Source organism: Schistosoma mansoni, chromosome 3, assembly GCF_000237925.1.
Source record: "Schistosoma mansoni strain Puerto Rico chromosome 3, complete genome".
Classification (NCBI taxonomy): domain Eukaryota; kingdom Metazoa; phylum Platyhelminthes; class Trematoda; order Strigeidida; family Schistosomatidae; genus Schistosoma; species Schistosoma mansoni.
This window is the reverse complement of record NC_031497.1, coordinates 16,670,334-16,742,422: the sequence shown is the minus strand read 5'-3', so window position 1 is coordinate 16,742,422 and position 72,089 is coordinate 16,670,334. Positions and strand designations below refer to the sequence as shown.

The 72,089-nt window shown below is 32.5% G+C and overlaps 5 protein-coding genes across 5 annotated transcripts in view; 1 reads left to right on the top strand and 4 right to left on the bottom strand.

The window, feature by feature from the left end:
• Positions 1-3,894, top strand: part of Smp_169820 (hypothetical protein) — a gene marked incomplete at its 5' end in the record, with an annotated part of 24,774 nt that extends 20,880 nt beyond the window's left edge. Inside the window, 2 exons of the mRNA XM_018799430.1 lie at positions 831-1,738; positions 3,264-3,894. Of these exons, the coding sequence (XP_018651220.1) occupies positions 831-1,738; positions 3,264-3,654 (1,299 nt within the window). The 3' untranslated portion in view covers positions 3,655-3,894. The remainder of the gene's footprint in view (positions 1-830; positions 1,739-3,263) is intronic.
• A 1,758-nt stretch (positions 3,895-5,652) lies between these two features.
• Positions 5,653-6,399, bottom strand: Smp_169830 (hypothetical protein; the record flags this gene model as incomplete). Its single annotated transcript, XM_018799429.1, has 1 exon — positions 5,653-6,399. One exon carries the CDS (start codon positions 6,397-6,399, stop codon positions 5,653-5,655), a length of 747 nt encoding a protein of 248 aa, XP_018651219.1.
• Positions 6,400-13,768: 7,369 nt separating this feature from the next.
• Positions 13,769-22,900, bottom strand: Smp_210720 (putative xp-G/rad2 DNA repair endonuclease family member; the record flags this gene model as incomplete). The annotated part of the gene is made up of 7 exons (XM_018799428.1): positions 13,769-13,812; positions 14,394-14,514; positions 15,437-15,478; positions 16,458-16,497; positions 17,820-17,839; positions 19,039-19,073; positions 22,756-22,900. The coding sequence occupies 7 exons, from the start codon at positions 22,898-22,900 to the stop codon at positions 13,769-13,771; spliced, it is 447 nt and encodes a 148-aa protein (XP_018651218.1).
• Positions 22,901-23,915: 1,015 nt separating this feature from the next.
• Positions 23,916-30,523, bottom strand: Smp_210710 (putative xp-G/rad2 DNA repair endonuclease family member; the record flags this gene model as incomplete). The annotated part of the gene is made up of 4 exons (XM_018799427.1): positions 23,916-24,378; positions 26,324-26,714; positions 28,058-28,119; positions 30,417-30,523. 4 exons carry the CDS (start codon positions 30,521-30,523, stop codon positions 23,916-23,918), a joined length of 1,023 nt encoding a protein of 340 aa, XP_018651217.1.
• A 2,370-nt stretch (positions 30,524-32,893) lies between these two features.
• On the bottom strand, positions 32,894-40,933 carry Smp_210700 (putative xp-G/rad2 DNA repair endonuclease family member; the record flags this gene model as incomplete). The annotated part of the gene is made up of 6 exons (XM_018799426.1): positions 32,894-33,256; positions 34,352-34,438; positions 35,389-35,478; positions 36,613-36,688; positions 38,270-38,386; positions 40,785-40,933. 6 exons carry the CDS (start codon positions 40,931-40,933, stop codon positions 32,894-32,896), a joined length of 882 nt encoding a protein of 293 aa, XP_018651216.1.
• Positions 40,934-72,089: the final 31,156 nt, after the last annotated feature.

Below are 72,089 nucleotides of genomic sequence, written 5' to 3'. Positions count from 1 at the left end.
TGAAAAGCTGGATAAAATCGCTGGCTGCTGTGCAAAATGTTTCGTTCACAGCCCTTTGGATATATTTTTACAGAGTCATTGAGCTATATCTGTTTTCTTATTTTTAAGCTCTTCATCTTGTATTTCTATTTTGGTCACTTGTTTCCAAGTATGACAACTGAAAATACTGTTGTTCTTGCTATCCTTAAAATTAATGGAAAGGTATAAGACGAGTTGTAAAAAACTCAGATAATGTTAGTATTTACGAGGATCATATTCGGGAAAATCGGGAGTAATTCCATTTGTTCATTAATGTATCTCTGATTTTGGTGCTTGGTTGAGCACTAGCACATCTAGATGATGATCTCTTAGAAACGAATGTAGAGCGTATTTATAATTTAAAATCAAGATTTTTCATACTGATATGTTTACAATAGTTATCGATAACATGACTTTGTACAATATTTGTGAAATAGTAGGTTACGTCGGGTTGGAATTCACGAGCCATTGTTAACTATTGGATTTGGAATAAGAATTTTCCCACTTCTCTTAGTTTGATATTTCGTATACATCAAATGATTTTTAATATTTAACATTTCGATTTAGATAGAAATTAACTGGTCATGTAAAGGCAATCAATAGGACTTTCGATTGAAATCGTAATGCAAGAAAACGTTTTAGTGTTTAAAACGACAAATACTCTCTTATCAGGTTAAAGTGGAATTATATACGTTACTTAGGTTGTATGTAGGTTATATTCAAGTGATGAATTCCAAAGCAGGTGAAAACATATTTTCTACAATTTATTACTTATATAAAATGCAAATATAGATTTCTCTTCTTTCTTCTAGGCTTCTGGGACAGTTTATGATCGTGCCAACATATTTGATACGTATTATCTTCAACAGCTTTTAAAATCAGTCAGTTCAGAAATGTCAAATCAACAATTATTATCAAATTTTAATTATGATCTTAATAATTATGATAATCATGACAATATTACTATCAATTCTCCACTGTTAAACACTACAAATTTAATTAAAAATTACTTAGATTTAATCTCATTATCGTCAATATCAAAAACAAAACTATTATCAACTGTTGATTCTTTAAATAATGATTTCAATATAAAATCAAATCATTCTATAACTGATAATAGTTCATCTATTATTGATCAATATGAATATATATCTTTTAAAAATTTATATTTAATGTATAATGCTCCATGGCCAATAAATCTTTGTTTTAATGTTAATATAATAGAAAAATACAATTGTATATTTCAACGTTTAATTGAATGTCAATTTGCTTTATGGGCATTAAATTCATGTGTTATACAATTAAGAAATGATCGTAATTATTGTTTAAATCATTTATTAAATTTAAGAAATACTTCTTCATCTTCCATTTCAACATCATCATCGTCACCATCACCATCATCATTCATTGCTTTATCTGATCAATTATCAAATACATTTCATTGTATACATTTATGGTTATATGAATTACATCAAGTTATTCATGCTTTAAATATGCATTTATCAAATCATATTAATGTATGTTGGAGTAAATTTATAAAATATTTAGGATTATCTAATACATTTTATAATTTTATGTCTGAAAGTAATTCATTTAAAATGCATAAGCATGTTATAGAAAATGTGATAAATAATGAAGAATTTACTAAAAGTGAACAAATTAACAATTTAAACGTATTATTCAATGTACATGAAAATTATTTGGATGAAATTTTATCTGGGTAAATTTTCTTTTCTTCTTTTTGTGTATATCGAATTATGGGTTATGTAGAAATGTTTTCTGAATTTGATACAGTCAAATAAAGTTCGTTAGAGTTCTGGTTCATAATAAAGAAAGTTTAGTTTAACGTTAATTACGTTCATAAATGAAAGTTCATAAAAGAGCACTATATATATATATATATATATATATATATATTAAAACACAATTACATGAACGAAGAATATTCTTTTCAATAATTTCTCATCAGGTTATACAATTCTAAATCCAAATTAATAATCCATAAAAAATGGGCAAGTTTAAGTCAGAGTACATCATTTAAGAAACTGTAACATGTGAATCAGGGAGTGTTGTTTGTGATATAAAATAAAATCGAATCGTTAATGTTGGAACTGACTAATATGAAGTATTAACTTGAATCAGTTTATTAGTGAAATAAAATCGTAAGATAAATGATCAGAATAAATATAGTTGACATGCGTTGAGAGAGGATAATGGGATTACACATCAGAAATCACGTAATATGTAGAGTAATGTGAATTAGGTCAGACATAGTAAATAGGGGTGGATGCTGAATAAATTTCTCTAAAAGGTTAGAAACTGTGATAATAATAATAATAGTAATAATGATAATAATAAAAATGACACTACATATTAGTCATCCCAACATTAACGATTCGATTTTATTTTATATCACAAACAACACTCCCTGATTCACATGTTACAGTTTCTAAAATGATGTACTCTGCCTTAAACTTGGTCAATTTCTTTTTATGGATTATTAATTTGGATTTATAATTGTAGAACCTGATGAGAAATTATTGAAAAGAATATTCTTCGTTCATATAATTATGTTTTAATATGATGGGAGTTTTTCAGCGATATATATATATATATATATATCATTTCAGTTTTTTTGCAGACTATATTACCACTTTTTCAATTTAAAAACACTTATATTTAAATATTGAAGGAATGAATGGCTTTGAGATAAAGTTATAGGGGACAAAGAAAAATAAGCTCGAAAATTACACTAGATGATATTAGTTTCTGTCTACTTTCTGCAATCGTTGTTGCTTGCATTATCAAGTTCTCTGTGTATGAAACTTCTTTAAACAGAAACTGGATTCTTAGTTTGTATTAGCTTTTTATTACCCTAAGTGGGTGATAGTCTGTTAACAGGATTAATGTATATAGATCTAAATTGTGAAAGCATTAATGTTATGGACAGGCTGTTTGCCATTACTGTATAAAGAATGTGTCAAATTATGTAAATTTCCGTTTGTGAATCTCCGGGTCGTACTCCAACTCTTCATATTTCAGTGTTCGCTAATGTTTATACTCGTTAGTCTGTTTTTTTGTTTGCTAATCTTAACATTGGTTAAAACAACAGCACGGACTTACTATTTTTTTACCACCTAGGCTTTTGACACTGACTGTGTTTAAATATGGCTACCTTTGTTTACAGATGTGTATTTATGAATTAGGATAGTAATAACATGGTTCATATTTTAATTTCCTTTTAGGCTTTTATTGGATGTATCAGACAATGAATTAAATACACTTTTCCAAGGTTTGCTGACATGTGCACATCAATTTCATCGTGCTCTATTAACAGGAAGATGGATTGTTCGGTCATCGCATCATCAGTTTAGTGATATCGATGGTACTCAACAACAGTTATTAAATAATGAACGGATTGAGCATACAGAATGGAGGCAGTTGTATGCGGTTCATGCAAGTTTTCGAAGTTATAGTCAATTTTTAAGACGTCGTGTTAATCGATTGCTTGTTCATGATACTACCAATGGAGGTAGCAGTGTTAGAAGCGCTAGGTCAAAATTGGCACAGTTAACTATAATATTTGGTTTAAACGATTTTTATACTTCGACAAATGCTGAACTAAATATTATTTGATCCGATTGTTTCTTACTTTTCTTTCCATATTTTAATTTTACGGAAAATAATTTATTTGACAGTGAACAGGAACTTTTCTGTAAAATTTTATTTCTATTCTAAACTTCATTATTTTTTTATATTTAGCCTTTGTATTACATCTAGGAAATCCAACACACTTGCATGCAAGCAAAACATATCAAATTACCTTGTTATATTACAGTATGAAGTCTATAAATTATTTTGTTCATTCTTTCAATCAATGCATTTGTTCTTGTTTATTGATTTTAAGTGTGTGATCCTTGGAATAGACTCATTGTCTATTTAAGTAACTTATATGAAGTTTATTTGTTCGACATTTAATGATATTGGTATCATGCACCGATTTCAAACCTTATAATGTCTAATGTTCCACATAGTTATTCATATTTATGTGCATGATGAGACACTTAAAATCTTCGTTAAATTAAAAATTAGTAAGTGTCAAAAGCAGAGTATTCTCAATACTGACTGCTACTTTCACCCAGGATCACTCAAGAAATATTGTGGTATCTAAAATTTTGAGTTGACATCTTAAGCATTTTGACACTTATCAGACCCTCATTGTAAGTTGATAGATTTTAAGTATCTGCAAAACTTTGAGCAATCTTTTACAGATAAAGATCTCCCTGATTGTTATAGTTGTCTTGCTGCAGTGACCAAAAACGTCAATAGTTTATTATTATTACTTAGGATTCATGTTCAGATACCTAAATCATTTAGAGATTGGAAATGAGAATGATGATAAGACACTTAAACTAATTATAGTTAAGACAGCAAAGCTTGAATAATTGGCGTTTTATATCGAAAATTCATGTATATATTGTAAAGTCATCGACCTTACGTTTTTCTGATGTCAAAACTTTGATAGTGAATATCAAAATAGCCCTCTGAAAATTCTGTCCCAAAGTTCACGTTCGTCGTATGAAATTTGAATAAATTCAACTTTCAGTTTATTTTGTCGAATTCTTCTTAAACATTCATTTTAAGTTTGTTTTACGTTGTATGAGAACCTGCAATGTAAAAATCATTTCAGCCGATAACTTCACGTTTATGAATAGTATTGTAGTGAACGAGGACTCAGGGGAAGAAGACCAATTTATTGATTAGTGCAAGAGTGTCTTCGTAAAATATAAAAATCATGTATTAAATACTTCGTTTGCACATCTATCAATTGTCTCTCACATCGTTTATTCATTCCTGTTGTTATTACAGTAACTCTCTGTTTATATTCCTGTTTCTTTCAGCTCGACCTTCTCAGTCTTCTACTTCCGGGCATGCCACTTCTGATTGGTGTTACGTACTACTTATGTCGATCAACATAAGTAGCATACACAGTATTACAAATTGCAAACACTTATTATTTCGAAAATTTTTAAAATTCCTGTAACTATTTCTCAAACTATTTTTGTTAGCTATGTTCAATAAGTAAAGCAATCATTATAGTTTAAGGCATGATAAAAATAAAAGATTTGATAATAATTATCATAATATATTTTGTATGTGAAAACCCATGTCGGTTTTAAAAATTAGGAAAATGGATTATTGCATGCATTAAAAGAGGGTTGTTTAAGATATTGTATTACCTTCCTGAAGTTGACGCTCCAATGAACACTAGCAAAAATTTTGGCCCATAAAGTTTATTCAGTAAAATTAAAGTAATTTTATCAACAACCATATTATGATTATTATTATAGTCTACTAATATTTCAAATGAATCAACTCACAAGTGTTCGTTACTTCTTTGCTTCCATCAATATTTTGTTTATTTATAAGGAAAAGTGGATTTCTTCTAGTAGTTTTTTCAGTCTTCATTCAAGTCTGATGCAACAAATGTTTGTTTGATTATTTGCAGCTCTTTTGGATTTTTTTTTCAGAACGTTTATACTTTTTATGATGTCTTGGGTAATAGTGATAACTATTCTGTCTATATGATAGACTATGTGGATTTTGTACTTGACGACTACCTTTAAACAAAGGTTATTCAGTTGTTAAATACAACGGTCTATTAAATTTCATTAAGCGTTGTTTTGATTGATAACGTTTATTTCGTTTTTTGTGTGAAATCGGTACTAACAAATTCTGTTCACTAGTACCAGGTAATTTACCATATGATTCACCAGTTTCTTTGAATTGAAATTCTAGTAGCGGTTTTCGCTTCTCATTATTTTTATCATTCTTATGGTCATTATCTACTAGTTGTGTTTTCATTTCGGACGAATCAACCTCTTTTTTACTGTTAGGATTCTTCTGACCTTCATTTAGGTCGTTACCGTCTTCATTGTAGCACACGAGAAAATTCCATTCTTCCCAAGGATAAAATTTTGTTTTTTGACACTTAGCAGCTCGTTTCATTGCAACACGAACTCTAGACATGTATTCGTTTATCCAACTTTGGCTTTCAATTTCTTGAAGCTGGATTATTTCACCAGTTGACTCTGTATTAGTTTCATTCAATGCTTTATCGTCTTCAGTTGTAATTGTTAGTAACTTTCTCAGATGATAGGGTAGACAGTTAAGAACAGGGTCTATTAAATCTTCTTTATATTGTCCTTCTGTAACCGTTGAAGTACCTTCTTTACATTGTTCGTGGGATTGTTTAAGATTGATATCTTCCGGCTTGTTTTCAGTCGATACTGGACGATAATGTTTATCTGTAAATTTTTTCCATTCTTTGATAATTTTCATTTTACAATATAAACAGTTGATACTTTCAGCAAGATTCATTAAAATATGAAAGATCAAAATTAATATAAACGGTAGTAAATATGATAGGAATGAGTAATTTTCTAAATAATATTTTAAATAAATTAATGGATAATTAATGATCAATTTCCAATTGGATATTGGTACACCACGTAAATCATAATCATAATCTTTAGCATATTCATTTATATTTTTATATGTTGGATCAATAATGTGGATAGGAAATAATGACTTGGTAAGCATAAATTGTTAATTTTATTCATTCGTGTAAAGAAAGTACAATTCCTTGTGGATCATTTTATTTAATGCATATTAAGCATTATTCATATTAGTTGATTTTATTGATAGAAATTTGTTTAAACTTAGTCACATTACATTTTCAAGGTCATGAGATAGATGTAATACATTTCATTATAGTAAATCAAAAGGTTATTTAATTCATATCTTATTACTTACAAAAAAATATACTCAGGTTTAACAATTAATAGTCAGTTTTTAATTCAAAGATTTTATGTTACATTCTAAATGACGTTGGTCAACAAGAAATATGTTGGTTAACTTTTAAAAAGTATTGGTTGAGTTAAAGTATGAGTTCAGGGATTATATTGACTTGTATGAGGATTTCATATCGCTACCAGTAGGCTAAAATTCAAGCAGTTTAATATCATCATTTCTGACATTTGAGAATGTTGGCAAAAAATAGGTTTTTCAAGGATGTAGATTAATAATAGAAGCAAAAAGCTAGAGGGTTAAATTTAGAATCACTAAACACCAATATTCTAACTTCATGTGTTGTAGTATCGATATGGACTAAAAAAGGATATACTTACATAAATATTGTACCCTTCTTGCATCATAGGCCGCCAATCAAGAAATCCTAGCAACTCTGTCTTGGGCTCTCTCTTTTAGTTGTTGTCAAGTGATGTACACATCCAGTTCCTAGAGCCTCTTTCTTTGCCTTCAGGACCTCAAGTTGGAATTTATTTAATAATCCAGTTTGTTGGCTTCTGCAACGTATGTCTGAAATAGCGTCCGGTTTTCCATCTTACACTAGTTTGCCTTAGACGAATATATCTACACTAGATACCATCTAAGTGTTCATTCTACAGGACTTCAACACAACTCAGATCAAGAGCACGTAACTAGCCCGACTAGAACTTGAGCAGTAATAATAAAAGTAGGAAAATATGTAAGGCATCTAGTACCTGTCAGATTATCTACTAGTCTGACTAAGTAAGCAATCATTATTTTCCTAACCCGCATATCAGTGTCCCTCCTAAAAGCTTCGCATGATGGTGACGATATTTTTACGCATTTCATAATACCGAAAATCCTACTATGCTTTTTATTCACACTGTCACATTCTTCCTCATAATCAAGGAGCCTAATACGAACCGGTGAATTATGTTTAACTGATTGTACAGCAATGCTATACCGCGTTGTAGTTTTGTCTGTACATGACCTATTGTTACGAAAGCCAGCTCATTTGCCTTGAGAATAGATGTCCACTGGATAACTTGTTCGGTTCAGTAACACCGCTGGAAGCTTTACTCGGTACTAACAGTAGTGTGATTCCTCTGTAGTTCTCGCACTTACTACGATGTTTATTCGATTTGTCAATGTGATATCCATGTTTCCATTTTCTTGGCATTCTCACAAAACTAATTTTGGTCATCTTCACTACTGTCGTTGATAATTGCATAGCACTGGGTGCCGTTCATGGTAATCCTTTTCTTCATTTCCTAGTATGCGTTGATCATCCTGGAGTTGTGAGTCTCCCGTTCCATGAGCACTTTTCGCGCTGTCTTGGAGACCACTCCTTGTGTGTAGGTCATTTTCTTCATGATCAGAATAAAACAATATTTTTCCTACATCTGGCCTTTTCTGTTCAGCTTGTTTTAGTTATTTCAAATATAGCCAGGTTGTAAATCCTCATCGAACCAGTAAGATGATAATTCCGGTCTCTCGTATAATTCGGACATTCCATGTCTTTATTTCTGCTCATGGTTGTCACAAGGGACATTGGCCTTGTAATTTCTGGCGATTCTCAACTTTCTTTATGAAGTGTCATAACTTTTTAAAATGAAAGTCCCTTTCCTCTTAAAGGGGAAAGTTCCTCTCTTTATTCTTGTTAGAGTCTTTGTAACGTCGTTCTACTTTACTATGTGATGTAGTTTATTTTTTCATTCGTTAGCATGTATTACTTTGTATTATAAGTTGGATAAATTTAGAAGCAGGTATAATTAAAATATTTTCTTGTTAACCGGATGAACGTAGGTTTTATCCCTTAGTGAACTCTTATTTTGTCCTGTTGTAGTGGACGCTACTCACAAGATTGTTTGTAAGTAGTGTGTAGCGGAACATGGCATCGAAGTTGCAACAATTTTCTGACGAAGTGAAGAATTTCAGTTCATACAAAGCACAGGTTTAGGATAACATGTGAACACCAGATGAGAAGACGGTTCGGACTGCAGAACACACCGAAAAATCCAAATGGAAGATTGAAAGCTATGTATACTTATTTTATAAATTTTTAATAACCTCACGATAGACTTACTTTTCCCCTGTCTTTTATCATAATTTTACATCTTAGTGTCAGAACACGAGATGTAATAGTAATACATATGGCGTTTATTAGAATTGATATCGAGATTTTTATTCCAACATTCGACTTAAAAACTAGTTATATGTCCATTCTGTAACACTTTTTGAACTGAACCTCGGTTTCGGCACGTTACAAATTTTAAAGCTGAAAGAGTTGAAATTCATTTAAACCATTACATTTATGGAACCACTTCCTGCATGAATTTATCGCAGTGCATTACACTATATTTTCTTCCTCATCTTTGAAGATGATAATAGCAAATGTACCATGAGGTTGGCACTTTTGGATAATATTAAATGAAGTATCGGAACAATCAGTTCCTTTTTCAACCTTCAGATGCCGTTTAGAGCTGGAGTCAAAAAACAAATGGACTTAACTAATTTCCGTGAATAATTCAGTTTTTATCTGTATACTTAATCTATTTACATACATATCCAGAGATTTCTTCTTATGATAATAAAAAGGACATTTTTGGAAAACGCAACTTCAATAATCAGTTTATTTAGAGTTTTAAAAAACAAGTAGAATATGTGTAAATTATAAACAAGAGAACAATGCATAGTGTAACAATTAAAACGGCTGTACTTCAAACATAATTCAAAGAATTCACCTAAAATCTCTCTATCTTATTTATTCTCCTGAGTCATTATAATCTGAAGAGATTTGATTAGTATGATGGAAATTAGTTGGAGTTGTTCCCTGGAGTTCATTATTATTAAGAGAACTTTCATTGAGGGTTAAGTTAGTGAATTTCTCCTTCAAATATTGAGCATTACTTGTATATTCATAAGGAGAAATATTTATTCCCTTATCATGCATAGGATTATTTAGATTTTCTAATTTTATATTGCTATCTATATCATTAGGATTAATGATGTTTTTCATAACTATTTGATTTTTGTTTTCATACCATGGTTTTACGACTGATTTGTTTGATAGATTTTGCTTATTCGTTCTTTTATAATACATTTTATTCATCATCAAATTCACATTATCATCTGTTATATGATTAACATCAGATTTTTTACCCGTTCTTGAATTATTGATATTTTGATTATGATCAACCACATCATTTAGATTATCTATTACATTTTTTGAGTCATCTTCTAGTAGTCCTTTAATTGATTCATCTTCAGTTGATCTATTGAATTCTATGTTGTATAGTTGTCTACAACTTATAGTATTCTTCCATGCAGCCTCTAATACAAAACGTATTATTTCGTATTCAATCAAATCTTCAGGTATAATTCTATTCTCATTTCCTTTGAACAGTTGATAATAACTTATTAATACAGTAAATACTGCTTTTGCATAGATATCATAATTCATTGGCAAATTTTCTTTTTTAATCTCTTTTAGTTGTAATCTTACACTATTGAATTCCTTCACAAGTAACTTTATCAATTTAACATAATGAATAAACTTTTTTAGTACAAATAATAAAACAACCACACCAAGAAATATACCGAAACAGATTAGACTAGTAAATAATAATTCTATCGTATGTTGTTCAATAAGGTTGTGTAAATAACCAGCTGGATTCTGAAGAAATGATGCACGTAAACCAATAGCTTTGCCAATTAGATCATAATCGTAATCTTTGCGAAAATTTGTTAAATTTTCATAACTAGGATCAATGATAATTAAATCTTCATCATTGTAAAGTGACATTTCTAACTTGATAGATAATAAAATTACTGTATAATATAGAAATATTTTATTATAATGGTAATACAAGGCATATAGATTAACTTTTCTCCTTGTTTAAATAAATGTGATTGTCTCCAGAATGATGAAGTCAATATATCGATCTATGATGATAAATTTAATTTAGTTAAATAGTATCATCTACAAGTTAACCTACATAATGTAGTGTCTTCATAATACTCACTGAAAAAGAAGCAACTTGTTAATACTTTCGGCTATTGATATTGTGATTCCGAAATTGAAATATAACCAAAAATAAGAGGCCGGTACTTTCATTAGATGAATTGAAGTTATAATCATCTATATGCATTTGAAATGTAAATAATGAATGGTATCGTGAGTTAAGATTTTTCTTCTCGTGTTAAATGTACCTGAACTATTTACAGATATTATGATCATGATCATTTTTATCGATTTTAAGGCAAAAACGAGAACCAATTTTCCATATGATACTGTTTACCAAATATAAAATGAAAGAGAACTACAGTTTAATAGATTGACTATTAAATAATAGACTCACCATATTTTTATTGAATAGGATAATGTCGATCTTATGTGTATGATATGATCAATTTCAAATTGATTGCAGTTTTGATTTTTAAGTACTTGGAGTTTAAAAAAACTATTTTCATCGTTGTTCAAGTATCTGATTGGAATCTTTCTACAATTCAGTCATCTTTATGAGGATATCAATAAAATGTTTGCTGATGAACACAAGACAACTGAATGTTTGTTTTTACTGTTAATTATAAAAATGTTAGTCGAAACGTATCAATAGTTAACCTAGATGAATTGCAATCGAATAAAAATGTGACGAAACGATTCAACACTTATTACTTTCTGAACCTCACTCACTTTAAAGATCAATCCTAATTTTTTCACACATACTGAAAGTTATTTGGAACACTTATGAATGTGCTAATAGGGTACCTATTCTAAATCTTTAGAATTCTACCCAAATTACAACTGTTAGATGGTCAGTATAACCTTTAGGTTTGAAGCAATAATATAGCAAGCGGATTTTTCATGGCCAGTGCTCTCATCATATTTAATTATAGATATCTTTTTTTAGAGAATAGTTCGTTTTATTTTCCAGGGATTGATATTGTACCTGAAAGCTACCTTCAATCGGAGTATCTAACTGACATAGTATTGTGTGATGAAGGTAATGATAAACTACTAGTAAGGGGTCACGTAACTTATTTAGTGTGCCAGAATCTTTAGTATAGCACATCGTTTACATAACATTTCAGTTTGTATCAACCGTATGTGACATAATTTCAATAACTTCAGCGTAACATTTTAATGGCACCAGTTTAATTTGATGTCATTTTGTATTAATTCAGAGTAATACTTCATAAGTAGCAATTCAGTATGAATTTCGTAAACCCATAACAGTACATGTGGATCTGCAAATATACGGGTAAATTTGTTAGAGAAGTCTTTTGTTTTGAATGAACAAGTTAATTTGCACTTGCTAAGTGTGTTTATTTTTTCATTGCATTGAGTCGTATTCATTTTAAGCTCAAGTTATATCATATTTTCTGTCCCTTAAGTTATAAAAATTTTTAAGTTCAGAGCTTAGTCATAGTCTCATGAACACCTTGAATGTCACTGCAATACTGTAATATGCATATACAGCCACCACATACCCTAAAATGAAATTGTCGCTAGTTTCTGAGTGGGTGTAGTGATTCTGCTCTATATATTACTGAAAATATCTTCAATTGTTAACAACTGGACATTTTCGGTTTTTTTTTGTGTGTACGAGGAATGATTGGTAATATCCTATGCATTCAGTTGGTTGTTGAACTCTCTTCACACCTACAGTTCAGAAATAATGACTAAATTTAAATTTTGTAAATATTGAAATTTTAAGTAATTCAATATCAATCCTGCTTTCAGGAAGATTGACAGTTAGAATTGATATACATATTAATTCATTTTTGTATTGGTTGTTTGAATCTTCCCATTGGTGTTTAGGACTGCAAGTGGTCGGTCTCTTATCGGAATATGTGAGGGTTGCCTTAAGTTACAAACATTATAATTGGAGTTGGATGGTAGCTAGCAGTGGAATCCAGGGCGTGTGTTTCGTCCTATTTTAAACAATCAAATGACGAGTCCTAACTAGGACGGAACGCGCACCCTGGATTCCACAGCTGGCTACCACCATCTCCGTTTATGATATGCATATTGTACTACTACTTACTACAAAAGCATTTACAGTCGAGACTGTGTACATTTAGTACGGCAAAATGTTAAAATATCAAAACTACATTTCGGATTCGCGTTAACAGCATAAAGAGACAATACCTATGGATCCACGGAGTATATGTTACAATTCAGTGAAGTAATACAGTAGACAAAAACACATGAGATTTAGTGATACCTAAACGATACAAAAAATGTCGGGTATGGTTTTTATTTTTCTTTAGAACTCAAAGAATAAATCAATTAGTGTTCTAATAATTTCTTATTGTTATTCATTCTTCAACTGATATATGGTAATACAAACGAAACCTACAATCAAAAACAAATGTATGTGCAGAGAACCGAAACATGAAGACGATTTACTACATGGACTGAATGTAGCTCGGAAGTCATTAAAAACAAGAGAGAATTGAAGATCTGTTTTGTCCTAGCATGGGGTCTCTCAATGGTGTGTACCTGTAACACCGCTATGGATCAGACTCAAGTATTTCAAGCTTTAGGTAGTTGTTACATACTTTTCATTAGTCTCATATAGAACAAAGTACCAAATTGAAGAAATCACTCATTACTACAATATTGTGTTATAAAAAATCAACAAATATGTGACAAGAAAAAAAGGTATAAAGATGGGAATTAAAGCAAACATGAAAAATATCAGGTAGTTGAAGATGATGTTTTACACTAATAATGTGAACATTTAAAGACATTAGACCCAAATATATATGAATCGTCAAAGAATTACATTAGAAGCAATTCAAATGTTATGTGTACAAAACAGTTCACAACCAAGAAATCGAGTAATCATTTAGGCAATAGAACAGTAGAGACAAAAAATAATTGACCGAAAAAATATTCATTACAACTGTACTATCGCAGGCATCCTTGTATTGTGGCCACTACTTGACGCGAAGCTACAATAAAAATGGAAAAAAAGTTAGTAGTGTATAAGGGTACTAATTCTACGTCATAGTAAAAATAACACTAGTTATTAAGTGAGAAATCGATTCGAGATTATGGGAACATATAGGATGCGATTGCATTTGATGAATTACAACAGAAGTTCGACAACCAAATATAAGATCACCAATTCAAACTTAATTATTATTACAACACTATAATTGGTTGTCAGAATTCAGAGATAATGAGTTAATATGACTGGTCAACAATATGCTTTGTGTGGTCACGCTTAGAATAGTTTAAAATTATGCAGACAGTAATGTTGATGAATGATTACCCTTATAAGAAAACTGTTACCAAATTATATTAGTATACTTTAATAACTACTCTGCAAATTATCTGGCCAGTTAATCTACAGAGAATAAATTAAGGTCTTTGATCACAGCTTTTTGATAAGACGCTTCAGAGAATGGGTTCGTGTATGAAAAAGAGATTATCGTATTTTTCCGAGAAATACAGATAATGGACAAATAGTGAGTTAAAGATGCAGAAACTATTCATAAATAAGGGATTTTAAAGTTGAATAAGAACTTACAACCAGAGTTCCGATGTTCACAAAGCCATATTCCTTGCCAAGTACCTAAGGCTAACTGACCATTTGTAATAGGTATGGTAATACTCGGTCCACCAAGTAATGCTTGTTTTGCATGTGCAGGCTTAAACAAAATTTGAATTTGGAAAACAGACATACATTTTGTTAAGCTGAAAGTTACATGTAGTAAGAGAATATTAATAAATAAAATGAAAATATGTTGAAAAAATACATTTGATATGGAGCAAGTAGGTAATACGTATATAAGGATCGTAAGAAATACTAATATGTGAATTTTATCCAAGAAAACTGACAAGAATGAGTTATGACGGTACAGTGGATTGACCAAACAATAAAGTAATTGAAGTGGTTCTACAGACAATTTATTTACTGAGTTGGTACCCAAACTTTAGATAACAAAGAACAGAACCAGTAGTTGCCCAACTGTATGAATAAGATAATGTAATTACAGCTGACATTAAGATGATATAAATCCACCCAAGACAATATAACCAATTAGATACTTATTCATTAGGTAGCTAATGGTTAATCAAGCTGATACAGCGGGCCAGTTGGACATTAGTCACATGCTAAGTTCACACGATATGGAGTATTTTTCTAAGAAATGGGACATTCCATTGATGTGGCTTCAATTTCTATGGAATATATATATATAGTTAGCAAGGGGTTTTCTTTTCACTTTCAATCTTCTCACTCAATTAGCCGATTACGATCTCAAATAGGAAGCATGTTATTCACTGTCAGAGCTAAGCACTATACAATACAACAGAGAGTTACAAAAAGATCAGTAGCTTATCCTTTCTCTATACTTCCTAGTAACAACGGAAACTAACCTACAATGTAGTAATGATACAAAAGTAAGTAAGTCGTACATTACAGTAACATGACTGATTTGTAGGTGACTTACGAAAATCACGCTGATGAAATTACGAAATTTTCAGCACATCAATGTACCAATAGAATTAAATCGGGGTATTAAGAACAATCATAAATGTTGTACATTATTGAAGTGAATATGAACTCACCATGTCATCAGCACCTTCACAAGTGTGTTTGTATTTAAGTGACTACGATAAATACAAAAATAAAAAATTATGATTTACTAATAAAAAATAAACATGTAAACAGGAATAAAATTAATGCACAATTGTTTCCTGAAGAAGAGGTTTTTACAAATATTTACTTTCGATTACATATGATCAATCTCCGTTGGGATCTGTGCACACTGATTGAAGCCCTCAATATCTCTTTGAGTTAAAGAATTTACTATATCTTAAGATTGTAGCTATCAGAAGAATTTATAAAACCCGTTTTGTTCTACTTGGGAATGGTCATACTGGGACAACACGTGCATCCCAAGATTCGACTGATAACCACGATTTCAAAGTCTAATTTAAAATATGTTTCACAAAATATAACATACAGTTGTCTAATGCTCACTAGATTTCCAATAATTTTCTAGTTGGAGTCAGTTCATGGTGAGAACTATCTCAATAAGGCTACACCGTCTTATCTGAATATTTAAAAATTTAAGTAACTGATTAGTCTTTCTTTGTAAAGGGCTTAATTCTATTACTCGTGAAAATGTCAAATACATAAATGGAATTATTGACTGAAATTTTAGAAAGTTTTCAGTGAATTTATTTATTTATAGCTTTAGGAATCTGTATCTTCCTTTCGTGAAATAAATATTTATATGGACACAAAGTGCAATTTATTCGATGTCAAGACCAAGTAGAAGGCTTACAAGCTAAATATGATAAATTTATATAAATCCTAGTTGCAATAGATTCATTGCACATGACACCAAAAGTCTAGAGCTGTACATATTTAACTAAATAGGTCGTTTGTAACGCATTAGAAACAATAATAAGACATGTATTATACGAAATGTCAATGGTCCGTAAAGAAAATGGAACAAATATGATCAAACACAAGTTGAAAGGGAAAACGATATTTCCAATGAAAGTGGACTTTTAAGCAGTAATGTTCACACACGATAGGTGAGATGAGCAAATGATAATCAACAATGAGAATGAAACATACCTCAGGTACAAGATGATTTAGAACCATTTCCATATCGGTTCTGAAAAATCAATGGTAAAATAAAATAAATTTCTTAACAAAAATAATATAACCCACTATCCAAAATTTATAGAAATGAGGATTAAACTTTTTAGGCAGAAAGATTTCATTATTAGAATGTGAACAAGATGTTTTCAACGCGGTGGTTGGCTCGTTTAAACGCCCAGCATTAAACAACTAAATCAGGGATGAGAATTCCATGATATCTACAACAGTTTGGAAGTACAGATAGCAGCACTGATAGTAATATTAATGACTTTTATATGATTGTTATAAATGGTCAAGTGCTCGAACTTATGCATGACCAACAAAATGGACGATCGACATTTTTTTTAAGTCAATAAAGAAATCGACACATTCGTTTATCAATGTATCAGAAAGAAAAATCGGCCACTAGCATTTTTTTTTACATAAAAAAGTCCCGTTTCTTAGTTTTCATCCTTAAAATAAACATCTAAGTTTGAATAAAATTACAACAAAGATCGTCTAGTATAGTCCAGCTTTTTATAATCTATACAATTAAAGACATATCAAGAACTTTAACTGAAACAAAGAATTCATTACATTTAACAAAGTATCTAACCTACACAAAATATACGTTATCGTAAACTTCCATCCATCTATTTATCTTAGTTCTGTGAATCATCAGTTTTTGAGAGATGAAACATTTATCCCCATATCTTGGAGAAAAATTCCAGAATGTTGACTTAAGAGAAATTTCTTAGATCGCTGTTTTATACAATTAGTCTAATTTTTGATTTGTTAATATTCAGAAATCAAAGTTGGAGAATGAGTAACAGAAGTAAAACCTTTGGTATCCGTTATCAACTTCATGAATGAGGATGATGATGAAACATAAATCTCTAACTAATTTCGTATGCTACACTTCATCTAACCACATCGTGCAATTGTGGTAATACAAACTGAATGCGAAATGTGCTAGAAGAATTTGAGACACTCGATTGCAAACGGACAGATGGTAGGAATGAATAGATGAAACTTTGGGGTAGGCTTTACTCCAACTTTATGAAATAAATTTATATCTAAGCTTATTTATGAAAACAGATAAAGTGTAATGTAGGCGAACAGAGATAAACAAGCATTCACATATAAAAAATGGACATAAGTGAAAGGTTAGGATTATTAGTAAATGAATGAATACTATATAGCCAATAATGTTACAATTAAGTATGTGAAGATCAGATAAGGTCAAACAATAGTTTATATAATTTTGCCATATTAATTCCCGTTACAATCCAATTGTAAATGAGTTACTACAAAACCTCATTATGAATACCTGAAAAAATGTCGAGTAAAACTTACGTAACAGATGGATCCCAACTCTGTTAGTTAATGAGAAAGAAAATGAAGGGGTAATATATATATATATATATATATATATATATATATATATATATATAATCTTTTTCGTAACTTTTGTAATCATTAAAATAATCAGGAATAACTGGATACATTTAAACACTGGTTTGTCAAGAAGATTGAGTGAACACAGCGAGACCGGTTTTCCCGAAAAGACTATTCTGCAGTACAGAAAATTAGAACGACCAATAAATGTGGACAAGTGTTCTTTGAAACATCTACATGCACCTTGACAAGACTAATCGCCTATCGGTATTGAACTGACTGTATTTTTTCAACTCTGAGGTAAGTGGTATCGTAAATGAAACAGTAATCAATATAGTATTATGCTCCTGTTTTTCGATTTCGAAATTATAAGAGACTGACAAAATCCAAGCACGCGTTCAAAAGGTTCTCTTGGCTTTTGCCAAATTACTCCAGATATCCATATTAGAAAAGGAGATATATTGAACAGCAGTTTTCTTTCCCCTATTACTCTCACTATAGAGTATTGAATAGAAGGAAAGTTGATAGTTGAGGTCATACATCTCCGTATACTGAGATGCTTAGGACATGATGCGTTGCACATGTGACAACCGTTTACTCTGACATGTAGTGGAAGAGATAAGTTGTAAAAAAAGCTAGAGGTGGGAAGATCAATACATAGAATAATTTCATGAGTTTACTGACTGATGTTATGAGGCCTGTTAATAAGTAAAGTCTTGCTAACTGGAGGTCGCAAAAGACTCGTAATCAACGGTTGTAGACATTAAGTGATAGAGTGCAAAACTGGTCACACTTGTGCTCATTCTCAATTTTTCTCTAAAAATTGTGGGTTAAGTATTATTCGCAACTCTCTATTCTTCGATCTCGTCTGTTCATTTAAAATTATATTTCTCATATCTAGTTAATTTCTGCAGTTGAGTTTAAGAAGATGAACAAGTGGAAAACTTCTTCCATTATTGAGTGAGGAAATATGTCAATGAGATGAAGGGAGAATATTTGCAGTTCAAGAAGAGGGTTTATGAGGTGTTTTGCTTCTGAGCTGGATGACGTAATCGTAAAGGTTCATTGTCATCAGCAGCAAGTGATAAAAACTAGTTACAGATCAAATAACAATATAACAGTAGTGGATAATGCCTCCAAACAATTAACTATACCGTATAACATCACATTAACGTACTTCATTAATTGTTAGAGTAGCCGATGTATGCTGAACTGTCAGAAATGAAAAAACATAAAAAAGTGAAAGTGGAAAATTAGGACAATAATAAAAAGAATTTATAAGGAGGACGTACAAACTGAAAGTTTTAAATCTCAGGAGTGTTGGCTTAAAGACTTAATGAATTAACTTCTCATTCAAGATCCACAAAACACGTTTTAAAATACATTATCTAAACAATAAATACGCGAACAGAGGTTTTAAAGACATTTCTACGAACATGTGGGAATATTGATCTTATCTCGTTCAAAATATTTATTATATGGTTTCCACTTCCAAATCTAATGCAAAGGGAAGATGATTTAGTGTGTTAACTGGATTACCCTAAAGTTTTTATTGTAAAGACCATGCGTATCTGTCTAAAAATGCCTCCATTAAAACACCGAAATAGTAGGTAAAGGAGAATAATATTAACAAATCAACGAGTGAATTATTTGACAGTACAACGAAAAACCATATATCCAACTATCGGACAACTTTACACATTTTGATCAATTGAATAATGTAACTATGCATAAACTTCAGTATTAAGAAGGTTTGATATTAGTCAGATAGTCATAAGTAAATGTAAGGACATGACAAGTGCGTATAAATATAAGTTGCTATGCAACACTGAGATGGCAGTACGAAAATAAATACTGGAGTTGAAGCACCAGTTATAGTAAACACGATTTGAAACAGAGAATATGATTCAGGAAGAAGGTATTTACTAAATAAAAGGTGTAGAATAATCTAGAAACTCGTGATCTTGAGGTAAGATAACAGTGAATGAATATACGTCACTGTAACCGATTCTTCAACATGTCACCCACCTCGAGGCACCGATTAGTACAGTAAGAAAGACATATGAAGCTATTTTAATCTCACGGTTTAAGGGAAGACAGGATGTAAACACCTACGCCATTGTGATCGATTCTGAACCATGTCACCCAGAGTCTCCAACCATTGGTTACGATAGTCACGCGGACCCCAACCAGATAGTCTGCATCTGCCAACATGGCTCAGGCTAGAAGTTAGTGACTTCAAGCTCTGATGCCACGTTTTGGTTTGGCCGCCCCTAACTCTCTTCCAACTATCCCCTATACTAGTGAGCATTGAGCGTCGTGGTAATCGGTGTTCAGACATACATGACACGTGGCCCAACCATCTCAGTCAACGAGGTTTCACAACCTCATCAACTGATTCACCCTCATCCCCTAACACTCCGCATCTAACCTCACTACTACTTACCTGGTGATCCCAGTAAATCCGAGCAATATTTGTAAGATATCTGTGATCAAATACTGGAAATGTACGAGTATCTTCTACTCTTAATGGCCACGTTCCACAGTCATAAAGTAGAACGGAGCGAACTGCTGCACAGTATACTCATACTTATTTTGGTAGATGGATATCTCGCCCTCGCCATAGGTGACGTAAGTTGGCAAAAGCCGAACGAGCTTTTTGAATCCATGCTGAGATTTCGTCCGATACCAACCCATGAGGTCAGACTTCCAAGATAAGTGAAGTTGTCGACACGCTCGACTACTGCACTCCCCATCCTTAGTTTAGGTGTTGATGCAGGCCAGTCCTCAAGCAAGAATTTGCCTTTAGAAGTCAATAAGCGCATCCCTAACATCTTGGCATTGTTGCTCAGTGCTATCAAGACTCTGCATTTTATCAGCATCACCAAACAGGACATTATCATCTGTGTATCCTAAGTCAATAAGTGGACCTCCCGGAAGGAGATCAATGCCCGAAAATTCAGTTGACGAGGATGTTATTTCCAGCGGTAGATCTATGGTGAAGTTGAACAAAAGTGGAGTTAGTGGACAGCCTTGTCGGAAACCACTTTAGGTTGACAAATCAGATGACAGTTCGCCATTAGCTCTGACTCGACTGGTAGTGTTCGAGTAAAGAGCCTTCACAAGGTTTATGTACTTCTCAGGTATGCCTTTCAATGACAGACAATACCACAGAGCCTCTCGGTCTACAGAGTCAAATGCTGCTTTCAAGTCAAGAAAAACTATGATTGTCGGATGCTGATAGACATGCCTGTGTTCTAAGATCTGACGAATGGTGAATCTGTGACCGATGCAGCCACGACCAGGTCAAAAGCCAGCCTGATTTCCTCGTGTTTGCAGTTCATGAATCTTTGTTAAGCGCCCGATAATTAGTGAAGCTAGTATTTTAGATGCTATATTGGTCAAACTGATCCCTCTATGGTTATCACAGGATGACTCTGACCCCTTCTTATATATTGGGACAATCAGTGATTACGTCCAACTCCCAGATTTGAGCTAAAATATTAGTCAACCTAGTCGCTAAAACTGGAGCACCATCCTTAAAGACCTCTGAAGCCAATCCATCTGCTCTTCATCGTTTCAGATTAGCTATAGCTTTTTAAATTCAAATTAGAGTCGGAGAGCTTATTTCAATGTTTCACTCAGGCTGTTTGGAGGTGGTGGGTAGCTGAAGGTCAACTGAACTGCACCTTAAAGAGTTCCGCTCATCGTTCTAAACGTCTGGGCTGAGAGCATATAAGAGTCTCGTCTTTTTCCGAGCTTGTCTCACTTATGACTTCTCAATTCCGGTTTCGTCTGTTAGTCTGAAAAGCTATCTTGTGTTACCTACGGCCGCTGCCTCTTCCGTCACTTTTGCTATCATTGCCCACCACTGCTCACGAACGTTCTGTAGACTTTTGGTTAGCCTAGACCTGATTTGCTTTCGCTCTTTATCGTGTTTGGAGCCTGATGGGATGAGTTTACGAGAGTCTACCAGTGCAATAGACTGAAAAGAAATCCATTGGTTTTTTGTAACCCTTTGGGTGAATCACTAATAGATGGCGCTGCTGTTTCCACAGCTGTTCATATATCTTTCCAAATAACATCTGGGTCAGTCTTGTTTTCAGAATTGCCCAAGTGTGACTTCGTTTGTTCTTTGAATTTACCTTTGCCTTTCTCATCGCTGACTTTATTTCTCATGGGTCTTATCAATGTGGTTTTTCTGCACCTAGTGAAGCGCACGAAAATGCGTGTTCGTATTAGAAAATGGTCAGGGTCTAAACATGTATTCCAGAACAAGCAGCAGTTTTCTTCTTGGTAGAAAGTCAATCCCTGAAAAGTCATGTGATGAAAGCGTTATCTCTAAAGGGATGTTGATAACAAAGTTGAAAAGTGAGAAAAGTAGGAAAAAGTGATGAAAGCCGTTTAGTGGTACCAATTCTGATGACATATCGCCATAAGTTCTGGTAGTGAACGAGTAAAGAGCCTTTAGAATTTTTATCTACTTATTCGGCACTTATCTCAACAAAAGACATAAGTACTCCCTTGCACTGACTAAAATTAGATCGACAAGTATGTAGGTGGTGGATAGCAACTATTTTATTTGGTGTAGATTCAAATATTAAAAATTGACTCTGTATATATAGGTATGATTGTTTGACTTTCTTCACTGATTGTCCATTTCCTTTCACTCATTAACACTTTCCTATTAATAAACTTTCGCATCCTCAGTTTACACTCTTACGAAAAAGTGAGTAATCATCAGTGTTTGAGAACTAAAACCCAACGACCTAAAAGTGTACAATGACAAGTATTTAGCGATTCCGTATGAATGGTCGGCAAAAATACAACGAAAAAAGTCTAAAGCGATTGAGTTTAGTATACAATTTTATAAGCTATGTTAAAGTGTACTTACTAAAAAGATGTAAAATACCCATTTGTAGTTGTCCAATTTCTGGCAAAGCTTTTCTAATCTCATCTGTAACATAATGACATCCACGTGATCGCTTTTTCAAAGTGATAGTTCGCTGAAACCAATAACTGCCACGTGCAGAAGTCATTATCTATGTGTAGAATATAAATAGACATGAAACTATTGTTGACGAATAGTTATATATCTATAATGTTTATGGTCAAGGCAAAATAGTAACCTATAGTGCGCTTTATGGGATCTTTGTTACAATAAAATAGTGGCATTGTATGTTATTGATTTGAGTATACCGCCGATGTGTTTTAACGATCTAAAGATGCTAGGTCCTCGTGCATGAACTATTTGGCGTGATGGTAAATTGTTTTGTCGCCAATCAAACGATTACGTTTTCTCACACTAAACTATTTATTTAAACACATAAATATTGGTACAAGGAAGCACCAGATACATATGCGCCGCACAAATCTCACACTAAACTAGCAAAAATAAAAGGAAGTGGTCCGATAGACAGATATTAATGACATTTCTCTTTTTCGGAAAGATATTACTCGCGCTCAAAACAATTTTAAATAACTAGAGGATCTTAAGACAAGTTTAGTTATGCAGCTGAAAAACTAATACCGAAAAATATGGATACTCTTAAGCCATACAAACTTTAAAATTTTACTGTTTAATTTGTCAAAGCTCTGATAAGGAAGTGAATACCTTTCCTGGATAAGCAACGACGGATATCATTTATTTATTATGGTAATTATCTAGTCATCTTATTCCTTAAAATACACTGAAGTTAAAATGATACGAATAATTAGAAACACAAACACATTTTTTCATCAACACTCATGACAGCATATTTCTACAGAAAATAAAATCTGTTTCAATTAAATAAATTTTGAAAACATCTCATAGAAACAGGTTTTATAAAACAACAATAAAATTTATTTACAACAGAGTAAGGAAAATAAAGATTACAATACAAGAGAGACTATTTAGAGAGGAGGAAAAATCATCATAAGCATTAAAAAAGTTAACAAAATTACCTGGTAGTGTAGTAATGTATATAAAAACAAACATGGAATAAGGCAAAAAGATGGATAAAAAGAATAATACTATCTTAATAAAATAGTTTAGTGAAAACGATTTATTCATTAAAAATAATTTACAACACCTAAACGATCTTTTAATGTTTTAGGTGTACGGAATTTTTCAATTATTCGTGAAACACTATGATCAGTAATTATACCATCTTTGTCAGTTGAACAAGAAGAAGAACAACTAGAGAAGATTGATGGTGACAAAAGATTGGAATGTGGGAATTTTCTTTCAGATACAAAAGAATTGGATAAAAGAGAAGTTTGCAATTGTAAACGTGGATTATTAAATAAATTAGACAATGAAGATGAGCGTTTGCTCAAGTTAGAAAATGTAGATTTCAATTCACTACTCAATGGAGATGAAAGTGTGAATACAGCGGAGAGAGATGGTGGTGGCGATTCACGACCAATGTGATTGTACACTTCACTATCACTATTATAACCATTATTCATTTCGGGAATGATAGATTCAGGCAACATTTCCTTGTGATTTCTGTTTACATCATTATTGTAATCACTAGTAGCAGCAAATATACAGAATATTCGGGAGGAAAAAAAGTGAAGAGTAGTTAATGCAACTGAAAGAAATGAATTAAAAACTGAGTAAGCTGACTAACACACAAAAATAGATATTCGTAGGTTACTAGTATTCCATCATAGGTGTCTTTGGAGTATTGTTCGTGTATTTTGGGACCACTGCATTATCAAATCTGAGGTAAGATGAAGAGTACTAAATAAGATTGCAAATCGATAGACGAAATAGTAAATCGTTATCGGCTGAGATATTTAGGACATGTATTACGTATGCCTATTCACCAATTACCTTAACGAGCAATGACGACTGATACAGGAGCAAGTTGAAAGAAAGCTAGGACCGGTCAAATCAAGACGTAGCATTAGTCCATGAAGACGCTTAATAATCGACTAAGCCACGTAGGTAGGTGTAGACTACCTGGAGGAGGTCCGCATGATGATTATAACTGGTAGTTAGAGACTTTGAATGACATGGTTCAAAATCGTTTCAAACGGTGAAGGTGAATACACTTTTCGTCACTCTTCAGATTCTAGGTTTCTAAATTCTTTACGAAAACCCTTTTATTTCACTAATTCATATTTTCTTCAGTCGTATTTTCCATTCCTGATCATTTCTACTACCACTAATATCGTTACTACCTTTGTGACTATGAAACTCGCCCTAACAATTTCATCTCAATATACTAATGGGGTATGGGAGCTTGAACCGATGTACAGGTGTGTCGGGTTCTACGTTGCGTTTGACTGACCGACTGTTTATATGACCAACCAGGTACAGATCCGTATACTTAGCTTTGAGCTACACTCTACATTTTAAGGCTAGTGACACTTCTCAGTTGTTCAAGCTGAAGTAGGTGGAATAAGGGTTTGGATATGTGACATAGTAGTTAAAAGTCGAATATCTTAGTCACTAAGCCATCACTTCACAATTCATACACTCATCTGAGGCTATACTACAACAGGTAGTTCCGAATTTCCACGTCAGATGACTAAGTTAAAAGGTATAGGGGCCCCCAAGCGGTACTGAAACTAACTTACAGGTTATGAATAATTAGGTGTGTTTTAAGCGATTATTTAACATTCCGAATATAAACACGTTTACAAGAGTATAGCTCAACATATCAGGAACAGGAGTAATTGTATAACAGCAATACAATAGACGAAATCGATTTATTTTTTTACCAGTTTTAACGAAATGCAAAGATAGTGAGAAACGAGTGATATGGTACCAATCAGTCACAGTGATATAAATGTCATTCTACGAATCCTGATCGTAGTGTTATTCGGTCCTTTTCAATCATATTCCTGATGGTTTACTTTCCACGACATGGATAGAATTGTTCTCCTCCCCTACTTTTCATCTACATTTCTTCGATCGCTATGATGTTATGAAGTATGGAACCTCGTATTGATAGCACATTCATGTTAAGTTATATTTCCTCTATGTGTGACTTATGAAACATTTGAAATAGTTATAATCAAATAGTGATAGTACCGCTCAAAGTGTGGTTCGCGGTATATATTTTTTGATAAGTAATTCCCAATATTGCACAAACACTATTTAAGGAGTCTATTTCTCGTCATTGAGTTTTATATGCCAGTCTCACAATCAATATCAACCCCAGTCAGGGTTCAGCACTTCAAAAATCATTCATGAGACACATATCAATAACTATACCGATTGATTTATCTTCACTAATCAAAAATTTGCACTGATTAGTCCAATCACGGAACACAAAATCTCTTATTCTCTATAATTAACACTTTACCTTGACAGCTGTTAAGTAGAACGGATTGTAGCTCTATAGTATGGTGGATACATAATATATCTTTTCAACTAATATACACGTATGCCAATATATATGTTTTTCTAATGTGAAAAAATGAATTGATTTCTAAATAACACATCGAAAACCCTCTGAACTTACACATATTCATTTTCATCAATGCTTGAATTGTCTGACTCCCACACCGGATGTCTAACGAGATTGGTAAGCGAAGCCAAAATATCAGGACTTTTGTCTTTTTCTGATTCACTCTTATTTACTTTTTTAGTTGATATACTTAAACCTTTGAATGCCTCATCTATCACAAGTTGAGTTTTGTCAATTTTAGACAACTTTGATTTTGTTTTTTTCTTTCTAATTGAAATTTGACAAGTGGAATTTTCAAACAGAGAACAAATTTCACTATGAACTCTGCGAAATTCTACTTGTGGTACAGAAAAATAATAATTACAATTATCAGAAATATTCATATTCTGAACATTTTCATCATTGGGATGCAGAATATTTTTCTGTTCAGACCATTTATCAAATCCTAGATATAAATAAAAATGTGAAAGTGGGTGTGAGCAAAACAAACTAGGGATACAATAAAACCATTGTTATATCTAGAGCCTAAATTCTCGATATACCACGTACTACTTGAGCACTCGAACGCTTGAACCCTCCAAGTCGCAAAATGAGAAGACAGAAGACGAGTGAGAAGGAATGTTATTCCAACAGTGTCCAATATGGTACAAAACTCTCAGGTATTTATAGTTTTTAGTAAAGGAGAAATCATCATTATGGTCATCCGGTTCACAAACAGTGGTATCTAGCTTTTGCCCAATAGGAAAGCTATTCGTTGAGGTTCTGGAATGTTCTTTCAAAAGATGATTGGATGGAATGTTTTCGGTTCTTTCTGAGATTCTTAGACCTTCCTTAAGTTCACCCGTGGGCCCTCCACACAACCATAAACTAATTAATCACTGAATAGTGTTATATTATCTATTCTTTATAGCGATGATGTATTAATACTAATTGAGTTGTAATGTGACTACTAGATTAGGTTACACAATATTCGAGGGAACTTTCTTTTGATATTTGATGGTTAAAATAGTTCAGTAAAAACCTATAAACCCAGAAATTGTGCTAGATGGCACTTCTCAATAAGGTGTATGTATTATTTTAAAAACAATGATGTTACAGGTGTCATATTCAGAGAGTTAGGAATATTGCAGCTAAATGAGTAAGATTTACTATAAAAAATAATAATTTCACTGATTATTTTAGGTAATTTCTGGTAATTCGTTTATATTCTATTTGCTTTTCATGTTCACGTATCTTTTAAAATGAAAAACGTAGCATCCATTTTGTATTGGTTATTTCTGATTGAAAGTCCTTGAAATTATTTCACTAATATGTGAGTTCTCAACATTCGTTCAGTCAGTCAGTAAGCTATTTGTAATGACAACGATTACATGTGAATTGCTCGAGTGCTAGGGAGTAAAATGAAATGAGTACCAAATTTTTACCTTTGTGACTATTAAAAAGGCTAAACAATGGAACAGAATATTTATTGTTTTAGGAAGACCGGTCAACAACAAACTAACCTCTAACATTCAGTAAGAAAATGATTCAGACCAGCTGATTTTCAACTAGTCATTGTTTGTAAGTTAGATTATTTGTTTTTCTATTTATTTATCTGTAATCTTAGAATTTCTATTTTATCCAGAATACTTGTACATTATTCAGTAGAACTGAGTTAAACTAAGTTAGTTTAAGAATTATACGCAGATAAAAAAGTAATATGTCACTGACATCCGTCTATAGATAACAGATAAAACTACACTGAACATAAGAACATCCACTAAAATAAGTTGACAAATCGCAACTTACCCAATCTTTCCCACTCGACTTCGTAAGAGTCTACATAATTAACTATGCGTTTCTTTACTATCCTATAAGGAAAAAAGTATATTTAGGTTAAAATGCAGGAAAAATAATGTACAAGACTAATTAAATTAAGAACTGAGTACGAGTGGTTAGTGATATAAATCCAAGTCAATCAATCACTAAAACTTATCATCAGTCTCTTATTTAAAATGTAACCAGATTTGTTAAGAAAGTGACCAATACTTGTGTTTTTCACTTGCAGCTTAAATATATTTTAAAATATTTATCGGAGTAAAGCTTTTATGTAGTCAACCCGAGTCAACATAGGTTCCTACCATGAACGTTCATTGATCCAGGTTTCCTCATCTAACATCACAACAAAACAGGAAAATAACAAGGTAAATACCAAAGGAGTCAATATAATCTTAGTAGCAATGATTAAATATTGAATATGGTTACAGGAGTAATGAAAAAGTATGTATGAAGGAATTCTGAAACTTGTGATCTATAAGATAATCATTGAATCTGAATGCACTACTAAGACCGATTTGGAGATATGTTACTCAATATCTCCAACCACTGATCTCAATCATTACGCAGATTACAACTGGTTAGTTTGAATCTACCGACATGGCTCAGTCCAACAGTCAGTGATCTTTATAGACTGATAACAAGACTTAGTTTGGTTGTCTTTATTTTTCGTCTTTTGTTATACCAACCAACATTATTCGTCGAGGGAGTTGGTGGTTAGACACAGATAACAAATCTCCTCGTCACTTCTGTTGAGACTTTGACCCCGGCTAGTTACCACGTGATTTGTTCGCCAATCAAAATACGACTTGTTCAATCTCAGTACTGTGCCAAATCAATGAAGTTCAACCAGTATGAGCAGCCTAGCGTCTTTATTGGTCCTTTGTACGACTAGCCCGTCCAGTTGAGTCCAGAACACCAATGACAGCTCCCACTATGCGAATCGTTTGTTTCAAACATACTTGGTTTATATACCAGTCAAACAGACCGCATCACACCATAAAATAGGAAATAACATTTATACAAGATCAAGCAAAAAAGTGGCTGTGGTATACTGTAATCAATAAACTGAACATAACTTAAGAACAGTAAATCGTACAATAATAATAATAATATTCTAAAGGTCAAAATGAAGCTTATAATAAAAGGAATATATATATATATATATATATATATATATATATATATATAATAGTCCATTAATAGTTCTCAGAAGTTATCTGTAATTTAATCTTTACTAGGATATAACAACTTTAGCTGAGAAACATCCATAACCTCATCAACCGATTTGCCAGAAGCCTACCTGTAACCTTACCCTTACTAACCCGGTGGTCCCAAAATACACGACCTTCTACATTTAAGTGACACGTTTCATAGACACAAAATGAAACACAGAGAGATACCGCCCACCATACTTCCCGCTTTTTTATCAGAGGACGCAATGGGTGACACGTTAGTAAATCTCAGGCGAGCTTTCTGAAATCGTACTGACGTATTGGGGAAACATACAAGTGATCGAAATCTCCCCAGTAATTTAAAATTACATGGCGCTTGAAGATCGGAGAGTGGGTAAAATTAATCAGCTTCACTCAGTAGTATTTCACGAAGGTAATATTTTAAACGACATGGTCAAAATGCTTCCGAACACGAAACAATAATGCGATCTTATGATCCGGAGATCCAATTACCATTTTAGTGGTGCATCAATCTAATGAAATAAGTCAAGAGTTACTGTGACATCTATGGAATATTAACTAGATATACTGCTCATGAGTAACGCTAATTTTATTGTGAATGTTTTAGCTAGAGGCTACTTACTTGTTAAAGACTAATATATTTAATGTTTATCCCAGAGGGCAATCTTGATAACTTCTTCTCTTGTTCGTGTTTAACGTCAATTGTATTTTCTTGGCTTCCTTATCTTGGATTTCAATTAGCAATTTAAACGAATTTTATCCAAGTAAATATCAACATATGGAGACAGACAACTGAATGTTACAAGAAGCTACGAAAATCTTATGACTTTATTCAACCATGGTGTGTGTATATATTCAACTGATAAGTATCCTTTATTCTATTTAAGAGCTGTGGTGTCGATTGGCAGTTAACTAGTTGTTGGTCAATAAAAGTAATTAATCCCAAACTATATATTACCCAAAGATAATTAAACTGAGGTTTGAATGTGACTAATGGGTTGAAAAATTGAACACTGTAGTTCTATGAAGATTAAATTTCAAGACCTTCAGTATCATAAATCCAAATTCTACAGGTAACTGAAAACCAACAATAAATTAAGCATAAATGAATAATTGATTAAACTGTTTAAGTATACCTTAAGGGTTTTAAAATAACAGAATTATCAATTTGATAATCAATCAACGACTTGATACATGAAGGTGAATTATAAATTTGAGGATGTCTTAAATCCCACAACGCCATAACTGGTAAAAAGTGTTGAAGAGTATAAGCTGGATCCCAATTTAAATGAATTTGACAAAAAGGTACAGCTTTTCTTGGATCTGGTCGTTTCCACTGAGAAATAGATTCTTGTTTGGGTAAGACCCAATTACGATCTTTAAAACTAGTTAAGAATTCTGCAAATATCTAGTACAAAATCAAATAAAGAAAACTGGGTATTCAATAGAGTATTTAATTAACATTATAGGATTTTCGAGGATCACGTATTACATTTGCTCATGTATTAAATTTGGACTGTTTCAACTAATGGATGTATTTTTGGAATTCACTGGTAAATAAAACAAGGACACAGAGTAAATGTATTACCGTATACATTTTAGATGTATGAACCATAACTACACATGAATTTAAACATTTCCAAAAAATACAAGCGTAGATGAAATATCATCCAGTTGGAAAATATTATATATTGGGTTTTCATTCATCAAGATTTAAATATCTGGTATCTAACAATAGGCATAAAATGGTCAAACAGATTTCTGTGATCAGTTTGTCCACATTTGTTGACCCGGTGATTGGATGAAGCAAAGAACGCATAAAAACGGTGGTAAAGGCTGTAATTATCACTTTAAAAAGACATCCCACTTTCATCAATTTGCTATTTCATACTTCAAATTACTCTACTATGATAAGTGAGTCGTTATACTTAGCCTCGTAGTTTTTAATGACGCTCATTAATCTTAATATATATACTTCAACAAATCGATGTTATATATATATATATATATCGAATAGTTGAACATGGAGCAAACTTGTTCTATATTGCCTGGTTTAATTATAATTAAAACAGAATGAAAACAAGATACACGAGTGTATATCGGAAGCTGAAATTTATAGTTTTAGGAATCAAATGTTGACGCAATGAAGAGAGAAAAAAGAGGATTACGCACAGACATATTTTGAGTTAGTTCATTCAGTAAATCGGTAGTTCAAATGGTCAACTATCAGCATTAAATAACTCTCATTAACAGATTTGTTGTTTATGGGATTGGTAGTATTTTAACTTTGAACACAAATAATAATAAAACTTAGTTTCTGAAAGACATCAACGAAAAACATCTACGACTACTTAGATGGCGGTCTAGGCGGCTTTAGATTACATGGCTAAGGTCCGTGTGATCAGTATAACTGGTAGTTAGAGACTTTGAATGACATGGTTCAAAATCGTTTCAAACGGTGAAGGTGAATACACTTTTCGTCACTCTTCAGATTCTAGGTTTCTAAATTCTTTACGAAAACCCTTTTATTTCACTAATTCATATTTTCTTCAGTCGTATTTTCCATTCCTGATCATTTCTACTACCACTAATATCGTTACTACCTTTGTGACTATGAAACTCGCCCTAACAATTTCATCTCAATATACTAATGGGGTATGGGAGCTTGAACCGATGTACAGATGCGTCGGGTTCGACGTTACGTTCGACTGGCTTAGCTGTCTATTACAGCTCTCCTTAGGAACATGAATTTTTCAGTCCAAAACAGTAAATACAAACTTAATGAAACCCTAATTTCCCAGAACTCATTTGAAACTTGTTGGGGATGTTAGATCCACAGAACTCACTTGGTAAATACCTTATTTTTGTAATCCTATTTCGAAAATTTGAATCTCTTGTTTTTGCATCAAAAGCGCTCATTTATACCCTCATTTCGTATTTCCCACTTGGGAGGATCTTAAACGCTATTGGTCCGTTGTATCTTTTAGTATGCTATTTTATAACGCCTACCAAGGACATTTTTATGCTGTATATATACGCTTGAGTAGTGTATGTTGCTATTGTTCGTGCTTCTGGCTGATTTTGGAATATATTTTCCTCTTCCAAACTTGGACTTCTCTCTCTAGTTAGCGGGCCTGGGACGCTTCAAAATAACAAGCCTATCTGTCACTGTGTCACAGAGTCTTCGTTCCGTTCTCAGACTATGTGAATTCTTAATCTCTTCAAACATAGTGAAACTTTGATCATTCATTTGTTGTTGGGACCGTCCTATATTAATCAGGTTGTGAATCTTTATCGAAGACCTTTTCGACGTACGATAAGTCACTGCCTACCCCCAAAGTAAGAACTAGCGGTATTGGAAAAGGAAACCAAAAATATAAGTAGAATAAAAAAGATGAGATAGGATTTATATTAAAGTTCGAGTCGGAGATAAAGGGTGAATGTATTCGCGCCAATTGTCAACGATGTTGAGACGTGACACTTTAGGTCTTCTAACATAGATTAAGATTATTTCAACAACTTCAACCAAGAAGTCTGTGCATTTTGATGCGACTCAGACTAAAAACTAATGCCTTTACGGCCTGATAAACAATGACATAATTAGTCAGATTCCTTATTTCCAGTAACTTACTTCTTCGTACGGACAATTCTTTAATTCTACGCCAACACGCAGCCACATTTTTATAACACTTGGACATACACGAAGACCAAATGGATTGAGATTGAAATCTTCGCAATTTTGTGGACAAGTACTTGTTAACCAAGACAAAAATTTAATGAGGAAATGCTCATCCACATGCAGGCTTGGAGATTTTAAGGATGAAATCAAACGTAAAGCTCCAACTGGACCTAAACGAGAGACACCACTTGCCCAATAATCGCAACCCAACAAAATACCAAGTAGAACTAAGTCACATTTTGTCAAATTCAGTACGTCGAGTATACGATGCATGTGAAAAACACAAACACTGGAGTCCTGAAAAAGAGAAATGAGAGCGTGATGACATTTAGAATAATATCCATAAAATAAAACAGTGTATTTTCAGTAACTACTTAAGGGTTGGCTTATCGCACTATTTGTAAAATTGACCGGTACTGATTGACTGTTCTAATTTCGGTATACAAAGCATGGTCGAGCTTTTGTTAAAAATGAATTTACAGCTCATTTCATCAAAGCCACTTATTTTTAAGAAATGTCAATTGAAACTGGAAAATTCGTAAAAAAAAATTAGTAGACTCAATAGCTCTAGACTCAAAATGAAACTTAGACTAACAAAGGGAAAAAAATACTTTAACTTTCTGAACAGACTAATAAGTATGGTGAAAAAGCATTATCATCGAGAGTATGAGATAAGAACATAATTAATGAGAATAAAAATCCAAACTTTATTGAAGATTACAAATCTTGTGATAAAAAGCAAGTATTGGTATAATATTCACACTAATTGATCAATGGTAAGCAACTAATATCTTACTCTGGAGTTCTTAGCATTGATCAAATTCGATTGATAGGAAAGTTGGCGAAATAATCATTAATTTAAACAATTCTAATTCTATGTAGTTTGTATTTGTTACTCGGTAGTTGAAGATAGGCTGTAAGTAGTCATAACGATATCTACTGCGTCACCCAACGTGGTGGTTAGGAACAGTGCTACTGAGTTACTTCAGCCAAAACTAACCTAATTCAGCAATCTCATTTTAAGAGTGGTCGACTGAACACAGAAGAGAAAGTTGAATAGGGTAAGAATGGTTACCATTCAAAGGAAAATAAACCAGTTCTTCAAATGTTCAGTTATGACTTGAATAGCTCCGTCTACAGTGCTGATTGACGAGGACTTGGATCAGTTTCATTCAGGCTCTGAAAACTCTTTGTTAATGAATACCTGAGCGAAACTTAGACCTAAAGCCCCTCATTGATTATCTGCAGCCAACTGAAATAACTTCATAAAAAGGTCTTGGTTTATTCACTTACAGATAAGATTAAAAGAGAAACAAAAAATGACTTTTGAATAAACTAGCCGTCAAGAAGGAATAAAAGTTGGACAAAATACACATGGTTTTCATGACATACCCGACTATCCATTGAGAAATGACGATAAACTGTCTCAGCACCATACAGAAAAGCGTCACCGTCATTTGTAATACAAGCGTCCACTAGCTGAAGGAATAAATGAGAAAAAACTCTTTACTTTTAGCTGGAATAGTCTTGTTCATTAAAAATATCTAAAAATAACCAAGGAATAATTAATAAAAATCAGTTATCAGAAAACGTCTATGGATTTGGTGAGAATTCGGATCGAGACAATATGTCTAAACCCATGGCATGCTGGTTGGAAAACAAATATTCAAACTACTGTGATATAATTATACTCATTTAAAGCCTATATGATTAGTGTAAACTGAGAAATGAGGTAACTGCTATGACATGAAGAATAATGGGAAAGTTGAAATTCTCAGAGTTATTTTTCGGATTATTATCCATATTTTTACCATATAACTGATAGATAACTTTACTGTTGCAGTTCTATGTCCCCTCATTGTAAGCTACCGGTGGACCTATTGACTGTTGTTATAAGTTTCACTGTTCTCTGATTATTGCTAACTAATTGCGTACTGTTTGCTCCCCCCTCTACCACATGGTATGACTATACTTAAAGTGTGATTATTTATTTGGTGCCGTATGTGGTCAGGGATCGTCAGTATATTATCATATGAGTTTTGAGTCATGATTGAATTGGGCAAAATGAAAAACTAATCTGTTTTCTACTATCGTCTCCTGACTGGCTGCCGGGTTGATTGGGGCTCCAAGACCAATAAGTGTTAAGGTGTTGATTGTTATTTGCTGGTCAGTGTATCAGTTCGTGAAATAGATTACCGGTTCGACTGGCAAATACTATTCAAAATCTCTAGTTATAGCAAATGAGCAATTTCACAAAACATAACAGTAAAGTATAGCATAAGATTAGTATCTGAAGCAATAGAAAACAACAGTTACAAATGTAGTACTTCTATAATACCATGTAGCGATATATCTAGTTATGATAACCACAAACCAAAGAACTAATTTTCTATTAATGGGGAAACAGTGAGTCCTTCTTTAAAACTTACTTTATTTGAATTAAGGAATGCACACATAGCTTCCGCTTCTCCAGGACTCTGGACCCATGGAATGCCAAATGAATTAAGTAGTTGAATGCACTAAAAGACACAACAAAGAAATGTTAAATTGAACAGTCATTGAGGCCTCAATGTCGTTTATAACGTCTACTTTAATGCAATAACAAAACACCTCCATAACAGTGACTATTATTGTGGAAAAGTAGTCATTTTTTTTTGTGCTACATCCCCCATTCCTGTTATATTGGTTAATAAAGAAAATCTAAAGTAGGGTGATTCTGAGGAACGCAAATAGACTGTAGACGAAAATGTGCTTCAACGTTTAGTATATAACAGATAGTGACTACTTATTAGTCTATCTCATATCATAATAGGAGCTACGTACTTGTGTTTCACGATATTTAAGTCAGTCCAAGTTGGAAACTAGAAAAGGTTCAACTAACTACTTTAAACGTTTTTTGCCCCCAAATGCCCTGGTACGGCCGAGAGTGGGGAGAGTCCGCTCTCCCTCTCCAAATGCTCTCACATGACCAGCGAATATATAGCCTCTGCCAGGGAAGTCCTACTCACTGCCTTCTCGTGGCATTACTGTTGTTTACGAAATTGAGAGGACGAAAAGCGAATGTCCGGCGCTTTAACCGGGTTAGTGAATATGGAGCATTCAGCTAGGGGAGTAGGAAAACCCTGATTCCAAACCAATGGTGCACATGGGCTCCAGTATCCTGAGGGAACAAATGGCGTACGAATCAATCGTTGATCACCGGCTACCATGGGACTGCATCTCCTCATGATGCTCCACTGCCTTGTGGATCAGATCTTTCGGTCAAAGGCTCCGGATGTGGGCCCCTAAGAAAACCACCTGCTTCAGTTCGGGCACCTGGGCAGTATCACAGCCCTCAAGCAAATCGAATGAGATTTGTATGGCGCATATGTATCTGGTGCTTTTTTGTACCAATATTTATGTGTTTAAATAAATAAATAATTGAACGTTTTAGATTTTCTTCGGTCTCGGATACCAGTGTTCTGACAAACAAATAAGAAAGCAGAGTTTAGATGCTGTGACTTAATTATTTTAGTTATATTTCAGTAAATTCACCAATTAATCCATTTCACTTCATGATACAACTGTTAGTACAGTGGCTTTGAAAATAAAATTACTATGCCCTTGGGTAATCGAATTATCTTGGAACCTTAAAATCCTCATTTACTACTTACTTCTTGAGATACTTTTGAGAACCGTATTCTATTAAGATTTGGCTTCGTACATTTCTGAGTTGTGATCTTCCCTGTCCTAGGAAAAGAGAATAGAACGAAAATGACGGCAATCGACACATTTTGAAGAAAACAGACATCAAGACTACTACGGTGATATAACAGAACTCAAAGTATCTAGAAACACTATGCCCATAGGAATTGGGAAGAAGTCGGAATGACCGTTAGCAGGATAGAGCCATGATTAAAGTATGCTTCAGACAAAATGGCGTTGGCGTACACTGATTAGTCTACTTGCAACCAATCAGATCTAATGAATGGGGTGAGAAGACTTTAAAATTCCTTTATATAAGGTTTTTATGTACATCGATATTTTTATATTACATTTACCTAACTTTTTGTCTGCTTTGGAATATATTGACGTCTCTGTCCAAGTCGTGCTTTGATGCTGGAACAAGTAAAGTGAAGTGTTCAAGAATGCTAGGTCAAATAAAACTTAACAACAACGGAAACTGTTTTAATAAACAGCTGTCTCTTTTATTAAGTTTGTAACTCAAGAAGTTGTAAAATCATATCGTTGAATAATTTATAAAAAGAATTTCAGTCATTCTAGTGGCTGTTAATCATCAGTCCTATAACTGGATATCGATTTCAACAAATCAATGGTTAATTTTAGTGGGGAAGGAATATGATAAGAAATATACACAAAATACAAGATGTAATATATCTTGAAAATGACAATGCTAACTGAATAGAAGTGGAAGAAATTAATTCTAATTAAACATCTTATCCTTGAATAAAAAATGAAAACGAAAATGAACATTAAATATTTTCTTAAACTGAGCTATTTTATTTAGTTTCCAATCATAAATTTCTTAATTCAATTTTAAAAGTAAAAGATTTAAATTGTTAAGTTTTCCGTTTGAGAACGGAATATGACAATTGAAATGTGAAAACGAACGCTTTCAGGTAAATCGAAATGTAGAAACAGTGTAGAAAGTCACGTCTTGGATCCTATTGTCAACCAAAATCTATATACGGTGATATAGTATAAAACTTTAAAAAAAACGAAACAAGCCCAGTGGGCATATGAAGCTTTAAATCTGATTATTAACTCTAGTCATCATTGGACACACAGGAATTTACCTATTAGGGAGTGTTAAGCGTCTGAAAAATTTCACCTATTAGTAATAACTCTAGTTTGATCCGTCGACTAACACTCTACATCTGGAACAACAATCACTGTAAGAAACGTTTCACCAATAATGACAAATTTTGAATATATTCATTTTTGATTATCTATCCTTAATGACTGCAACTCAGTCAAACAGATGTGGGACGCCTGTTATAATTCCCTTCCAAGTGTTAGTTAACCACGTTAGTGGAATCAAATATAGTAAATCTTTGCAAACACAAAAAGTCATTTGATATCTGCGTCGTAATGTCACCAACCATCAGCCTGTCTCGTTTAACTAATTCACTTTCTCACCTTATACAAGATATTTATTTCAAGTTCAACCTAGCTACCTGAAACAGTGAAAACATACTGCTACTCATAAAACTTAGGGATGAAAGGACACGTACTGGAGATATATTCTCTTTCTAAAGCATCAACACTAAATCTAGTTTTATTAACAGCTTCCCAAGAAAAACAACTCACCATTTTTGTTGTCTCTGTTTCATAACGTCTGATTTAAGTGACGGAGCGACACCATCCAAAACTGCGATAGGTAGGGTATTTTGACGTAACAGACCCACTAACCGGAAAAACAAATTCCTGATTGTGGAAAACAAAAGTGGATTATTATACTGAAAAAAATAAAGAATCTGGAATCAGGTTTTCAAACTATTAACTAAATGTTAATTTCGTTTATGTCCGACTATAAGAGGATTGATTTATTATACACTATCACCATACAAGTCATACCTATTAGGTGTCCTGATAAGGACTTAATGTCAAACAAAAACTTATGCCCAGAGAAACATTGAGATAAAACTAATCATTTTGAAAAGTAGTAATTTGACTTAACCATAACAGCTTTCTGCTGGATAAAATGAAGTCCTGACAAAATAGCTAAAAGTATGATAATCAAAACAAAAAGGACTTTTGTATCACTACGCACAGCAGTTGGATTATAAAGATATTTTAGACGAATGTCGGTAAATTTACCGTCAAGTTTATGTGGCGGAGGGTAGCCAGAAAAAAGTTTAATATTTCGCAACATTAGTCAATAGATGTTCACAAGTAACATAAAGATGTTTTAGAGATATTTCTGAAAACCAGTAGAAAAACACGACTTTTAAGTGGCAAGCAAATAATCTGAGCAAGCTTGTGACATTTAATGTCTAAGATATGAATGGAAATTGGGAATCTTTGGTAAGATATTACTTTTAGGCTTCAAACAGCCCTCAGTTTAACCTGATTGTAAATATTTAAAGCACATGCTGGGAATTCATTTACTACCACCTCATTTAGAAGCCGGTCACGTGAACAATCCAATCTTAAGCACAATCTATTCCAGGATACAACTCATGAAGTATCTTTCTAGTGTTTACAGTACAGTATAAACTTATTGAGCATTGCTGACTAGCCGCGCTGTTCAGTAGAATTTCTCATCTCACTTAAAGGGCAACTGAAAAAGCTTCTGGTTATCAATCAAAGATACTATTAAGGAATTTGATGTTTACCAGTTCAGTCTGCATGTTGAAAGAAATATGGACTATTAGCAGTATTCATGTAACTATACATTTTAGATAATTTGATATCTGAATGTTCAAAAAGCTGTCCACCAAACCTACTCCAAAGGGTTTGAGCAGCTTCATGGGACCTAAGTGAAGTGCCGTGTGACAGTGAGTTGTAATTGGCGACTGAGCGAAGAAAACAGGCTTTAGTATGTACAAACTATTACTGCATAGTTTTTTGTCATATGTGAAAGGTCAATTTATATTTGGGACTCATAATGTAAACGGACTCCAACTGCTTTGTTAAATAAAAGATTATCTGGCTGATAATCTGATTTTATGTTTTCGGTCACGAAAAATGTGACTTCAGACTGTATATGGTGCATGAGTCGATTATCTAGTCTAATGACCATAGTATTATTGTATTCCAGTATCATATGGCGAATAGAAAATTCTTTTGCTGTTATATTACAAAGATATCTGAACCTATTTTGGAAAATTGGACTGACATTTTTTCCATGTCCGCTAGAAATTAACTTCTTGAGAACAGCAAAATTTTAGCAGAAACATCCTTTTGAGCCAATTTGACTTTAAATAGTATTTTTCATGACTGACTAAGAGCAACTGCTTATTTCTGAAGACTATAGGTTACAAAGGTTAATGGATTTATGTGATCAAAACGTTTAAACGAAATAAGCCAAATGACATCTAGTGGAAATCTTGTGGGAAGTTAAAAATCGAAGGGATATGTTTTTGATAATTTATTGGTAAGATACGTAAGAATCAGGAACGTCCCGCCAAGTAAGAAAAAGAAATGAGGCCCTTTAAGACTATCCTACATTGAAGACCTCAATTACATCACTGAAGGTATATGTGTTAAGATTAGAATAGGACCTTTAGTCGCAACCTTTTAGTTATCACAAACCTTCATTTGACAAATTTTGTCTTAATTGCGTGTATTGTTAACATACAATTGTGTTACATCCAAAAATGCAGTTTCTAACTTGTATATCGCTTGAGAATAAACCGTTGAGTAATTATCCCAAATTAAGTTTCTCCCGAATGTTCTTTACCGAGCAAGATTTATATGCCAATTTGCATTGATAAATAGTTGAACAGGAGTTGTCATATAGGTTATCGAACAATAGAAAACTTAGTTGTGCCATATTTTACGGCCTTCCACGTACAGCAAGCAATTGAAGGAAGGCAGAATTAATTAAACTGGCATTTTAAATGCATTTTTAATCACCTAACTGGAGTTTAGAAGTTGTTAAAAGCTATGTTTGATTTTGTTGATCACTCAACTACTGTCTTTTGTTATTCCTTCAGTACTATGTAATTACTATCGCTGACAAATATCAACCAATGAAATGGAACACAACTACAACGTATCCTGCCATGTAGTTAAATTTGTATCGACGATAAATAAATGTAGGGTAAACGTAATTTTAATAGATATGCGGGACCATACAGAAATTCACATGAAATCGTACCTTAAATGTAGTGCAGGTAAAGGTGTAATTGATTTATCTCCACAAATCCATATACTGAGATCAACAGCAACAGAATCGCAACCAATTTTGGATAAGGGGCGGTATTCTTGGACGGAAGAGAGTATGCCCCACAATCCATGGACTCCCATTCTGAAACTAGAAATAAAATCGTTCGAACCCTCTAGCCCTTCCTTTGTTTTTCAAAACTCAAAAGACCTTTGTATGTTATAACATGAGAGGAAGATATGGCATACCTAGTTGAGAAAATGAAATTAAACGCTAACCAAGATAAAAGCTGAGCAAAAATGATAGCTTGGTATATTCCTAATCAAAACGAAAGATCCGATACAAGTTGTGTTACTACCCCAACTACTAAGGCACCGGCGGTAATAAATATAGCATGATTCACCATATTACCAGGGTTTTACGTTTCGGATCGAAAAGGTACAATAACTCCAAAGTACATCACTGATATGTTTACTAAAACGACGAATACTCAGGAACTAATATAACTCGTGTAATGGGTATGTTTCATAGAAAATGGTGTGAACATTTTCTGATTATAGCTAAGAAGCAGGAGTTTGATATCGCAAACAACACCCACACGGTTTGTCATGGAGGTACAACTCCTTTTCCTTGTTCGTCTGTTACGACAGAAGGTGACAAGGTACATGTTAACGTATATACCATTTTCCCAATTAAGTCCATTGGAAAGGGTTTGATGAGGGTTATATATTAGTGTGAGGAATGAGGATTTACAGCCTAATGTTAGCATTAGGTATTAGGTTTCATATTTTTATCACGAAAAATCATCTATAATGCCAAAATGGTATTTAGCCAAATGAATAAATGCATTTCTTTCCAACATCCAAGATCTACTCTCTTAAATGCGATTGTTTCGTCCATAAATTATAGTCTCGCGCATAACTTTTACTTTTGTTGTTATTTATTTACTGGTTTACAGAGGTAAGTTGAAAAATATGCACATACTCTCAAGACGATAACTGGCATCACAAATATGATGTGAAGTGACGCAACATACAAAATATGCGCTTTCAATCCACAGTAGGTAGGGTGCAAATAGCTGAAGCTTTCGCTTAACAGTCTTCCGTACCTAGTAGCAGTAGATCAATGATATCCCCAGTTAAGAGCCTAGGTATATTAACGGTAAAAGAGAAAGTGTTGTTAAATCATACTAAGATACTATTCTTAATCCATAAAATTGTTGAAGATTATGAAGAAAGTTCTTCTGTCGAGCTGTTGAGACAGTGACACATGATTCAGGAACACGTAAACTGGTGCGCTGCAGGATGAAATATAGACGGAAATATACTGAATTAGTTGCAATATGTCTCAGTCCAGAATGTTTAGTAGATGACTTCCTCATAAGCAAACTCAAGTCCTATTGTAATAGTGTTTAAAAAAATTGTGGTAGGCGACCAATGCAACAACTATAAACTGGGTAAGCTTGGAAGTAAGGTCATCGACAACGTCATTTGATTGCAAATTGTTAGAAACCACAATTGCACTAGCTTTATTACAACACATTAGTTATCTCACCAGATATGATTTACGAAGTTCCTCGTCTCGCTTGGACTTAGTCTTCACACACGGTGATGATGTCGGTCAAATGACTCTCCTCCCACCTTTAGGAAGAAGTGATCATGCAGTCATCTTATTCAAGTTCATGGCTGAGATGGCCTGTCAATCAGTTGCGCTGGCCCGTCTCAACATATGGAAGGCAGATATAGAGGCGATAAGCTCTGCAGCATCGGTTGAAAACAAGAAAATTGACTCAGGGGCATCAGTAGAAGGGGCATGGACTCATTTTAGGCAGTTATACAATCAGGTAACTCAACCACATATACCCTGGACAGTCCCAAAGAAGAAGAAGCACGACCATCGTTGTATAGGCCTGAAAATTCGACGTTTACCAAGACAATAGGAGAAATGTTGGAACGTTGCCATCAGCCTTGGCACAGCAAGGGCAGTAGAACGCTACAGGTCGGTAAAAAATAAGTGTATAATTAAAATCCGGGAAGCTCAGGGAAAATATGAAATGCAGTTGGCACAATCTGCAAACAAGCAGCCTCAGAGACTATTTACGTATATAAGTTACAGGACAAGGACTCAGCATCGGATTTTTAACCTAATTAATGAAGGTAGTGGATCTGAAACGATAGAAAGTGATCAAGATAAAGCAGAGGCTATAGCAAACTATTTCGGGCAGTTTCCCCTCAGGAGCCTCTTCTAGACGGAGAAATAGACCCAAATATAAAGTCAGCAAACTGTTTGCCCACTGTGGACTTCGGTCAAGACGATGTACTCAAGGCTTTTAGCACTTCAGATACGTAAAAGTCAACAGGATCGGATGAACTGCACCCTAAAAAACATTGAGACAAGTTGCACAATACATTGCAATCCCACTAACTGTGATATTCAACATGTCACTTGACCAAGATGTGTTACCTGTGGACTGAAGGGATGATCACTCATTTATATAGAACAGGACCAAGAAAGCTTCCATCTCACTACGGACATTTCGGCCTCACCAATGTTGTAGTTAGGATGCTGGAAAGAATAGTATGATAATTAGAAGTATTTGAATTGTAGTATAAACTAGTAATCCCCGGAATAACACAATGTAATCAAGAAGTATTAGATGAGCCCGAACAAATGTATTGTATTTGGAATTCAAAATTACAACAGTCATCAATACGAAGAAGTCATTGATTTATTTAAACATCACATCCGCCACAGCTCGAATTGGAGTGTAAGTGTCTGTAATCGATTGCTCGTCTTCTTCTTAAGTTCATCTTACATCTGTCCGACGGTGTATTGGATGTAGACTCTGTATTATCTAGAATGCACTCATTAGTATTAGAATTAACAACCGAAATTGGAACAGACTCACCTGGGTTCTGGAATTGTATACAATCAGCATGCCGGCTTTGTAGTGAAACCATTGATATTTAGAATTTGCATCATGGACTTTCCAACAATATCCTCCCCCACGAAATAATGTTGGGTCCTTGCTTCGCAATGTTTTAGCCAATATGACGTTCCCAATTTGCATTATCTTCTCAAATCTTACGCATCGACTACTGCATGTGAGTATTTGGGAATAAACACTGATATATGATTTGAGGTATTCCATCATGTGACTTTGACTTGAATAAAAATCATGATACATATACTTTTTGTTATTCATATTAGAATATACAGATGGATATGCATTGATATATGTAATTAACACATGTGATTTAACTAGGCTTGATTTACCTGCGAAACAATCGAATAGAAAACATTCATCTGCCTCATATTCATTAGGATAATCTTGGACTTGATTTGGATTCTCTGTCTGTGCAAACTTCACTTCTGGGCAAACTGGTTCTCTGGTTGCTTCGGGAAATTTTGCTTCCCAATCTGATTCATCGTACCACTGACTAGGGATTCTACTCGAAACACATTGTTCGTGAGAATATGCAACATCTGATACGAGAACATCGGAAATGTGACTAGAGTTCGACTCATTAGGAACATATTTGTCACATTCATTAGGAATATCATTAGAGATAAATTGATTGTGAGGACCACTGACACTTGACATGATATCAGAATTCGATTTCTCTGAAATATTTTCCTCAGATTGAATAAGAGTTTCATTAGAGAATAATGGATCATCAGGGAATTCTGCATCTACCAAAACTGAATCTGGTTTTTGATCATGATTTGACCCATTCAACATTTTGTTCTCAGAGTTGTAAGGAATTCCATCAGAAGTATGTGAATTATCACGACAAACCATATTTGGTACAATAACATGAGAAATCCGATAAGTTTGTTGACTAAAAATTTTTGTCTCACAATGATTCTGGGTTTCATTCAACTCTGGACTGTTATATGACGTTATACTACTTCTAGATAAAGATAACTGATCATTAGAAGCATCCATCTTAGCATTACTTTCAGCGAAATGAACCATGGTATTACAAACTGACTGAATGTGTCCAGTTATACCACATTTAAAGCATTTAGAATTACGAAATATACATGAATTACATGGGTGAAACTTGCCGCAGAACAAGCATTTACTAAACTCGTGCTCATCATCATGGACTGTTTCACAGCTCAATGAAGTATTATCTGAATAACTTTGATTACGCATCGAACTGCGACGACTTATTAAAGTGGAATTCCTGAAGTTCTGGAGAGTCATTTTATCGGATTTTTCTCTCTTACCGCATCCGGAATTTGTATACTTTATATGATCCAACAGTAGTTGCTTGAGAGTTGCATAGGGGAGTGAAATCGGTTTGTCTGGAAGTGCCAAAATCTTTATAAGGCTGTATGCCTCTTTCCCGATGAATGTAAGGAAATGGGCCACAATATTAAAACCCTCATCGTCTTCCTTGGTCATAGCCCAGATTTCGAACCTCTCCATGTACTCCTCAAAAGCATTAAAACCTGAATTTATATCCAACCGTTCCATTACAGGCTCAATCGCGACGCCAATATGATAATTAGAAGTATTTGAATTGTAGTATAAACTAGTAATCCCCGGAATAACGCAATGTAATCAAGAAGTATTAGATGAGCCCGAACGAATGTATTGTATTTGGAATTCAAAATTACAACAGTCATCAATACGAAGAAGTCATTGATTTATTTAAACATCACAAATAGTCAAAAAGACCATAATGACAGTTGTGGAAGTCAACAACCTGTTAAACAGTAAACAACATCGTCTCAGAGAAGGTTTATCCTCAACAACAAACCTCCTTATGGCAAGGAAGCAATAAATAAAGGCTCTAGACAACGCAAACTCAGTGGATGTTGTCTACATAGACTGTAGCGAAGCATTTGACAAGGTGCCAACAAATAGACTTCTCTTGAAGCTGAAAAATCTTGGTATTGCCGGACCTCTACTAAAATGGCTTTAGAATTTCCTAATAGGTCGTTGACAGAAACTTAAAATAAATCGCATGTACTTCGACCATTACTTAGTAAAAAACCTTAAGATTTTGTCCTAGGTCCTTTTCTTTTTATACTGTATGTAAATGACCTCTTAAGTATAGTGTAGTTCCCAATGTTAGTATACGCTGACGATGTAAAAGTCTGGCCACAAATAACAAGACATAGATGCTTGCGCACTTCAGGCAGACTTCAATATTGTGATCAACTGGTCTATAGAATGGCTGATCTCTTTCAACGAGGCAAAGTGTGTCTACATGCACTTTGAGGATACAAAGGTAAATTGGTGCAGAATATGGGAAGTGCTTGTACTTGTGGTCTGGTCTCACAAGAGTCTTAGATTGACAGTGAGTCATGATCTTCAGACCACGCTCCATTGCCGAAAGGTTGCAGCCAAGGTTACTCGAACCCTATGGGTTTTAAGATGGACATTCACGAAGTTAAATACAGCCATGTTCTCTAAAGTATACACAACGTTAGTGAGAAATAAGCTTTAAAACTACATCCAGGCTGCAAGCTTCTGTTAAATGTTGACTCGGATATCTTGGAAAAAGTATAGAGGGCAGCTACCCGTGCAATCCCAGAACTTCTGAGTTTACCATACAAAGAGTGACTTGAAAAGCTAGACCTCTTTACTGTCTCCTATAGCAGGTTAAGAGGTGATCTGATTTTGATGTATAGAATATTAAGAAGTGATTTCATACCTGGAATATCCTTTTCTTTTTACCTACGAGATCAGGGTAACTCAGAGGACATGGCAGGTGAGTGGAAAATTTATGAACGAACAAAACATCCATAGCATACAGGTTTTTATACCGAGTCATCAATTATTGGAACCCGTTACACGAGGTAATGGTATCACCATTTTAAGCTGACTCATTCAAGAGAAGACCAGACACTCACAGAAACGCACTAGAAAGGGAATAACATAGGCCATAGGCCACACGAATTGGAAGCGAACATGAAAGGACGAATAGCATCTGGAAAGGATTGCTCAGGACAGGGTTGGATGTGACAGGCGTAAGTAAGTAAGTAAGTAAGTAAGTAAGTAAGTAAGTAAGTAAGTAAGTAGGTATATACAGATGTAATGTGAAGATGGAGGGCTATATGTTTTACACTACAGTTTAGCATCAGTTTGAGAATCATAAAATATTTGATGGTTGTTTTTAATACAGTTTAGGACATTTCAGTTACTCACGCAGAAGTCTGTAAGTAGAAAGAGAAGGGAATCTTGTTCTAACTGTTCTGTTGACTGTGCCAAACAATGATGGAAATTATGTTTAAGTTAAGTCAACTTCAACAGATGACTTAATAACACACGAAGATAATTATTGCAAACAACTCGGTCTTTTGTTCAGGGTCAGTGTGACATAGATTATTTTTATTACAGATTTACTAATAATGTTTGCAGTGTTACGGAATGCAGCAGAAAGATGAAGTGTTTGTATTTAACTTAGTACGATTTTTATTCAAGATAACTCGTTTTTAAATCATTTTTATTTGTTCTCGTGGCTGCGAAAGTTTGTAACTATGTTGATGAAAATGTACTACCAAAATTATACAGTATCGATGATGCAGCTTTGGAAAAATACAAAGTAATCGTCCCAGAGTTTATACCCTATTTTTGTGTTTGTAATTTATGCATAGGATTTTAAAACTTTGGTCTTAGCTGTTTTTGAATTCATACTCTAGATTATCTCTCTGTCTGTCTATCTATCAATAAAGTTTTTCTCTAATTATTAGTTAATTTGATCAGTAATTAGAGGCAGTTAAATAGAGTTTAAAATGGTAAGGTATAACTATTAGTTGATATGTATTGGTTAAACTGATAATAATGAAAGCTTTACAGCAAAGATACTTGACTCAAGTCTACATAATCAAGAAGTAGTAACATTACTTAAAATCCCATCGCGATGCATCAAAACAACTCAGTCAAAGTTTTTCTCGAATATAATCTCCGACTTTTTGACACATAAAACAAGCTATAGAAAGTCTAGTAACTTTTTTTAAATGGATCAAAAAAATAATGCAGAAATTTGATAAATTCAGAAAACAATCATTACAGATATTTCAGTTATTTTTATATTTATTCCAAGTTTTTTTTTAAAGAATTTCATTATCTGAGGAGTCCCACAATAGGAAGAAATGGTCGTCCAGTGCTTCCAGATTGTCGATGGTGGTCTAGCTTCAAATGACCCATGATCTCAACTATATAAAATTACTAAAATCTCCACCAAACCCCTTCTTAAAATAATGAATAATTCATAAGTGATTCATTACAGGACCATATTTGTTTACAATGTTAATAACTTATCAATATCATTATAAACAGATAAATAATATGATTGAATCCCTTATTGTATTCTATTGTAAAATTCTATTGTACAATCTACACTTATGAGTATAGACAAAACTAAACCAACTGTTGAAATAAATATTAACTATCTATAACTAACATAAATGGTAATATAAATTATTCATTATTTTTTTCGTTTAATTAAATTAAATTATCAACTTTTTCGGCGTCTACCAACTGCATGATACAATTAAAGATGATGTTTATAAGTTTTCTATCTGTTTCTATTCATCGGTATGTTTGTAGTTAGTTTAAAGAAAAAACAATAAAAATTGTTGATAATAATAATAATTACAGTAATGTGACTGACTACGTTTTCTTTTTTTATTTAACCTAGGTACTATTTTCTGGCATTGACTTCCTTTTTTTGCAGTAACATAAGGAACAATATTATTTATAACTGAATGACACGTGAATATAAGAATATCATGGACAAATATGATGGGAATAAGATAGTTTATTTTTAAAATAAGCACTACAGCATTAGAATAACAGTTGTGCATTCATTATATATATACTAAAGGAAACGATCTATTTAATAAAATAATAAAGTTAATTGCTTCTATATTTATTCCATTTTTTTATTCTAGAAAATTCTCAGCTAGTAAATACTAACAACAACAATACACAGTTCTATCTTAGCACATCTAATTGATAGTGATCGTAATCATTTTGAGTGATCTATCGTATACCCTCATCATTTCCCAACGGAGTTCGTTCCCGTCTCCTTCATATAGCAGAAGCCATAGGAATTCGTACATTCCACCCCAATTTATGTGTACAGAAGAATTGTGTAACCCCCTATCCCTTCCATGGCCGGAAATAACTTAACAAATGACATAATTATTATTAATTTTAAATTTTACTTTTAATTTTGTTATGATTTGTTTGTAATTTTCTGCCTCTTTCCGTTTGTATTCTTCACTATCTAATTACTTACATACTTCTTATTACGTAATGATTTTAACGTTTTGTGATTACTATTCTAGTCTATTTACCCATGTTCGACCTCCTATTTCCAATGTTTAACTATTGATAAGACTTTTGTAATCGTAATTTAATATTCTTACTTCTATCAGTACACCTGTCTTCCCACTATCAACTTGTACTTTTAACTATTATGCTTGGTAACGTATTCTATTTCATTGTGATTATTGACTCAAATAGCCTTGATTGGTCTAAAATTTTCGTATAAATATTCATGTATATTAGAGTAAAGCCTGATGACGGTCTAATTGAAAACAATTGTTCGCTTACATGTGTTGTTTTAAATACTAATTGTTAAATTTGATATAGTAATGAATTTTGAGATGAGGAAAATAAATCCTTAGTAGTTGTGAATACACGCTTAATGATTCCAAGTTAAGATCTGATTTATGATGCAATTTGGTGATTTCTGCAAAGTATGTCCAATTCACTTCTAGATTCTTTTCCTAACTTCTTAAGAGGGAAGTTGATTTGTCCATTGATGCAGTAGATTATTGCTAATGGCATCTGGTCAGTGGATCTGAAGTATATTGATTAAATATGTTATTTTGAAAACCTGTACTTTTTAATGATTAATGTGGTAGTTCTAGTTTCGGATTGCTGCGACAGAACTATCACAATATTAATGTTGAAAATTCTGATTTTAGTGTTACGTGACAGTTCTTTTGAATTCAAGATGTTTTTCAGTTGTAGAAATGAAGCCCTTGTTTTGCTGATCTGCAGCTTTATATCCTTGTCAGATCATTGTTTATCGATGATACTGAAAAAGTACGTAAAAGTTTCCACTTCTCCAGAACTTCGTTATCAAGTGTGATTTGGTCGGTGTTCGTTGTGTTATATTTTAGGATCTTACTTTTTCCATGTGAAACGTGAGGACCACTGCTGCTACTTTGTCTGTCTTCACCTTAATTTTTTGCTGTGTATGAGATAGAAGAGCTACGTCATCCATGAAATCTAAATCGTCTAGGTGTATCCTAGCTATTCAGTGTATTCCGTGCCTCCCCCAGATGTGTTCTTCATAATCCATCCAACCACCAGAAGTAAGACAAAAGATGAGAGTCTTCAACCTTGTCTGGCACTGGTCTTCACTTGAAATGTATTTGTGAGCTGCCATTCAAGCACAATTTTGCAGTTCACTCTCATGTAATGATGCTGTATGATAGTAACAATCTTCTCAAGTGCTCCTTACTATAGAAAAACATTCAACAAGGGTCATTGCTGTAAATACTGGTAGCGGTAGTTTTAAAATATCAGTTGGTTATCTATTAGAGTAGCTTTTACCTTTTCGTCTTCTTTGTTATTTCCTTCCTCATTTATTTCCTCCTGGCTTTTGCACAAATGAAATGTTTTGATTAGGATAAGGTCCACAAGTTGTCGAAGATAATAAAGAATTTACTAACTGTCATAGTTGTACACTATCCAAAAGGACATGTTTCATGAATTTAGATAAATTTATACATGTTGGGCATCAAACAGTTTTATGCTTGCGTCTGGTTTGCTTGTTAAATATTTGGTAAATGAAAGCTAGTATATTAATTATGATATTTTAAGTTAGAAGAAATATTAAAGCATTTTTAAAGTGTCTTTTCAATCAACTGGGCAGCCAGTTCCACAGTATGAGATTATCACTGAACTAATGGAACCTGACCTTACCTCTTGTCAAACCGGGATATTTAATTTGTCACTGAGTAGCAATCAATTTCATGTTTGCCTAGTCCTTAGTTTTGATTGAATTTGATTGATGAAATTACGACTCTCCAGTTTTATGACAATTGGTGATTTCGTTTCAAATAACACATGGTGCAATATTTCCCTCTACATTAAACGTACACTTTACTGAAGTGTGTAAACAACGGTTTCTTTCCGATTGACTCGAACCATATGATATCATAAAAACCATGAAGGAACTTGGGCTGACTATAAATAAATAATTGGCTGAATGACAAGATAACTATGAATACAAAGCCAGTATGTGAAACTAGAAGGGATCTAAGCTTATAACAAAATATTAAGACAAAGAAAGCCATAAATATAGCGGTCACGTCAATGTATGATAAAGTTCAGTTGTTTAAAACACTTTGAAATCTTTAGAAACATTGTAAAGGAACAATGTTAAAACTATATGGACAATTCATTAATTCCGGCAACTGTGTTCCTTTAAAAGTTATTCACTATGAATATAATTATATAAATATAAATCATTTACGACTAGTAAAGCATTTATAAAACGGTATATATTTCAAAGAAGAGTTGAGAAAGTATGAACTTAAAGAATTTTAACATTTTCAATATATAATAGTTTCAAAGAAGATTAAGTTCATTATTTATAATCTCAGAAAATGTTATTGTATATGATAGAAAAAAAATGAATTTCATGTTTTACAACATTTTGTTTTTTGTATAAATCAACGGAACTAAAGAATTGTACTTCCAACATTTGTGTTCTCAATATGAAATATAATGATAGAAAATGAAGTTGTTACCTGTACACAACTGTTTAAATTGTGATAATAGGAAATTTCAACTTTCTTCATAGTGGAATTATTTAACCACGAACTAACAGAAATGAATCTTACATTTTTGTAGTGTATTAGTTTGACTAATAGGGTGATACAATAAAAGGTCACTATAAATATTAGAATCTGTTTGATTTATAAACACCGATGTACTATAAATATTACTGCGTAAATATAATGTGTTTCAAAATTTCACTTAATTATTCGACAGAGCTAAATTGTGATAAAGTATTCGGTGAAATATGAAATCATATATGGATCAGAAGGTGAACACACAAACGGGAGGTTTAGAACGATTGCACTTTATGTGAGCGTAAGTTATCTATAAGACTGTTCTTAAGTGAACCCTATCCTGATGTTCTGTTTAGCCTATCAGAATGACATGGTATCCATAGGTTGATGATAACAATAAAGTGATACAAATATTCTGTGAGTTTAAAAAAAGATCAGCGGAGTATTCAAACACTAGACTCTAAAAAATGTTTAAAATCTTGAAAAACTTTTCATTACTATTGTTCATTGGGAACCTCAAATTTTATAAGAAAATGTAGGAAATATGAAAGTGTTTGTCACCACTGTTCACAAAATAAATGATGTTATTATTTTCTTCAGTCAGTTGGATTGCAGATGTAAATAGACAAGCTCATCACCTTACTTCCGGAAGTGGGTGACCACAGAGGAGGAACACTAAATGAAATGGTTAATTTGTATACATTTAGTAAAACATGAACATCGGGTTGGTACATAGGTCCTTTTGAAGCTATGTGCTCAATCTCAATAATTCAATCATGTAACAATAACACTCATAATTCACACTTGATGGACTCCATGGGATTTCAATGAAATTAGGCTTGGTGTACAAGTGAATACTTTTAATTAATTAACTACGTCAAAAAATCATTCATTTCTCTTACTAATGATTAACTTTATATTTTATTACTTTGAATTCTACTTTGTGTATTTAATATTATTTTTATTAGTTCTGTCAAGAAACCAACATTCATTCGGCCAGAGAATACTTTATAACATATAGAAGTCATAGAAAATGAGTGCTATATTGACAGATAACCATTAATGTTGGGTGTATTTTAAAAATATGAACGGTAAGATTTTGACCACATTGGTCAATTGTGTCATGTTCATAAGAAAATTTGATCGAACTAAGTCTTCTCAACTGCAGAGTAATAGATATGTTTGTCGCAATAGTCATAAGGTATATGGATACAAATGTCAATTCCCCCTAACTTTTAGAAGTTATTTCACTGATTTCAATACACAGATTAAAACTGTAATCAAATTAGATGGCTACTTATAAACGATTCAGATGATTTATTGTAATATGTTGCATATTTAAATTGAAGTATTAGGTTGGCTCTCTTTAAAATCTATGACTACTTGGTAATGGATACATTATTTAAACTCAGGAAATTATAGAATCTTTATTTGTATAACACCGTTTGTACTTCTGTAAAATAAATAAAATTTTATCTCTTATTTCAATCTTTCTAGTAATAAAAACGCAATGTGAGCAAGATTGGGAGGTCTAGTTTAATAAAATTTTCATTGAATCCATAGTAATGAAAAAAAGAACAGACAAATTAAAGATTATTCATTGATTACTTATGTTTAATCTATATTCGTCTTCTTTGAATAATATAAATAAGGAAGGGAAACTTATGCCAAATTATACAATAGGTGATGCTCATAAAATTAAATGGATAACTAAACAACCAAGTGAAAATATAATTAAAGAAAATTTTTTAGTAATTTTGTCTGGAATTTTCTTCTATTCCATTTCAATTTTACTGTTAATCATTAACGTTTATAAAGCTATCGAGACAAAAACTGATCGGATAATTGTAAAACTACACTATATATATATATATATATATATATATATATATATATATGGAGAGAGAGAGAGGGAGAGAACGGTTTGCTTCCGGGTAAGAGATGAACAAACGCTGTGATTATTACATTAGATACCCGTTGAATAATAGTTGTTTTCGCCTATGATCAGTAAATGTTTCCTTTTTTCAAATTTCTCGATTATTACTGTCATAGTTATTGTAATGGTGTCTGTGATTGTGTTGCTGACAATAACTGACTTGTTTTCAACTTCATTAAGATATCTATCAATGAGTAATTTAGAATTTAATTATTTTTTAAAACACAAGGAACTAATATATTTTTCAATGAATGAAAAACCGTGGGTTATATGCTGTTTCTTTTCGTTATTGAGAAATCATTAAATTAACTGATGAAAATATGTCATATTACGTGTCATTAAAAGTATTTTGAGTTAAAAAAACTAACGTTTGTAATAATAATAATAACTAAAACAAAACAGTATAATATGTGGTACAATGGATTTCAATGAAAGAGCAAGGTTTGCTACAGTTTCCTCGAAAATAAATTAAATTCAAATTTTGTTATTAACACAAAAATGTTGCTTTCTTCCAGCCTTATTACACTTGATGAACGACCGCTGTATCTATAATCGAAACTTATGTACATATAATTGACGGATGATGAATTAATTGACATTTACACTTTATATACTACTTACAAATATTAGTAGTCAGACATAACTCATTCGGATAAGAACTGCTTAGTAGACGCATACAGTAAAGTGACTTAAATGCTTTCATTTCAACCTTAACATCACTAGATAAATTTATAATCGTTTAGTGTAACTGACTCAAGTGCTTACATTATTTTAATTCTAGTCGGATAATTGAACTGATTGGAAGTTCATCTGTTTTTATTACCAATTTTCGCTATTTAATACCCTCTGAGCTGTTTAAGTTTAAATTCTAAAGGTGTTCTAATCTTATAAGCAAAGATGGATAGTGGCTAGCAGTGGAATCCAGGACGCGCATTTCGTCTTATTTGGGACTCGTCAACTGGATGTACCTGCATCTCAGAGTTGGTGTTCATTCTGGGACTCGAACAAAGTACCTTTCGCTTCAAACGCCACCGTGTTATCCACTTAGCTATTGAGTCCTGATAGCCACTTACTTGTGCAATGGGGTGAAGTTTAAATTCGCTTAGCATTGTTTATTTAAATCCTCCCATTGATGTTTAGGACTGCAATTGATCAGTCTCTTATTGGCAATAAGTGAAGTGTTCTAATCTTCTTTACTTTACTAGACAATATTATTATTAAAAATTCTTTGTCAGACAGGTAATATTTTTTTCAGTTATCTGGTATTATTGATAGAAGGAAAAGAAAAATTATAAATTAAATGATAATGATAGTAGTGGGTGTTATTTATTGTTTATCTCATTAAAGTATACAGATAATGATGAAATTTAGATTTTGAAAATTGACATATTTAATAATCTATTACATATATGAGATCGTAACAATGTAGTAACATTTGTTCGATATGAAATTGATATTTCTATGAAGAGAATACAGTTTTCATTACAGATGTTTAGATAAATGAACCATTATTATTAAAATAAATTTGAAAAAAGATTGGCTTGGTAAGTTGGTTTATGGAAGTCAATCACTGTTCACTCACTGTTTAATATGTAATTAAAAAGATATAATTAAGAATACCTGTAGTGTTAAAGTAACTAAATAAAAATGAGATGAAATGGGTAAGATTAGGTTTTCTTTTGATCACCATTTGATTGATTTAATCTTTAGAAAGTATTGCATTGATTCGATAAAGTGCATTTGGCAAGAAAGTAAGTTGAGTAACATCATTCTAATATGCATACAACTTAGCCAGGTAATATTGTTCTGTTTGAGGTGTGTAAGTGTTTATACATGTTGAATAGTCCAGGTTGAGGTACCAAGGAAATGGGAAATCAGTGAACAGTGTTGAAAGATAGTATTCGTTACAATAGAATGCTAACTGAAATTATTGGTAGATTATAGTTCAACTTCGAAGTGAACATGAAACATAATTATTCTAGGTAGTATCATTATTTCTGGATACAATTGTAAATCATCGGTGATAACAATTTACAATCTAAATAAATATTAATGGGTATCAGTGAATCATGAACCAATCAATGTTAGAACACCAATGAAACCGGAAAGCAATGAGTGCGCATTCATGATTCCACGCACAGGACTAAAACGCATATGTGGTCTCGTGCGCGAACAATTAATGTCAAAACCACTGAGCCGGAATTCAACGATGTTACAGTTTTATCTCAATCAATCCATGACATTAACACCGTTGAATGTCGGTCTAGTAATCTAGAGGTCAAACGTTTGTACGAAATGCATGTTATGGGTTCCTTACTAAGAACAAATGACTGTTCAGTGCTCCCAGGTTTTCGGTGGTTCATGGTTTTAATAATATTACGTTTATCTTCACTAAAGAGACGAAAAATGACAATCCGTTGACTCTTCATGAATAACTCGGATTACTTGATGGAGATAGGAGCTACACTTGACAGTTACATCATTACTTATTCGAAAATTAGCAAAAGATATCATATTCTAACTGTCAGCCGTCAAAGTGTGCCGGTTATTTCATTATATTGACTACCAATTGTTTGAGGCATTACACTGTAAATAATCGATCACGGAACATTTGTTGAAATGTTTCTCATGTTGTTTATACACTTTAAACAGTTAATAACAAAGATGTGTCTTATATTTAAGTCAAACCAACGATATCCCTCGGGTTAGAAGTTTCTCCTTCCAGCATTCGGTATAAAAATAAAACACTTATAACTGATCAATGTTTAACAAACTGATTTATTACTGCTTCTTATTTACTAAAATAAAAGGTATCATTAAATATTAAGCCGGTGTTTACAACTTCACCTAAAAATCGTAGTTATACTAACATGTAATAAACGTGAAAAGTACTTATTAAACACAAATATATATTTCATTTTCCGTGAACTTACTCATTATTAACATAAACTTTATCTAACGGTCTAAAGTTTTCATACATCTCGAAATCAAGCTTCAGTGATGGTTCACATTCAAAATCCCATGAGGTATAAGAACATCTTTTAAAACGGAAATATTTAGAGCAACTAATAATATATGGTTTACATGTGTCAAATTTATTCATAGGATTTTTGAGAATCCCATTTGCTCTCACTGTTATGATTCATATATTAATATTCATTAATTCACATTTATTCACAATCATACAAAGATTATAGATACCAATTTTATCCTCATGAACATCACTTTGAAGCCATTTGATATAGTAAATATAGAATATTCCAGTTTATCAGAGATAAACAGTCTATAGCAAATGATTGAGTTAAAACTCGATTATGAAAAAATGACTTAATAATTATTCACATTAATCATTATTATATATTCATGTTGCATAATATTGAAATCCTTACAAAATATATAACACTAACATTTATCTTTATCAGATAATTAAGTGAAAAGATACATAATAGTGTAAAACTAACAAGCATACCGTTATGTATAAATCAAATAGATTTTAATACTTACAGTAAAGGTTTTTTTACACTTAATTTTTAGTGATGGTAGTTTTCCAAGATGTAACTAACAAAATGTTAGTACGTTAGTGTAACTTTTTTCTTTTCTCTTAGAATGTAAGTGATGATAGAATAGTTTTCAAGGATCATTTAAATCTTAGTTGAGTGTAGGTAACAATTTTATTTTTCGTTTTTTTATCCCATTTTGAGAACACAAGAAAATGAAAATTTTTTTTATAAGTGATAAAAATTTTGTTTGTAAAATACGAACTTCGTTTTATTTTTTTAACCAAATGTAGTTGCATTTATAGGTAATAAATTTAATCCTTTGTGTGTAACTGTTATGACCTTAAAAATGTTAAAATTCCTAAAGTTCAAATTTGAAACAACATTTTTGTTGAATTATGGACCGTTCGGTAATTGTCTTATATGTTTCAATTATTTTATGTCAGTGTATATACAAAGCTAGTGTTAGTCAATTCTCGTGAATAGTCAAAGCCTTATATATATATATATATAAGTGGTGTATGCTACTTATGTCGACAGACAAAATCAGTATGTAACACCAATTGGAAGTGGAAAACTTGGTAACAGAAAGCTAAGAAGATAGAGTTGAAGAGAATAAAAGAGAAAATAGAAAGAAATTGTAAATTGTAAGAATCATACAGAATGTGAAGGACAAATGATGAAAATTTGCAAATAAAACATTGAGTGTATGGTTCTCATAATTTATATATATATATATATATATGACCTAAGTCGAGTAATTTCCCTTATATGAGATCCAGAATAATTTACTTTTGTAAAACAAGGACTATTCTAGATAATGATAACAAATTTACCAACCAACAACAGTGATCGACGGTATAGAAAAACGGAGATCTTTTTATAAATATGTATTTTACGAGCTAAGAATATAAAATTTCTTAACTGAAATCAACATTATTGAAAATGTTTTTATCCACCTACTCTTTCATCCGATCTCCAGCCATAGGAATGTTTTGTTATTTGGAAACGATTGTACAATCATTAAGACAATTTTAAATGAAACAAACTTGTATAGATCTCAAACGTTTTAACTTTAGCCAGACATCTAAATGGGTTGTACCCTCTAACTGTGAGTTGCTTATGGCAATTCATTCATGTAATAAATTTTTGTTCCTTACACAAAAATGTTATATAATTTCGTGATTCATGATGACAAAAAGCAGGATCCTCTGGAGTATAAGATCGTAATAAACCAAACGAAATCAGCGATGGTTTCTCGGTCGCAACGATATCTTAAGTTAGATTTATTGGTATAGGATATCATATTAGAGAAATATTATTATCTATAAAATAATTTGAAACTTCATGGGTTATCTTCACAGGTGCTTTATAGATACAGACATTTAAAATTATAACCTTATATTTAGAGCACAATTATCCAGCTTCGGATTCTTCGATGGATGAACATTGTAACAGTCCTAATCGACACGAAGTAAATCGACAAAATCATATCATATCTGCTTATTTTCGGTGGTACAATTTGTTCTAAAAAACGTGTTTAGAGATTGATTGATATTTAAGAACATCAAGCACTGATATAGAAAATTTAACTTATAAAATTCCAGAATAATGTTTAACTTTTTGACTAAAAGCATCAATTCATCAAAGTTATGTATTTTGTTTTTAAGTTGTTGATTGAAAGAGTTATTAAGAAAAAAGTAACGATATAAACAGTTAGGTCTAAATACTATAATAGTCACATGTAGTTAACATCTAATCTTACCTATAGTCTAATTCAGAAAATAGTTGATCACAAGATAAGAGTTATAGACGTGTACAGAACTTGTTTCATTAGAAAATTTAAATAATAGTAGCTATTATAATGAATACTTGTTATGATTATATTTTCAAATAATTGTTATATTATCAGAAGGGAGTTTTGTGGAAAACCTATAGATCACTGATCTGGCATCCAATGATGTTAATAGTTATGTTGTTTATTTAACCTAAATTAATTAAATATGCAAAAATGTTGAATATATTCATGTGTGGTATGATGACTAGACATGCGTTTTTACTAAACACATCATATGTTCTATAAGAAACCACTCTTTATTTACTGCATACATTCTTTTCAAGTTCTTTTATCGTTTAACTATGTTTATACTTATAAGCAGAGATGGATAGTGGCTAGCAGTGGAATCCAGGACGCGCATTTCGTCCTATTTGGGATTCGTCAGCCGGATATACCTGTATCTCAGAGTTGATGTTCATTCTGGGACTCGAACCAAACACCATTCACTTCAAACGCCATCGTGTTATCCACTTAGCTACTGAGTCCTGATAGCTACTTACTTGTGCAATGGGGTTAAGTTCTCAATTCACTTATTTTTTTTATTTGAATCTTTCCATCGTTATTTAGGACTGCAATTGATCAGTCTCTTATTGGCATATGTGCATACTGTGCGTATTGCCTCGATATAGCCTTCATTCATAAGCAAGTTCTAAACATCAATGGGAAGATTCAACCAAACAATACCAAGTGGATTTATGTGTACACTTGATATTAATTCATCATCTATAATGTATCTATTTTATGTACTTGTTTAAGAAATATAAAGTTTAAATCTTTCTAATAGACATTGAATTATGTAAATTTGAATAGTTTTATATTGTTTATTTCAAGATAGAAACAAATTATAGTTTGTTTTAAATCTGTCAAGAATTGATCATAAGTTATGTTATTACATCACATATATAGAGAGATCTATTTAACAGTTGAATCTTTCCTTTAAACCTGATTACTTATGAAAGAACACAGTGAACATTTTTATTCATAATATTTCCTAGTCTATTTCCTTGACATTTATGTTATACATGTAACATTACACTAAATGTTGTTAAGTTGGTCAATGTTTTATACATTAATGTTGTGTTCAACGAACATAATCATTGTTTCTTGTTTGAATTGAAAGCTATTCTTTTAAATATCGATTATTTATGCATAATTTACTAGGTTTTTTTGAGAGAAATAAATCATCGATGAAAGATATTGACGTTAGAAAAAAACTATTAGATTAATTACCATGATATTATTAGTAATTGGTTATTGTGTTATAGTGGGTTGGAGAATGCTGGTCGGCGGCCTATGCTCCATTAAGAGTAACAGGCGTAAGTAAGTATTGTGTTATGGTCATTGTGAGTGTTTGATATCTTTAATCATATAAGTATATAATTTATATACCATAGAAAAACTTTTTTATTAATCGATTACAGGTACTTGTCATCTTTCTTTGTATTGTTAATTTTAGATAATTCGTTTGTATCTAGTAAAAATTTCCAAGTGAGTATACATTCATGAACTGATTAAGTTTTAAGAAAGAGTTATATAAATATCATGAAAAATATCCGATCATATGGTATGTAATTTAATCTTTCTTAAAGTTAAATTGTACTTCTCTGAATAGTTCGTTACTTTTAATATTTCTATTGATGCTTCCGTGGACTTTTTATAAAATATTGTTCTAAGTATTGAACGAATATTAAGTTCGTTATTGAAGCCAATTACTCATGTTTATATATTATTTTTTATGTGGTTGTAGGTGGATATTAGGGAATCTTTGAAACAAGTTTATTGGTCATGGTTTCTCAGTAAAACCCCTATTAATTAACTTCAGCAATCATTTACTAGTAAGCAAAAGAATGCTAATAGTTAGGGCAGTTTCCTGGAGATTGTTGAATTTTGTTGTGTACATCATAAGCTAACTGTAGCTGAAAAGTCATATACTGGGATGGAACAGCTGTTCAATGTTTTTCACTTCTTAATGATTGTCAAGCCACATTTATTCTATAAAGTTAACTATAATTTTAAAATTTTCCTAAAAACACTATATAGGCACATTTTATTTACGATTTTGATAAAAATGTTTATGTTACCTTATCTACCTAGTGTTGCATATCAGAATATCAATATATTCACTGATACTCTTGAAATGAACACCATAGAAATCACAACCAAGGATATGATCGTTGAGAAAGCAATATGAAGAGTTTATTTGCACGTTCCAATTACATTCCATGTTGTTGTTAAGCCTGTGTGAATTAACTTTGATCGCGTGTCTAAGATGTTAATATGGCCTAAATGTAGAAAATATGAAGGTTTCTCGATCAAAGATGTCTACACAAATTAATTTCAATAGATCCTATCTATAAACCGTAAGTAAATGCATTTTCCTCTAAATTATTAACAATATCTTTGACAACTAAAAACAGTTTTAACTCAACTCGATGATTCCCTGCGATTGACAGAAATATATAGAAAAGAAATAGGTTTTTCATGTGAATCTCTTTCACCTTATGTGTTTTTTCAAGTAAGGATATTATAACAATATTCTGAGTTCTGTTTCATTTGTTTTTAGGTATAACAATTCCTTAAATCTTAGGTTTGAATTGTAGACTTGTAGACTCAATATTGTTTGCATCAACAGATTTTTACCATCTTAAAATAGTTATTTAAGAAAATGAATCAGATATGGTCTATTATCTTTACTTTAATAGCAAAGATTAGTCCGAAATTACAGATTTACTGATCATCAGTCCTACATGACTATTTACCCTAACCAAATTATGCAAACATATTATCATAATGCCATAAAATAAATCCAGTTGACCTCAATTCATTCCTCTATTTTTCTATCATAAAATCTATCAGTTAGTTATTAAAGGTCATACATAAATGTATGAAATAATTTTTTTAGATTTTTAAAATTATGATTTTATCTAATTGGCCGAATTGAAAGAAGATTAATTAAATGAGGTTCAATGTTTAAAAGTAAAACTTATAATAAAACTTCATTGAAACTACATTTGTCAGTTTTTCTTATTTATTTTGTAGACTTGCCGCATTATCTATTGGATCTGGCCTCATTTTAAGCAAAACAATACGGTGTTTATCAATGAATGTAAAACTTTTGATGAAAATAGTTATTTATTTTTATGAAGTAGATATTTATGATATTAAAAACTGAATCATAAAATATGCTACAATCGACTGAAGCTTCATGGTATATCTTTGCTAGTTAATGTTATTTAAACATTTATTTACTTTAATTTAAGCTCATGTTACGGATCGACTTCAGTTGTGCAACTAATAAAGTTATTCAGTGATATGAAGAAAACTCCAAACTTTGAACATTTTTTCAACAACGTTAGCTAATACATATGCTTGTATATGCTCCACACGTTTGATTGATTAAACTATTCATAGTGGTTAGTGATATCTTAACTCCTAGTGATAATTAAAATTTGAAGATAGAACTGTGGTTTACTAGTCTATTGGTGGTAAATTACTTACTTGCTTATGCCTGTTACCCCTCGTCGAGGAGCATAGGTCGCTCACCAGCATTCTCCATCCAACCCTGTCCTGGGTAATCCGTTCTAGTTCTTTCCAGTTAAAATTCATCCTTTTCATATTTGCTCCTATTTCCCGACGTAATATGTTTTTTGGCCTTCCTCTTTTCCACTTCCCTAACGGATTACAAGTTAGCACTTGTCTCGTGAAGCAGTTTGGTGATTTCCTTAATGTATGTCCTATCCACTTCCAACGTCTTTTCCTTATTCCCTCTTTAGCTGGAAGCTGGTTTGTCCTCTCCCATAAAACACTGATGCTGATAGTATCCGGTCAGTGAATGTTGAGTATTTTGCGTAGACAACTGTTTATAAATACTTGTACTGTTTTGCTGATGGATGTAGTAGTTTTCCAAGTTTCAGCTCCGCACAGTGGGACTATTTTGATGTTCGTATTAAAGATTCTCACTTTTATATTGGTTGAGAGTTGTTTTGAGTTCCATATGTTCTTCAATTGTAGAAATGCTGCACTTGCTTTGCCGATCCGGCGGGTAAATTAGCATTACAGCATTTGTTTGATGGTTCTAAACCTAGGATGTTGTACTTCTTCGATTAGCTCACGAAGGTCATCCTTACAATTTTGACGAAACAAAGTAATATTGGCTCGTAAAGTGTAGGATTTGATTATTTGCACGATATTGGAATTTAAGTGAATTAACAACCAAGCAAACAGCAATTATTTGTTGGTGAAGTATTTTATTGAATATGAAGAAGACACTCCAAAAACACTGTAAAATAAACTCACTAGGGTAATCAAAATCCCATTTGCAATATTGCTATAAGCTGACTACAAGTAAATAAAAGTTGAGTTTTGTAGTACTTATCTGTTATTAAACAATGATGTAGTATTAAGTAATGGTAATAGTTCAGTATTGTTACTTAAATGTATAATTACTTAAAATAAATACCGTAATTAGCATCTCTCAATTCGAATGAGGAAAGAATAATTATTGACTTTTGACCTAAATGAAAGTATAGAGAGATGGAAATTAATAATCGCTTGTTAGACCATCAAATTATTTGCTAACTGTTCTGATTTTGGAATAAACGTTTCAATTTTGGACTTATTTTTAGCTAGTTACTGAAACTTAGTAACAGATTTATTTACTCAAGCATTTTATAAAAGACTTAACTTCAAGGTGGCTACAGCGGGACTATAACGTGGAAACTTCAGTGTTTTTCATGTAGTATTACATTATATAACCTAAGATAAACGAAATATAATTGTAAGAGGATTATTAATTATCATCTAATTAGTATTTTCAAAATGGTAAAGGTGATTTGTAGCTCAAGTGGATGACTTTGATGGAGTTTCGTTCTCTGAGCTGGATGATTTGGTCGTGGAGCTTTCGTCGTTATTTTGAATAACATCACCAGCACAAACCTCAGGTAGAAGTCTTATGAACGAATGGATTATGACTAGAAAATAAATCTATCATATATAAACAACTAAATATTTTAAGAAAGGGGGTTTTATGTAGATTGAAGTCTGTTGGGAGATATCAACTTACTGAAGATATTGGTGAATGGTTGCTCAATTTTGTGGATTGGTTGAAGTTAGACATTAACACCATTGAATGCCGACCGGCTCAGTGGTCTATCATTTAGGTGCTCGCGCGCGAGACTGATAGGTCCTGGGTTCGGGATCTTGGATGCGCACTACTGAGGAATTCCTCTAATAGAACGAAACGGCCGTTCAGTTCTTCCAGGTTTTCCATGATGGTCTAGCTTCAATTGACTCATGATCTCAACTATATAAAATTACTAAAATCTCCACAAAACCCCTTTCTGATAATTTTTAATAGTCGAATTCATGAGTCGATTAAAGCTAGATCATCATGGAAAACCTTGAAGCACTGGGCGACCTTCGTTATACTTTTTATGATTACTTTTTTCAAATACATAGATTTTCAATGTTTACCGTATTAATTTATTTTTATAGTATGATAATAAAAAAACAAATAATCGTTAATACATATTGAAATATTGGACATAATCAAGTTTATTAAATCGTATAAGATAAACAAAATTACTTTGATGTTTTATGATTGTGAATACAAACTATGTTGATTATGATTAGTTCTTTTACGATAATTCTATACAAACAACTAAATGACAAACTAAGTCTATGGAAATTATGTCTATATACATATAGAATATAAAACATTTATATTATATACAAATTATTATTGGTTACATTTTTCTTAAGTAAACATTTAAGAGGAATAAAATATTAATCAAAGTAACATAACAAGAAAAACTGAAGAAGAAACCCCATCGGGAATACATAATGAAACAAGAAAGGAAAAAAAAAAGAAAGCTATTAAGTAAACAACAGGGGTCATTTGGAATGATTAAATAAGAGATTATATGAACAGTGTTTATTAAAAATGAATAATCCACCAATGAATGAGTTAAATATGTCAGCAAAATATCTTATTTTATAATATAATCAAACAAGTTATACAATTAAAAGACAGTAAAGTTTAAAATGTTGTTCATATGTCAATAATGTGTAGTTGGATAGATGATTAGTTTTTATTTTTAATGTAATTTTAAGTGTTAACAGTTTATACATTTATGAATGATGAATAAATTAAATTATTAATGAAGATGTCATTGAGTATTATGTGATTGTTTATTTAGACTGGTAGGTCCTGGGTTTGAATCTCGCGAGGTGAGATTGTGGATGCGTACTGCTGAGGAGTCCACAATAGAACGAAACGGCCGTCCGGTGCTTCCAGGTTTTCCATGGTGGTCTAGCTTCAATGGACTCATAATTTCAACTGTGAAAATACTGAAATCTCCACAAAACCCCTTCTGATAATAATTTATATATACTTTTTAAAGGATAATTTGATAAATTTACTTTTCATTAGGTATCTGTCACTTATATAATGGTCAACTTAAACAGATTTATTCTTTGAAAGAAAGTGAGTTCATTTATATATATGCAATATATATTTTGTTGAATACGAAATCAATATTTCATGAACACTGTTATAAAATGTGTATTGGTGAACTACCTTCTGTTCTATTGTGTAATGTCATTGTTTCGGAAAGTAGTTATGTACAGCAAAGTATCTTGAAACATTTTAGATTAGCATATTATTGAACGAATATATTCAATTGCTAATTTCGTTTACCTATTTTTTATTATCTACTTCACCATAATATGTTTATAAATGTGAAACAATCTTGTTTGATTGGTACAGTTAGAACTTATTAAACAGATAACAAACCAAGTAAGGTCTCTTGTTTAAATATATTTCGTGAGGTTCAAACGAACTATAAGCTACATTGATGTGTTCCACTTACTTGGTTACGCCTGTTAACCCTCATGGAGGAACATAAGCCTCTCACCAGCATTCTCCATTCAACTCTCTCTTGGACAATCTTTTGCACTTGTTTCAAGTCGTTATTTATCCTTTTCACGTTTGCCTCCAATTCTCAAAGCAGTGTGTTCTCTGGCCTTTCTCTTTTCCGTTTCCTTTCAGGATTCCAAATTGACACTTATCTCGTGATGCACTTTGATGATTTCCGTAGTGTATTTCCTATCCACCTCCACCGTTTTTCCTAATTTCTTCTTCATCTGAAAGACAGTTTTTTCTCTTCCATAGTACATCGTTGCTGATCGTATCCAGCCAAAGGATATTGAGTATCTTGGGTAGACAATTGTTTATAAATACTTGCACTGTTTTGATGATAGTTGTGATAGTTCTTAGAGTTTCAGCTCCCTACCGTAGAACTGTCTTGATGTTCGTATGCAAGATTCTGATTTTAAAATTAGTTGGGAGTTGTTTTGAGTTCCATATGTATTTCAATTATAGAAATGCTGTGTTTCTTTGACAATCCTCACCTTTAATTCTGCATCAGATCCTCCTTGTTCATTGGTGATGCTTCCCAGATACGTGAAGTATTTCACCTCTTCCAGAGCTTCTTCATCAAGTGTGACTGGGTTGGTGTTCTCCGTGTTGTATTTGAGGATCCTGCTTTTTCCCATGTGTATGTTGAGGCCTATTGATGCCGAGGATGCTGCTACACTAGTTGTCTTGACCTACATTTGTTGGTGTGTATGGGATAGAAGATCTAGGTGATCTGAAAAGTCCAAATCTTCCATTTGCATTTAAGCTGTTTATTGTATTCCGTGTTTCCCCTCAGGTTTCGAGTTCTTCATAATCCAGTTGACTACCAGGAGAAAGAGAAGGGTGAGAGTAAGCAATCTTGTCTGACTCCGGTCCTTACTTGCAATGTATCTGTCAGCTGTCCTCCATGCACGACTTTGCAGTGTAGTCTGTCGCATGAATTGTGGGTGATGTTGATGATTTTTTCAGGCATACCGTAGTGTAGAAGAAGTTTCCATAATGTCTTCCCATCCACATTGTCAAACGCCTTCTCATAGTCAAGGAAATTGATGCATAGCGATGATCTCCGCGTTATCGATTTATCAACGATGATCCGTAGTGTTCCGATTTGGTCTTCGCTCGACTGATAATTACGGAATCCAGCTTGTTGATCTTTAATTTGGTCGTCTACGGAGTCTTTCATCCGGTTCATCAATACTCTGTTGAAAACCTTTCCTGGTACTGACAATAGTGCGATTCCTCCATAGTTCTCACATGTGCTCAGATCTCATTTCTTTTATATCATGATGCTTTGTTACACTGGTTGAGATTAAATCTATATCTAACAAGTCGAATGTGTCAGAATATAGTTGCACAAGTTCTGGATTTTACCAAAATTAATTTAACTTTCTAACGTTGTGGACACAATTTTAGCATCTTCAAAGATGTAGGACATAATTTTGATTTATTTTCACAAAAATTTACAATTAATTATATTAAAGTTCCTTTATCCAAATAGTTTAATTATGTTCTTAATTTAATTAATAAAATTACTAAATGAAAGTGAAAAAAACTGTCGAATGCATCTATGAAACGAATTGATTAATTATAAGCCTATGATAAATAACTGCTAACTCATCCTTTCCTTATAATATTATAAAATAGTAATGTAGCAATACCTAATAAAACCTTTATCAAAAACACTATTGATTCTTTTCAAGAAAGTTACTAGTCAAGACTTCAAGCAATTCATCACACTATTGATTCTGTTCAATTATTTGTGGATATAAAGTACACATGCAATGCCAAACTATTATAGTACTTCAGTTTAACTTTTAAAAAAACAGTTTTTTCTTCCAAAATAAGTGTAATCATCGAAATCGTCACTTTAGAAAAAATTGTTTATTAAAATCAAACTAGTCACTTAAGTAGGAAACATCTGGTCAAAACTTATCTAGAAGACAGCATTTCCGTTTCATACATTTCCATAAAGAGTGGTAATACACATTCAATAGTACATTTCTTCTTTAAAACATATTAGATATCTAAACTCATGATTACCTTAACTATTTCAGCTATTAGTTTACAAGAAAATGAATGCTTTGTGTTGAATTTAGTAAGTTTTGAATAAATGGTTCCTTAATTTCATCTATTACATTTACCGTGTATCGAATATGAAAGATAAAATATTTTCATAATTTATGACCTTTTCATAAGATTTCTAGTTATGTCTAGTCAGTTCAATCATTAAATATGATTGCCATTTCCAGAATCATAATTATAAATGTATAGTCGAAATAAAATATTTACCTATTCGTTAATACCACCAATGAATTCAAAGTAATAGACTGGTTTGAATTCATTTAGTATTGTTTGTTTGAATCTTCCCATTGATGTTTAGCACTGCCAGTGATCAGTCTCTTATTGGCATATGTGCATACTGTGCGTATTTCCTTGATATTGCCTTAATTCTGGGTTCGAATCTCAGAGTGCGCATCAACTCCGAGATGCAGGTACATCCAGCTGACGAGTCCCGAATAGGACGAAACGCGCGTCCTGGATTCCAATGCTAGTCACTATCCATCTTTGCTTATAATAGACTGGTTATTTTAATTGTATACAGTGAGATTTTACATATCAAAATTATTCATCTGAACAGGGAACCTTCATTTTAGTCATTTCCTATGAAAAAACTATCTACCATGGTAGTTTACAGTATGATTTGATATGGAAAAATAATAGAATTATATGTTAATAATTGATAGTCTCCTATTCAAATGATTATTGAAATGAATTATTACATTATATTCTGTCATTAAATTGTAGCGTACAAAAAGTCCAATTACTTTTAATGACTACCATTAAATATAATTGCTAATTTCACAAACATTTTCATAATTTATATTGTTACATTTCGAAACTAAATATGATTAGCCATTATTTAGTAGTCCGTTTTAAAAAATATCTTACTAGCATTAAAACACGTGTACTTTTATGAGCGAAGATGGATGAAGGCTAGGAGTGGAATTAAGGACAAATTTTTCGTTTTATTTGGGACTCGTCAGCTAGATGTACTGGCATCCCTGTACCCGGAGTCATCAACAACTCTGGAATAAGGGTACATCCAGCTAACCAGTCCCAAATAGGACGGAGTGCGCGTCCTGGATTCCAACGCTAGCCATCATCCATCTTTCCTTATAATGCTTGTGATTCGAGGTAGTCCACACAGGACGCACATATACCAACAAGAGATTAATCAGTTGCAGTCCTAAACAACAATAGGAAGATACAAGCAAACAATACCAAGTGAAATATGTATTTTTACTTCCCACTAGCGGGATTGATATCAACTGAAATACATCAGTGAGCTGTCTGTCTTTGAATTTTTTTCAAAATGTTTTTTTTATTATATCATATATAAGTTCAGTTAATTAATATTCGTATTTTATAAACAAAGATGGATAGTGGATAGCAGTGGAATCCAGGACACGCGTTTCGTCCTGTTCGGGTCTCGTCAGCTGGATGTACCTGCATCTCAGAATTGATGCTAACCCGGGACTCGAACCAAGTACCGTTCGCTTCAAACGCCATCGCATTATCCACTCACAAGTAAACAACACCAAGTGAATAATATTCATATTGTTATAAAAATTATATTGCATATTCATAACTTTCAGAGGCCAAGGTATCTTTGTTTCAGTCCAGTAAATAGTTGTTTAAAAATACTATCGAGGTGTAGCCAGACAGAAGGGAAACGTTTTCAAACTGATTTATAATTTTTAACGACCTTTCTGCCGATATCTATCTATGGTGAAAATTATCTAATGAATATGAATTATTTGTAAACTGCCTGGAATAAGTTAAGTCCATAAAGTGTTCTGTAAATTGTTTACTTACTTTCCTACATCTGTTAACACTTGTAGAACACAGACAATAAACCTAGAGTCCCCATCTTATTCTATCCTAGGCTCTCCCTTCCAACAGTCCTCAACTACCACTTATTCTTTTGATATCTGTAAATTGTTTGCTGAATTTCAATTCAATTACTGTATGTACTGTTTTAGTCGATACACTACATAAAAAGTTTGTATCAAACAAATAATTGATGTTATTTAATCTGCTTTTTTTTAAAAAAAACATATCCATCATTCAGTCCAAATATCTTCACAGGGTTGGATCTGTAGTTCCATGTTAAATTGGAGAATAGCCGTAATTTGTCTTCAACATGTATATACTAATTTTTAAATTAATAAACAATAAATGTGGAGGAAAACATTTTAGTGTAATGTAAATTCCTGCTTCATGTTTAACGTATGTTGTTTTTGCCACACACAGCGAGTAGAAAAATAGAAATAACACGTAAATATATTTATTTTCGGAAAATCTTAGTGTAAAACAATAAATTACAGATGTGTTTGCTTCGGGGAGATATTCTCTTGATTTGTAACATCAAAGTCCAGAGAAGAAAAACCACGAATTTTATTACTGTTATTGATTTCCTTCGACTTTCTTAAGCCTATTATGTATTCGAGTGGTTTTCCTTTTTTTTGGGGGGGGGAATTAAATTACATTTATTCACATGGATTGTGTTATTCATAATCGCATAAAGCGCCATTAGTAAGTGGATGTTTTTGCTTCAGAAAACATAATATTTCTTTTTAGTTTTATGATGGTTTTAGTCAATATTTTAAGGTGTTCATAGACTAAACCGAATGTCGTTAAGCTATGAACGATCTACAAATGCTTATTGTCAGTTAGACAAAATAACACAGGACATGGCTTGTGTGTATTTCGGTTAAATCATCATATTTCACATCAACACCTCGAGGTGGAACCACGAAAACTAGTGAAAAAGTAAGCATAATAAATAAAACTATGGTACGTAAGAAATATATATATTCATTCATATTCTAACATTAATTTGAACATATGTATGAATTAATACAAGGAACTAGGTTTATCATCTTTTTGAGGGCATGTTTAACAACCATTAAGTAATATGATGTTAAAATCCTAAGTATTTTAGTAGGCAGATAGATGTCTTACCTGTTCGTTTGGAGGCTATATTGAATAAACGTTACTCAGGAACGTATTAGCTACCTGTCTGTTTAGGGTGATTGAACTCTCATGATACGTCAGTAAACTCAAGCACCTCAGACTCTATTGTTAGACTAAGGCTAAGGACAGATCATTTCGCGGCCTAACGATCTGATTCCAGTTTAATGAAGCGATAACGTTTACGAAATATACATGCTGTCAACCCTCATATATAACTGTCGACTTAAATTTCATTAGTGAATAATGCAGTAAGTCAAATATGAAAATAGATTTTGGATACTTATATTTCATACACTCGTTGATCCAAACAGACAATCAGAGAAAAGGAGCGGAGAAGTAGACTGGAGAAGACTATGATTCCAATTCGATTCGATCAGGTGCGACCCATTATTTATAGCCGGACAAAAATAAGCTAAAGACTTCATGAATAGGGTTAGCGATATACGCACAAACTCAAATAAAAACAATCAAGGTTAATAAGTGAATAATTGACAAGGTCAAAATGCAACTCAAGAAGAACAAATAAATTGGTCTATCCGTAAGCTAGAATAACCCATGTGGGTTAGACTTAGCACTATACATTACAATTGATCAGTTGATGAACATAAAACCTATGAAAGTGATATATTGAAGTGATTTCTTACAAATGATTTCATTGAAGATGCATTAATGTACTTTCTTTCAACATTTTGTTGATGACCATCTATGGTGTTTTTTTGTGTACAATAATTTATCCTGCATGACAGCCTACGAACAGGAATATCAAAAAACGTTTTTCCTATTAGGATGTACAATTACACATTAATTAGAAATGTTGTAGCAAATGAATAGGATATATTTTGAAAATAGGTTGTTTAATATAGTAAAATATCTTGGAAAAAAACGAGATGTAGTCATAAATAGAACAGTAACAGTTAGTTATTATGAAGTTAGATGGTTTTCAATAATAAACATTAGGATCATGTTCAAAGTAGCGGTTTTATTAGCGATTTTTGAATATTATATTGGATAAAGTTCAGCAGTGTAGGCTACTCTCAATCTTTTGATTGAAAATGTCTTAATCTGATGAGGTGTTAGTTTTGAATGATACATTTACAAAGAAAATGAAATGTTTTTGGAGCTAACTTGACTCTAAATAATTTCATTTGTTTGTCAGTATGAGCATTTCTTTTTGTTGTCAGCTAATTATTAGACGTATTTAAGTTGTATTTTTAGGAAGTTATATTCTTCAAGCTAA